The following is a 60469-nucleotide window of genomic DNA, read 5'->3' as shown; positions in this document are numbered from 1 at the left end:
AGGGGTGTATGGATTTCAATTGGATCTGGACTGTAAATCTACACGGAGATTTTTCATTCTTGTTTGTGCAATTCCAAGATAAAATGTTCACACACATTTTAGCAATGTTTCACCACTACACTATTGGCAACCCATCACATCTCGCTACTTCCTTTTATTGAACTGCCATGGAGGGTATGGGTTTGTCAAATACATTGTTTAGTATGTATGCTCCCCAGGGCCGTTCGACCATTAGGCCAGGTAAGGCGGTCGCTTAGGGCGGCAAACGCAGAGGGCGCAAAAAAAAAAAAGGCGGAAAAAAGAAACAAACGGGAATGGAGAAAGAAAAGGGAAGAAAAAATGAGGGCGGATAAAAAGAAAAAAGGGAGGAAAATTAAAAGGGGCGAAAGAGAAACAAAACAGGGAGGGAAAGGAAAAGAGTGACCTGTGAAAAAGGAAAGAAACGGGGCAGAGAAAAGGAAAGAAGACATGGGGCGGAGAAAAAGAAATGGCCGGAGAAAACGAAAGAAGAAACGGGCGGCAGGGAGAGGCTTTGCCTAGCGTGGCAAAATACCTAGGAACGGTCCTGATGCTCCCTCAAACTTGTTTAGAGTCTCATTTCCTTTTTTGCAGAACCAAGTGGCCCTTTACAGCCAGGGCCAGATTTACCTTTTGCTGGCCCATGGGCATGGCAACATGATTGGCTCCCCGGGCTCTTCATGAATGTTATCTGCTGAACTTATTCCAAATTCCTCTTTTTATTTATTTATTTTTAAACCAAGAACAGAAATTGAAGACAAATAAATAAATATATATTTACCTGCTAATATTTTCAATAACTAACTGTTACCATCCTCAGGCAGTAATGACCTGAGAATTTACATGTATAAAAAAATAAATTGTTATTATTTTTTCCCTCTGGTCATGGGCCCACTGTGCCTTTGGCTAAATCCATCTGATGAAACCACTAGTGTAGTGGTGAAACAACTCTAAAATGTGAATAAACATCATTTTATCTTGGAATTGCACAAATATAAAGGAAAATCTCAGAATATGATTAGGTACTTGCACACGCTTGATGCATGGTAAAAAACTCTGTATTTGGCTTTAAACATAATACAACTTTGATCAATATTGTACAGATAAAGTGCTTGGTACCAGATAATATTCTGTAGTAGTTCCAGAAAAAAAGACTTTTAGCAGTTGCCATCTAGTGTGTATCGACATGCATACCTTTGTTTTTATGTTTTAATATTTTGTATTATTTTGTATATAAATCTTAAACAATACAAATTTGCGACATTTGATAATTATGAGAAAAGAATTTCCATGTTTTATGTACCTGTATTATAATTTGTAGATATACATGTATAAAGTCACTGGTAGTGATGTCAATAAAGATAGCAATGTAGAAATACTCAAAAAATACTGGATAATTTTGTTTCTTATTTAGTGTGTGTTATTTTTTTTCCATAATTGTTTTTATAAATCATACATGCAAATCGTTAGGGAACAACCCAAAAGTTCGATGAAGCCCTATAAACGAAAGTCCTTTTTCGTTAGGGAGGGAGGGGGGTCAAAAAGTCTGATTACGTTTGTAAAGAAGTTAAAACATCGATCAAAGTTGATCTTAAGGATATATAATTGTTAAATTTTAGTATTTTCTGAAGTACGATATTGACATTTTACAGTGGTTGCTTCAAAATGATTTTAAATAAATATAGAGTGCAGTATACTCGCAACCTGCAATTTGTAAATTCATTTTTAAAGCAGCTGTACTGCACTTTGATTCTTTTTTATTTGAAAATCCAGCAAGCCCTAATTTTTTATGAAGAAAAATATTTCCGATAAATAGAATTATTGTTTCTTAAACGTGATCAATATCCTAGCAAGGCCCCTCCACACCCCCATCGACCGTAGCGACGGCCCTATGCCCAATGAATACGGGTTGGAATATTCGATATTTGACACTTACGTTAGAGGGGAGGGGGGAGGGCGTTAGCCTTCTAACGAAAGGACTTACGTTTATGGGGCTTCATCAAACTTTTGGGTTGTTCCCTTATGAGTTTGATAGAGTACAGAAGATGCAAAATCAATGTTCTGAGCTTAGTAAACAGCGTTTGAACATTTTGGTACCATTTCATTGGTCTTTCTGAAAATTGAGAACATTTATGATCAATTTGTCTGAAATTCATATTATTCACTACTTCCACGGTTCTGCCATTATGTACTATGTGCAAGGAGAGCCTCAAAACTGACATCACATGAAAGGAATTATTACATAACTTTACACAAAATGTCATATGACTGGTTCGCTTCTCATTCATGTGTGCTGCCAGTTCAAGGCTCTCCTCGCACATTGTACATAATGGCGGAACCGTGCAAGTAGTGAATTGAAGTGAATGCCTGTGGGTTTCAGCTGTACTATACAATAGATCAACCTTCTTTGTACAGCTGAGTATATGATTTGTCTCTGTCAAATTTGTTAATCGTAGTTTGGTGCGATTCGTCCAAACCAAACCTTTGATATCTACTTTGGGGAGCAATATTTACCATTAAGTTTTGTTGGAAATTAAAAATCACCTGAAACATAATTAGAAGCACTCAATTTGCTCAAAATACTTGATTCATTAATCTGCTGAATTCATAACGATATATATGGTATTTGACCTACTCCTGATTCCAGAAATTTGTAGAACCACTTTGTCCAAGAATGGCATGTTAATCTTTATTGAGACCTAACTGGGTCTTTTCGCTGCAATGATAATGTACACTGTAGACATTTATTGGCAGAAATGAATTTTTCATAAAAATGCTTTAAAAAGATATAAAATCCCAGTTACCAGTAGATCTTAAAGGATCATCGTTGATTTTAAAAAAGAACCCCCCCCCCCCCAAAAAAAAAACCCATTTGTTATTGAAACTATATTATCTGTTCCAACTCCAGTGATACCTCATGCATAATTGTCCTGGGTAGGATTAGGCCTATGTTCACTGGAGGGCATGAAAACTATTTTTCAAAGCAAAATGCTAATACCCATTTCAATGCATCCGAAGGTCCAAGCATTTCCATGGTCCAGGGAAATTAATGCGGTGTCACTGCAGCTGGAATAGATTACTCCCTGTCGAAGTGATGTAATAATCGCATTAACTACTATAGCAATAGATGAATACAATTTTTGAATAGATCGCCCTGCCTACAACATTACCTATGCATTGAACCATAGATGTCAAAGAAATGCTGATCACTCGCACCTGTAAGATAAGTATCTCTGAAAAGAGCGGTATTGTATTCAATCTATGATTGCAGACATACATAGGTGATGAGTGCAACCTGCTTGTAGTGCAGTGCAATATATTCAAAAACTGTTTTAACCTATTGCTATGGTAGTTAATCCGATTATTACATCACTTTGACAGTGAATAGACCTTTTCAGGTGGATTTTTTACTATTATCATTTGTATCGCGGTTCTTCAGTGGTCTGCCAATTTGGCACAGTTTATCGCATGTACGGAAGTGGGGTACTGATTGGCTAAGTGAATCACATCATCATCACATGGGCATCTCATTCGCTTGTCAAGCTGCTTAGCATCGTGTGACCTAGTTCTTTTTACGTGATAATCACTGAGCAGATGGACACCATTGAAGGAATTTGCTGAATACTATAAACACACAGATCATGCGTGACCACAGTAAACAAAAATACCCAAAAAAATCACACACTCGCGACAGAGTGTTCGATGAGCTTGAGACGCGACAGAGTGTTTGATGAGCTTGTGACACCAATGACGTATCGCATTGCTCTTATTTGATGCATGCAACATCTTTATGACTTAATTTCCGATCAGCTGCTGAAAAGGTCTATCGAAAATAACATACATGAATACTACCCAGCAAACACACTAGTGTTTTGAAAACGTTATGAATGTGTTATAAATACATTTTGATTTTGGTGAAAACATTTTAATAACATTTAAATATGGGGTTATACTAAGGTAATGAACATAAGATAGCACATATGAATGCTATCTACTGAAGATAACACATGAATTAATGCTATCTACTGAAGATAACACACATGAATGTTATCTACTGAAGATAACACATATGAATTCTATCTACTGAAGATAGCACACATGAATGCTATATACTGAAATCAACACATGTGAATGCTATCTACTGAAGATAACACACATGAATGTTATCTACTGAAGATAACACATATGAATGCTATCTACTGAAGATAACACACATGAATGTTATCTACTGAAGATAACACATATGAATGCTATCTACTGAAGATAACACACATGAATGTTATCTACTGAAGATAACACATATGAATGCTATCTACTGATGATAACACATATGAATGCTATCTACTGAAGATAATACACATGAATGCTATCTACTGATGATAACACACATGAATTTTATCTACTGCAGATAGCACACATGAATGCTATCTACTGAAGATAACACACATGAATGCTATCTCCTGAAATCAACACACATGAATGATATCTACTGAAGATAACACACATGAGTGTTATCTACTGAAGACATACATGATCTGAATGCTATCTACTGAAGATAACACACATGAATGCTATCTACTGAAGATAACACAAATAAATGCTATCTACTGAAGATAACACACATGATTGCTATCTACTGAAGATAACACACATAAATGCTATCTACTGAAGATAACACACATAAATGCTATCTACTAAAGATAACACACACGGAAGCTATCTACTGAAGATAACACACATGAATGCTATCTACTGAAGACAACACACATGAATGCTATCTACTGAAGATAACACACATAAATGCTATCTACTAAAGATAACACATGAATGCTATCTACTGAAGATAACACACATAAATGCTATCTACTAAAATAACACACATAAATGCTATCTACTGAAGATAACACACATGAATGCTATCTACTGAAGATAACACACATAAATGCTATCTACTGAAGATAACACACATGATTGCTATCTACTGAAGATAACACACATAAATGCTATCTACTGAAGATAACACACATAAATGCTATCTACTAAAGATAACACACACGGAAGCTATCTACTGAAGATAACACACATGAATGCTATCTACTGAAGATAACACACATAAATGCTATCTACTAAAGATAACACATGAATGCTATCTACTGAAGATAACACACATAAATGCTATCTACTAAAATAACACACATAAATGCTATCTACTGAAGATAACACACATGAATGCTATCTACTGAAGATAACACACATAAATGCTATCTACTGAAAATAACACACATGAATGCTATCTACTGATGATAACACATGAATGTTATCTACTGCAGATAACACACATGAATGCTATCTACTGAAGATAACACACATAAATGCTATCAACTGAAAATAACACACATAAATGCTATCTACTAAAGATAACACACATGAATGCTATCTACTGAAGATAACACACATGAATGCTATCTACTGAAGATAACACACATGAATGCTATCTACTGAAGATAACACATATGAATGCTATCTACTGAAGATAACACACATAAATGCTATCTACTGAAGATAGCACACATAAATGCTATCTACTGAAGATAACACACATGAATGCTATCTACTAAAGATAACACACATGAATGCTATCTACTGAAGATAACACACATGAATGCTATCTACTGAAGATAACACATATGAATGCTATCTACTGAAGATAACACACATAAATGCTATCTACTAAAGATAACACACATGAATGCTATCTACTGAAGATAACACACATGAATGCTATCTACTGAAGATAACACACATGAATGCTATCTACTGAAGATAACACATATGAATGCTATCTACTGAAGATAACACACATAAATGCTATCTACTGAAGATAGCACACATAAATGCTATCTACTGAAGATAACACACATGAATGCTATCTACTGAAGATAGCACACATGAATGCTATCTACTGAAGATAACACACATGAATGCTATCTACTGAAGATAACACACATGAATGCTATCTACTGAAGATAGCACACATGAATGCTATCTACTGAAGATAACACACATGAATGTTATCTACTAAAGATAACACACATGAATGCTATCTACTGAAGATAACACACATGAATGTTACCTACTAAAGATAACACACATGAATGCTATCTACTGAAGATAACACACATGAATGCTATCTACTGAAGATAGCACACATGAATGCTATCTACTGAAGATAACACACATGAATGCTATCTACTGAAAATAACACACATGAATGCTATCTACTGAAAATAACACACATGAATGCTATCTACTGAAGATAACACACATGAATGCTATCTACTGAAGATAACACACATGAATGCTATCTACTGAAGATAACACACATGAATGCTATCTACTGCACACATAAATGCTATCTACTGAAGATAACACACATGAATGCTATCTACTGAAGATAGCACACATGAATGCTATCTACTGAAGATAACACACATGAATGCTATCTACTGAAGATAACACACATGAATGCTATCTACTGAAGATAGCACACATGAATGCTATCTACTGAAGATAACACACATGAATGTTATCTACTGAAGATAACACACATGAATGCTATCTACTGAAGATAACACATATGAATGCTATCTACTGAAGATAAAACACATGAATGCTATCTACTGAAGATAGCACACATGAATGCTATCTACTGAAGATAACACACATAAATGCTATCTACTGAAGATAACACACATGAATGCTATCTACTGAAGATAACACATATGAATGCTATCTACTGAAGATAACACACATAAATGCTATCTACTGAAGATAACACACATAAATGCTATCTACTGAAGATAACACACATGAATGCTATCTACTGAAGATAGCACACATGAATGCTATCTACTGAAGATAACACACATGAATGCTATCTACTGAAGATAACACACATGAATGCTATCTACTGAAGATAGCACACATGAATGCTATCTACTGAAGATAACACACATGAATGTTATCTACTAAAGATAACACACATGAATGCTATCTACTGAAGATAACACACATGAATGTTATCTACTAAAGATAACACACATGAATGCTATCTACTGAAGATAACACACATGAATGCTATCTACTGAAGATAGCACACATGAATGCTATCTACTGAAGATAACACACATGAATGCTATCTACTGAAAATAACACACATGAATGCTATCTACTGAAAATAACACACATGAATGCTATCTACTGAAGATAACATATAAATGCTAGCTATAAAAGAATATGTTTTCTCTACAATAGCTAATTAAAGATGACCTATATATTATTATTTTTAGATCACTGGGCCTAAAAGGCCTTTGAAAATTTTGGCTTTATATTTCTACCACTGTGTAAAACGGGTATTTTTAAGTGTCATATGATGTGGACCAAAATGACACATTTGTTTGACAAAGTATGACATGTATTTGACAAAGTACATCCATTTTAAGGGGGGTTAAACATTCCCCCCCCCTGCTATCCATGGTTCTGTAGCAGTCTTTTAAGTCCTCACCCTACAGAAGTGAGCATGGTGGCCGAGTGGAACAGGCTCCATCTCTTAAGCGCATTTATAGATATAACCGAAGTACACTAATAAGACATAGCATTTCAGTTTCTAACACAATCAACCAGTCAATTGCACCAAATATAACTGCTTTTTATGCACATGTATTAACATAATTCATAGATGCATTCAATTGCCCTAATCACCTCTCACTTTCACCAAGTCAGTCTGATTTTAACTTGACTATGTTAAGTTCAGTTCCCACATTTCTATATCATGTCACTTTATGGGAATAAACCAAACGGTTAATGACATTCTATAGTCCTTTCTTTAGGAGGCTGATCCCCTTTCCCTCCTCTAAGTGTGAAATATTGAAAATTCAAATCCAAAGATTAACTTTGACCAATATTTTAACTAGTTTTTTTATAAGTGCAATCGGAATATATCCAACTTTAACTTGGCTAGTATAGGTTCATCTGATGATCCTGGATGTATTCATAAGACACTTGACATCTTTTTAAAAAGTTCAGTTTCTATCACATCTGCTATTACACCCTCTCCATAGGTCTCTTTCCTTTTATTTGCTGGTGCTACTGACTGAGTTCAGTTTTCATTATACCTGTATCACCTGTCCCCTAGTATATCTGATTTTAACTCTGCTATTACATCCTCTCCATCGGCCTCTTTCCTTTTTATTGCTGGCGCTACTGACTGAAACCGTTCCTTAAATTCCTGTACCTACAATGTACATGAAGAAAAGATATGAATTGAGTTAATTTGCCTGAAAATGTTAGACTTATGGTCCGTATGCACAAAACAAGTTAGGGATGTTAGACTTTGGGAGGGATCCCTTTACTCTTTTCTTCTCCTCCTTTACTCCTAAGAAAGTCCAAAAGTTAAATAGCAACCATCAAATATTAAGCTACATGTATTTGCTCATAACAGGATCTAAAATAATAAAGAATAAGGTATGTAAATACCAAAGAGTTCCTTCTCCATAGGACTAATCTTTATAGTTAGACCAGGTCTAAAGTTAACCCTGGTTTAACTTGTTTTGTGCATTCAGATGGAGGGCAAATTAGTGTACCTCTATTAACCTCATGGGCACTGCCTTTCTTACAGTGCCCCTCATTGGTTAATTACATGATATAGTCATCTGAGTAACCAATAAAAATAGAGGTTTTATTAGCACTTTTAAGCTTAATCCCCTTCAATTGAATAAACACAGCTTTCAACAGTTGTACATGATCGAACCACGATCATATATCGTGTATTTCAAATAATTATGGTTGCTGGGAGCTTTTGGGGAGCTCTTAATCTTCTCCACACAGGTGTCAACTGCAGACGACAAGTTCAAAATTTTCTTTAAATATTCAAAAAATTTCAGATTTGTACATTTTCATGACCATATTTGGAATCAGCATGAAACATGCATAAAAATGAGTACAAACCTAAGTATTGGTTCAGTAGTTTTTGAGATAGCTCTTGATATTTTGAGAACATGTCTCAAAACTGGACTTTTTATGTTGAAGCCTATACGGCTAGCATGCAAAACATTAAATTGGTATATAGTAATATTGTGAACATTACTTACATTGTGAACACCTATAAGTTTGCAAGCACCATAAATTAATACTCCTACACCAGATACAGCAAATAGTGAGCCCCAGCCGAGGGCCTTAAGAGCTAATGCTGCACCACTCTCATGAAGGTCTGCAGATGGATCTGGTAGTACGCCCTGTAATTCAAAAAATATACAGAGAAAATATTGGTTAATTTTTGTGACGCGACCACATAAAATGTGTCAAATATTATTACAAATTAATTTCAAGATGCAGCTAAAACATGTATCGATATTTTTGTCCCCTGTTGTTTAAAGCTCTAGAGATATTTTGGTGTACCGTATTCGTAAAAAATGTGGCTGATTTGGTTGAGCAATTTTGAAATAACAACAATTTTCAGGAAGTTTGATTGTTCTACATTGCAACAATAATGAACATGATATCTTGAGACTGTTTTTCTGTTTGTTATTAAAATGTCTTCAGGTTTATCTGGAGCAGTGTCTTAGCTTGGCAAATTTAATGGCTTTGACAGATGCTACATTGTAGGTGTTGGGAGGGAAAGGCTATTGACCTTTTTAGTAGACCAGCTTTACAAAACAAGGCCATAGCTTCATATATTGAAATGTATGAACCACCAATGGGGTGTATAAGTTTGGAAATGTTTTAAAGGTCAAATTATGACAGGTAATTTTATTCAAATGATGGGCAAACCTTAATAGACCCTGCCCTGGAGAGAGCCTTGGCTAATGAGGGAAAATTATCTAACTTTGAGATATAAACGGATAGTTACAAAAAGTGTCAAGATAGCTACTGTTATTTTGAAAATGATTGTATAATCAGGGGGAGGGGAAATCAGAGCATTTCCTAAACTTTGACATATTTTGCCCCAAATAGTAGTATTTTTTTTTTTGTTCTGATGGGGTGGACAAAGATGCCCCCCCCCCCTCTTTGTTACCACTCTGCTCTTGTGGGAAATACAAAGCTAATTATACAGACCTTGGCAAACTGAGTTGGACTTCTTCTTTTTGCTCTGGCAATAGTTAACCCAAAACCAGACAACATTCCAAGACCTGCTACGCCAATCAAGAATACAGAACCTGAATGGATCAAAAAACATAAGTTCATTAGGTTTGCCAATAAAAGGTATGGGATAGTTTACAATACACAGTACCAGAGCTGGGAAGATTGTAAATCACAAAATCCCAGCCCAACTTTTGTCATTGGAGCTCCATTGAAATACTCAGTGTACATGATGTATCAAAGAGCAATTACATAGGGTGCAACTCTACTAGTCTTATTACAAGATTGCCCTACCCTAACCCTAAACTCTGTAAATGAGGACTGGATTCAAGTCTAGCAAGTTGCACCATGGCAGAAATCGCCATGGTAGGTTGAATCTACCACCACTCATGGCCATTTTGTTCCGACCTGTTTAATAGTTTTGAGACGCATAATGGGCCAAAGGACATCTGACTAAGGCTACTGAAAATTTCCCGGTGACTGACCTCACTGTGTGTGAGTCGAGCATGGTACGCCATAGGTCATATGCTTTTAGACTACCCACGATTGGCCTATACACTGCGCTATATAATTCGGCACATATAAAATCAGAATTATTGTCAGTTTTTGAGTTCAAGACGCAAGCTTCTTTCTCAAGACGCATTAAGCTAACGACTATCATATCTGTTCAACACATATATTCAAGTGCAAGGAACCACATCTGGTTTCTTTAGACGAAATCATTTATGGGAGATATTCATCATTTTCTACCCCAGTATCCAAAGATTTTCGTCTGAATATCAAAATAGCACATTCACATGTACATCGATCCTGGGTATTGATTTTAGTATCTCTGGTGTACCAAGTAAGGCCAAAAAAATAAAATTGTTTCTTTGTCCAAAACCGACCGACCGTGTACTCTGGCCCCGACCGTGTCTTTTTTTTTTTTTTTTTAATTTGCTTTGACTGTACTAGTAAAACAGTGGTTAGTATAAATTTAAAGAAAGAAAATGTAAAGAAAATGAACAGTATAACATGCAGAACCATCTCAAGAGTTAAACCAGTAAAGTGCTGTGTGTTTTGACTTCTTTACCAGTCTTCAAATTATCAGTTTCAAGTGCAATATCTGTAAAAAAAAAAAAAAAAAAAAAAAAATCCGACCTACCGACCCAACTGTTTCATAAGCCTCTATGGACAAACAAACAATTTTTTTTTTGGCCTTTTTATCAGGCGATGTCAGTGTGCCCTACTCATTAGGCTAATGGAAATGAAATGGAAGTTTCCAATTACGATATTGCCTGCACCAAATTTCTGTTTTTTGTCAAAATTGTCATTTTCATTTTGAACAACTTTTTTACATGACATACCTTAGACATACTTTTTAGATGCCACACCTTCACCTTCTTCCGAGATGATAATAGTGTGGCAGGGTTCGGGGGGCTTTTTGCCCATTAAAAACCCAATTTGCTTAGTTCCTGCTTTAAGCAGAGGAGTGTGGGCGATTGAATAAGAAGATCCAATCGCACTTACTTTCTCTTTCAAAAGATTTGGAGTACCTATACCAAACTCAACCCCTCTTATGCTGGTTTCATACTTTCTGCCACTTGCCGCTGAGCAGATGCAAGTGGAGCGATACAAAGCCGAGTTGTGGCTACTAGCGGCATGACTCTGAAAGCCACTTTTGCCGCTCAGCAGCTGCACCGCTCCAAAAACGTATTATGTTCTCATACGGCATAGAGGCACCGCTCCGAGTTGACTTGGATTCAACTCTCAGCGGTGCTGCCTGCCGCTGCGGCAAAGCGGTGGATTGATCGATATATCGATTATTGGCTTGCCGCTGGTCACCACTATGCGCTAGAGTTTCTGGTGAGACTGCGCAGTGAAGTAAAATCATCTTCAGAGAGCGGCAAGCGGCAACTACCAAGTCCAACTTCCAAGTACCAAGCTGCCTATATATTTTTAAGCTTTCACAACACATGATGATCCATGACATCAGTCCACACATGCACATCACAGAGACAGAGTCAGAGTCTACAGACACATGCAAAATTTGCAAACTTCTGCACAGCAGTGCTAGCTTGCTACTTGCTAGCACTACGAAACACAAGTAAAGAAGCACATATTTACCACGCAATATGAATATTCGGTCTGCGCCCTTCTTGAAATCGTTGTTACTTTGATCTGTATCTTTCTCTTGAAGCGAACTGGAAAGTTTAGATGCAGATGCAGACGCTTTTTCATCCATGGGCGTCGCCATTTTGAATGATTCAACCTTTGACCTTTTACCGAAAATGAGAAAATACTAATTATTAAATGTGATCAAGGCTCCTTAAAACTGTAAAATATTAATTTTTGTGATTTGTTGAATACAATATCAAATATACTTGGTGCTAATTTGGCAAATAGGTAAAATTTGGAATAAAATTTCGCCCTAATCATTTTTGCGCATGCGCAGATTCATTAGTTGCTCTGCCGTGATACAACAAGGGTGTATACCGTGTCGACGAAGTGTTGAAAATGTCATGTTTTTGACCAAAATGATGTGACATATCCTTCATATAAGATACTATTTGGAAGGAGAAGAAAAGTATTTTTATATTTGTCATCTTGTCGTTGGAATCACACTGATATTAATGGCTGACTGTTGTGTTTTATTTACGTACGGTAACTAAGTCTACGCTGTCACGGAAGCAATCCAATCATGCCAATGGCAATGCTGCACAATTTTGATACAGATCAAAACATGTCATTGTCATCTGATTGACCAATATCACTGCAGGCAATAAATTGATCACTGGAAGTATAACATGCACATGGAATAATAGAACAGACGAAAGTGTTCTATTTCTAGACGTAAATCAGTCACCAAAAATTTGGCTCAGTCATAAATTGACAAAAAGTTAAAACTGGTGAAGTTTGTGTTTGTTGGAATGCATGAATGAAAATAAAGTTATGCAGCTGCAATTGTGGCCAGCAACAATCAGTTTGGAAATCTAATTTGTCACCTTGTTTCCTATGGTGTCTCCGAGTGGAACAAGCAGGTCTGGATTAAACTCACCAAGCACAAGTTTGACTTCTTCATCAAGTGGTGGCCGATATTCACAATTAGAACTGGATACCTCGGCGTCAAACTCTCAAGGGCGGGGAGGGAGTGAGGTGATCATGCCCAAGAAGAAATGGCAGGTGTTTCCAGGAAGGATACATTTCTATTGCGATGGCCGCATCGTAATGGCACGCCAGAAAGGCGTCTTTTATCTGACTTTGTTTTTGCTGGTTGTCACTATAACATTATTTTTTGCTTTTGAGTAAGTTTTGATAAAAAAAAGTAAAATTATGGTACATGAAAAATTGAAATAGTGTCCTGCAGTGCTGGTACACACTCAGAATGCTACTGACCACCCTCTATTGTTATGCACAGTCGTGCTGGATGTTGGTCGATACATGTTAAAACCAACGCTTAAATTCTGAGATGCACCTTTAATTTTACTTCAAGTTCAATGAAATTAATTTTCTCGGTCAAATAAAAAGCAATTTTTTTTCAGTAATGACAGATAAAACCATAGTGCTTTTGCTATACGGTACATTTAAAAAAATTATGGTGTTAAAATTAGACATGAAAATGTGTCTATTTAGTGTAAGATTTTTGATTTTTATAGCCCTGAACTTCGCTAAACAGTTCGCTAAAGAAAGATTTTTCTCGCCTCTGTAAGGCACATCGTATGGGTCTTATAGTTGTCAGAATTTCCGTTTTGATTTCACCCTTTTTCACTTCAACTCAGTAGTGGTCCTGTGTCACAACCTGGGGTACGGTACCTTTGTGTTACATAGTAAAAAAATGAAATGGTTCATACATTTTACCTACACATCTCATTTGAAGTGGTTCATCCTTCTGAGCATTTTGACACCTTTTTTATGGAAATCGGTTAAAAAATGAGAGAGTGCGGGCAAAAACATCACAAAGTAGGGAGGATGTAACCCCACCTCTTTTTTCCACATTTACAATCATTCTGAGCAAGTATTGGTCTTTTAAATGAACTTTTGTATTTATTCACTTGGTTTAGATGTCTGGGAGTTCATTTAGACATTTTTTTACCAGATTCAAATTTTTAAAGGGGGTTTTAAATCAAATTTACAATATTAATCCCTCCCCTAATCCTCCTCCCCCTAATCCTCAGCCACCCTTGGCACATTTCATGCCAAACGTCATAAGAAAATAATTGAAAAATATTTGAAAACAGGATAAAAACATGAGTAATATAGAATAAATTAGCCTCAATTTAAGACCTAATTGAATCTTCTAAGTGAAGGAATACTCAAGAGACAGTGTTTTGAAATCCAAACTGCACATCAAAATGTAACAAAGCCACCTTTTTGTGTACCCCAGTATATGGCACAGGATCTAGTATAATAATAATAATTTATACTACATGTACGGCTTGCAGAATCATTCATCCATGTAAACATTTGATTTTGAAAATTTTTCAATCTGAAGTGAAAAATGGTTCTAAGATCAAAATTGAAATTCTGACAAAACTATGATTTATAATAATGTATGTAGATAGCGGGGGAATAGCCCTGATGATGTGCGTTAGAGAGTTCAGTTGTGAAAAATCCTCCATAATTTGCGAAATTCTATATTACTTTGAAAAGTTGATCCAAAAAAAAAGCTCATGGGCCAAGTTGAAGGCTGTTAAAATTGTCAAGCATTATGGTTTTTGTCTGACATTTACTGAAAAATAACCATTTATTTTGATTAACTTTAATGGCTTGGGAAATTGATTTTAACGTGAAAAGATATATTCAATCATTTCAACAATTTAGTGAGTGTTCTGAGTACCGGTACCGTATTACAACTAGGAACTAAATATATTGTCTCGCCAAGCCTGGAAATAAGCAGACTGGAACCAGGGGCAATTTGCATTCCAGCACTACTGTATCAAGTGCAAAAACTGGAACTAGGGGTGTGAATTAACGGTTATTTGTCTGACCGTTTAAACAGACCACAACCCGGTCTGTTAACCGTGTAAATGTATGAACTTTTTTTATTTTTCAGGGACTGAGGTTTGAGGCAAGTGGGATCGCAGTGGTGCTGAGAAGTGTGATTATAATCGCACACCTAGATAAATGTTTCAAATCAACTACAATCGGGCTAAAAAGTAACAAAAATATGGTTGTGTTAGGTGTTACCAGTGTCTGCAATAAGTGTGTAGCAGTAGCAAAAGGCTACACAATTTTCGTCATTTGCTACACAATTTTGGAATGTCAATTTTGTACCATTCATAAGCATTTGCTCCCAAATTTGTTGAGCAATTTTGCTACACAAATAAAATTGCTTTTGCGGACCCTGCGTCTTACGTCGTAATGTCCACTCAGATCGTTGCAAAATGGTGATTTAATATTCATGACTGAATGATGTCATTGTCTTGGCTGATTTTGGTATGTTTTTGCCGAATGGCCCAAATGTACATGTACATGCACTTTTATGAATGAAGTTTGTAGTTTACTACAATGTACATCCGGATTTTGTCAAAGATTAGCGAGTCAACCTTCTGGGTATTTTCCTGTGACATGACCCTTGACCGATTCTAGCAAAAGTATCCACGTCCCGGGTCCTTTCCAAAACAAAATTTCCAATGTTCAGTTGATAAGCAATGAGTGAGTGAGATTCCCTTCTGTGCATACTGCACTATAATAGGTTTGTTAACTTTTTGTTGACATCCACCAACAGCACGATATATTATAATAACAAAATTTTGACATGTGCTTTTGCTGTGGGCTATAATTGTGGGCTATATCAGATTTAAGGAGAGCAGTAGAGAGCGATTGCTCTCGCTCTCCTCAAAAGGCAGTCCCTGCTTGAAGATAAATTTTTTAGCAAAAGATAAAATGTTATCATAGAGGACGTATTGCACATTGTATCCAAAAGTTGTAGAATCATTAGGAATTAAATAAATTTGGTCAATTTTTGTTAAGTTTTTTGTTATTGTTATACAGGACATAAATTATTATATGACAATATTTTTGCTAGCGAATAAATTTGCAAGAAATTTTTTGCACACAAACATTTTGTAGCCAGGGGTTTCTGATGGTATAAAAATCTCACCCTCTTTATTCAGGAAAGTGGGGAGGATGAGGCTTTGGATCACAAAATGCCCCTTTAATTTTGCATTCTGTGTGTTATTTTTCCTACATAACATAATAATGTGCACCTGTACCTTTGATTGTATTTTACAGTTCACCCTATTTAGCCAGGAAACTTTCAGCGGCCATACCAGTAGTAGGGGCTGTGATGTTTTTATTCACTATGGCAGCACTTCTTAGATGTAGTTTTAGTGATCCTGGAATCATACCTCGAGCTACTGCTGATGAAGCTGCTGACTTGGAACGACAAATAGGTAAGGTTTAGTAGAGCAAATAGAGGTAGTCATTGTGACGTCACCTCCTCCATCTTGTGGGTACGGAGTGCCTTGTTGCTACATGATCACTGCGTTGATGCTTGACTGAAGAGGTGCGTCATGTGCTGCGACTTCCGCATAATCGGGGGCGTAATGTCTAATACAGAATGGCAGTACCCACAAGATGGCGGATCCCGCAGAAGGCTGACGGCCTCTATAGTCTGGAACCAGAAAAGATATCTTATGCTTCACATAATGTACAGTTCTCCCATTTCAAGTTTCTGTACGGTACTGATTTGATAGTGCACTCATGGCCAACATGGGTCGATTGTGACGGCATGTACCCCAATGAGGGCACATCCAGATTTTGCAAAATGTTTATTTCTATCAACCCATCTTTCATTATTGATTAATTTGTCACCAGTATTTTGTGGGTAATGTAAACCAAACCAAGTACACATGACACATGACTACATGTATGTTCACACAAAAAAATAGAAGATTCGTTATCAAAGAAACAAACTTTGCTTTTAAAACTGCAAAAATGCTTAAATTGTCATAGACTTGACCAAGTCTTTTTGACATGCTTAGGACAGTAAATTAATTATCAATGAAAATTCATGTAGGACTATGCCTAAATTATTAAGTTATGAGGGGTGTATAACATGTTATTGTTTAAAAGCTATTATTATATCATGTGGTTAACTTCTTTATACAGTTAAAACATGTACTTTATAAGTGAAGCATCAAAAATCAAAAATTCATCTAGGTCTACAATGTATACCAAAATTATAGTGTAGCAGCCATGTGAAATTTCATATGAAAATCAGCTGTGGTGGTCGGAGGTTTGTAAAAATATTAAGCCACATGTTTGTAGTCAATATCAGGTTTTATTTTGTATTCTAAGATGTAAAGTAATGCTGAAAAAATTACAAATTTTTGCAAGCTTTTGCACATGAAATCTGTTAGATTTGTCATTTTTGACATCGATTGAAAATGGAATCATCCAAAGTTCGATTCATGGAAATTGTTGAGGCGAATGATCACGGCAAACATGTGAAGTTCATCAAAACAATCATATCAAAGTTTGTAAAAATTGTGATTGTAGAGTGCAGTGTTAAAGTAAGCTTGTTAGTGCACTAAACTGGAAAATGAAACAAATTATAAATGTGCAAAGAAATTGCTATATGTACATAAAGAAAATTGCTATGCAAAATTGTATTTAACTTGTATAGCAATTTTGCTATACAAGAATTTGGGACTAAGTTATGCCCCGAGTTTGGATCTGTGGTTTGCCAACTATGGAAAGTGATGCCATGTGCCACATGGGATTCATTATATACTAGCTATTTAAACACAGTGATAAACATCAAAGAAACCACCATAAGTTATCAGCATGATCAGTGCATTTGTTGCAGGGTGGATTTTACCCATGGGGGCCAGGGGGGAGGTGACATACAAAGCAATGGTTGAATAGGTCTATGTGGGTTTCTGTGACTTGTCAGCCGAGTGGGAGGGGAGGTCTATACTCAAGACTACACACATAGTCCAAACATTATAATGCATTTATGTAGACCCTTCTCTACGCCAAAAATAAAAATTTGTGGTAAAATTTCATACAATTTGCAATTAGGGTAAAGTGCGTTTGTGCTAAGTACTGTAAAAGTGAAAATTGTCACGTTTCATTTATTTTTTCCCTCTTTTTGCATTCCATGCAGCTACATGTACCGGTACTGCAAAATGTTCCTTTTGTGTACATATATGCCAAAAAAAGGGGTTAGAATTACAAATTCAAATTTTTATTGACAAAGCAGTAAAATTTACCAGTGTAACAAATTCCACAATCATAAACTGTCTATGGTACAGTGCACAAAACAATCAAATTTGCTGTGTCATGAGGCATTGATCACCAAATCAAATTGTGTTTATAAATAGATATCTGACTGTTTGTTCAGTCCCTAATTATTGCACAGTACATATAATATTATGTAGGCCTAGGGGCTGCGCAATAAGTATGAGCCATTGAGCCTTGTGGGAGGGTAAAATGGGGGGGGAAATTTTGGCAATGCAAAGGGGGGGCAAGCAATTTTTGGCATACATTCATGGGGCACCTTTTAAATAAAACGCTCAAAAAAGGCATAGAAAAACAGTAGGAACGCTTATGCAAATTTTCATTTTCCTGCTCGCTGCTCTCCCAACATATATCTAGAACATTTAAGGTTTGCAAATTGGGATCCCAAAAATTTGGCATGTGCAAAGAGGGGGGTGGGGTGCCAAGATTTTTTGGCATGCCGAGGCGGAGGGGCAAGCAATTTTTAGCAGGCCGAGAGGGGGGCAAGCAATTTTGGCCTGTCATTGAGAGGGGAGCAAGTAATTTTTGGCACGCCATTTGGAAATTTTACCCCTTGGGTAGGGTGCATCAAACGTCACTTATGTCATGAAGATTTTTTCTACTTAGTGGCAAAATGTTCCATTGGGCTAGAAAACACCCTGTGTAAAATTTGAAAAAAATTGGAGGTGGTCTAGGGTGGCCTCGGCAGCGTTGAAGTTGCGAGGTATTGAAATTGCTTTCTTACATATGGCAGCTATTAGAGACACCTTTGTTACCACAGGATAGAATAGCTGCCATTTGTTTTATTGCTTAGAGTGATACTGAGGGGTGGCTTCCATAAATCAAAACATTCTGTACAACTTGGACAGACTCTGATCGAAGCGTCAAACAAATTGTCAGTTCCTATCTCATTTTCCCTATAGAGCTGAAATTGTCATGATACTGTATACGCCAATATTTTCGCGTACAGATATTTTCGCGGTTTCAAGTATCCCTGACAATTTCGCGAGGTGCTAAATTTGCGGTTGTTGGCAACTTATATAATAAGATACTTAAGAATTTTTTCATTTCAACATATTCGCGGGTTATTATTTTCGCGGGCACATATTAATCCGCAAAATTCGCGAAAATAAAACCACCGCGAAAATTTCAGCATATACAGTAGTCAGTCGGCAGAGAAGATATCGTAACATTCCCAGAATCCTTTGCAACATGATGAATCATCTCACTATAATGAAAGAGAGATAAAAAGACTAGTTTGCATTTGATGTTACTGTCAATCAAATTCTCTACGACCCTTGATTGGTTAATAGCGCTTGAAATGAAGGTCAATTCATCTGGTGCCGATCGGAGAAGAGGAATTGCAGACTTTCGCACTCCACATTGCATTGTGGGTAAATGAACCATACCAGTGCTCTGCGATTTTGAACCTTGGCGATTTTAAGCGGTTGGTTTGTGTGCACACAGAGTGTTGGCCGCACATCCCTATAACTTTGAGTTGAGTACCCTCCAACAATTTGGCAAAAATAAGGCTGAATATAAATACATGAAGTCCCCTTCCATGGCATGCCTATATCCCTTACTTCTGCATCACTGCCATGGTACTGATTTGAAAGAAAAGATGTGATTGGCACTGAAGCAATATGTATGGAAGTGAGCTAAGACACAATATTCAGTGACTGCCTGTTGAGGAGAGCAAGAGCAATTATTGCTCTCTACTGCTCTCCTTAAATTTGATACAGGAGAGTGATTTTAAGCTATCCTTAGTTGACCATTCTCTCCTTACAGTCTATTATAAATGCTCTAAACAGCTGCTTTCCTTGAAGGCTCCATATGGACCGAGAGATACATGTAGCAAGAAGACTGCGAGAAGAGCTATTTAATGCTCTCCTTGAAATTCCAAAAAACAGTCCCTGAATATTGAAGGCATCCTATGGGGGAGAGAATGCTAAAACTGGTATACAAATGTCTCTTTAATGTTTAATGTTGAAAGTACAGCAGCTACGTGCACATACACCTATACTCAGCACACTACTAGTGAATGAGTGATGAGTTGGATACATAATATGTCAGATGAAAATGCAGACTACATCATCCAGACTAAAGGATTTAAAAGTGATCAATTGTATGTGCTGCTGTGAATAGGTTTATGATGCGTGTAACAGCGTGTAAGACTGTAATTCAAGTCTAGGCCCTGTTAAAACAATAAAGCAATGCTACCAATTATGTAGTCTGTTCCACAGTCTGGAATTGTATGTGCTGCTGTGAATAGGTTTATGATGCGTGTAATTCAAGTCTAGGCCCTGCTAAAACAATAAAGCAATGATACCAATTATGTAATCTGTTTCCCAGCCCGTAATTGAATGTTTTATTAACCCTAACACTTAACCCTGCTTTTTGATATCGGAAGTTACAGTAGATACGAAAAAGGAGAGAAGATGAAGAAAAAAGTCACTTGGCACCCCCGGGATTTGAACCTTTGACCCCCCGCATGCCAACCACAAGATCACAGACCGGTAGCTACACGGGTTGTGGCTGCCCGGGCAGCAATTCCGTGAGCATAACACTTACGGTGATTGCGTCATCGCAGACCCTGGGATTCACGCATGCATAATTTTTCATCGTGGTATTCTGTGGTATTTTTGGGTAACCGTAATACCATGTTTTACCTGATTTGTGCCACTGGCACTGGTGCTTACATGTCAGCTACTTTTAGGGTGCTTATTAAAACAATAAAATGAACATCAAAATTGGAAATGTAAATACACATAAAACAAACAAACAAACAAACAAAAAGTGTATCTGAAGTCAAAATCATAATCCTCCGGCATAATCCTAAGCCAATGAAGTTTAGATTATAATTTTATTTGGACATTATTAGGCAAAATTTAGTTACTGTACAGGTGTATTGAAAGACACAGGCATACCTTTGTTTCATAAGGTACATTTATAGGACTTTTTTGTTTTGGCTATTGCCAGCTAGCTCGCCTTGTCAGCAGTGTTGGAATTAAGCATTTTTTTATGCGTAGCAAAATTTGCTTTCATTACTTTTCTCTTGGTTCATTCACATACTACAGTGAGTAAGTTTATGACATAAAAATGCTACTCAACTCCAAAATTGCGTAGCAAATTGATAAAATTGTGTAGCATTTTGCTACGCGACACCAGCTATTTCCAACGCTGCTTGTCAGGAATTAATCGTTGGGCGTGGGCCTTGCAGAACTTATGCTGACCATCGTTCACACTGCCACTACTCCTAGCAGCGCCTACCGCTACTCCTGACCAAGTTCGTCTGACGTACGTCCGACAATGTGAATACAGCTTATATGAGCTGAGTGCTTAAAACATAGATTTACTGTCTAGAACTAGTTTTGAACCCCTATAACAATTGCTTTAATGCATTCCTAATGCCCCTGCTCCATTATTATTTACATAGTAATCTAGTTATAGACTGCACACCTTTAAACTCTTTCATCTATTAGGCTGTTCCATTTAAAATCCACACCCCCTATGGAACACATTAACCTTACTAATCCACACAGGGGTTGTAGGTTTCTAATGGAGTCACCCATTCAGGATTTCAGGTAACCACTAACTCCATTTGAAATTCACACTCCCTACATCTACATGTACATGTGTGTGGAAGAATAAGGTCATGTCTTCCACAGGGGGTGTATGGAATTCAAATGGAATAGCCCATCCAGATTGAATGCAAAGCAAGATGATGATTAGATTTACTTTCCTTGGTGGTACAAATTGATTGCCAAATCTGAATACTGAATACTTGCACATGAATAGTGCATAGTTGGTGATTCTATATTTGTAGTTAAGGGTATACGAGGTATTGTTGGTCGAAGCAGCCAAAAAATCTATTTTCATTATCTGAATCAATATATTATTGAAAAATAACACTTTGGTGTTTTGCAAAAGTTCATTCTACAAATCATATACTTTGAAAACTTGCTTAATTTATTGTTGTTAATGAGTTACTATATGTACATTTTACAAAAGTGTTGTTGTTTCAGCCCTCTTTACAACATTATAACTCAAGAACCTACATAAGTATTTGTGATATTTGAATTCTTCTACATGCTCGCTATGAATTGAGCAATGCAAATTTTGCTAAAGCTCACTACCATTCGCAAGATGCTGCGAATTACTTTATTTTTGGCTGCTTTGACCAACAATACATCGTATACCCTTAAATTGGTACATCAATTGGATCATTTCAATTTTTCGATGGGCAGAATTTTTGTTTTCAGACCTGAAACTTTTCCTCTTTTTACCTGATTTCCTCTTTTTTTATTCCAGAAATTTACACATTATTTGTTATTTTCAGCCCCCCCCCAAAAAAACACATTTTGAGTTTGTTTTTCTAGCATGATTTTGCGCTGTTTTCCTCTTTTTATAGCATTTTCCTCTTTTTTCATAAATGGTCAGTTTCAGTTCTGTGTTTTATAGCCTGATGTTGAACAAATGCATGGAGAGGTGATATATCATTATTACAGAGCTGCCAAGTTATATGGATTTTCAATATTTTTTACTGATTTTAATTTAAATAATATTTAAATACAGTAATAGAATACTGGAAATATAAGGTTGACAGCCAGATGAGTCATATGTGATCTTAAAATTAATTCTGCTGTTGTAATAGCTAGATGTAAGTTTAATGTTAAAGGAAGTGTCCGGCAATCACAACATTGTGTCTTAATGTTAGGAAAATAATTATCAAACACGAATCACATGGTTTTATTTAAAACAAACTCATATTAACCATAAAACAAATAAAAACAGCAATCTCTCAACACGCGATATTCAAAATTCCAGCTGAAATGTTCTAGAAACAATGACGTCATGGTTATTTGTGCTTATTTGTCGTCAGGCTTCATTGAATTATTGGGACGTCATTGCTCTAGACATTTTCGGCGCGGGAATTTTGAATATCGCGTGTTGAGAGATTTGCTGTTTTTATTCGTTTTTATGCCTCCACCGAGAGGCATACTGTTTTTGTAATGTCTGTGCTTCCGTCCTTCCTTCCGTCCGGAGGCTATATCTCGGGCATGGATGGGCGGATTAACTTCAGATTTTCAGGATAGGTGGGTCATGGTCAAAAACTCTGGCTACTTTTTTTTTGTGAGGTTCAAGGTCATCTACTGAGGTAAAAGGTCATTTGAGGTCAAGGGCCCATTTTCCTTATTTACCTCTTTTCTCGGAGACTAGGGGTCGCACGTTCCTCAAACTTGGTGGGTGGGTGCGTCTTGACCCCAGACAGAACAATTTTGTATTGGTTAGTGGGTCAAGGTCTCCAGAGGTCATGCAGGGGTCATTTGAGGTCAAGTTAGCAAAAATAGTCATATGGCCATGAAACGTGGTAGGTACAGTAAACATTTAGAGCCAAATTTTTTGAAGGTCATTTTGGGGTCATCCAGGGTCACCCAGGGGTCATCTGAGGTCAAATTAGTAAAAATTGTCATATGGCCATGAAATTTAATGGGTACAGTCAATATTCAGAACCAAATTTTTGAAAGGTCATTTCAGGGTCATCTGAGGTCATCCAGGGGTCATCTGAGGTCAAATTAGTAAAACTGTCATATGGGCATGAAACTTGGTGGGTACAGTCAACATTTAGAGCCAAATTTTTGGAAGGTCATTTTGGGGTCACCAGGGGTCATCTGAGGTCAAATTAGTAAAAACTACTATATGGGCATGAAACTTGGTGGGCACAGCCAACATTTAGAGCCAAATTTTTGGGCGGTCATTTTGGGGTCATCCGGGGTCACCCAGGAGTCATTGGAAGGTTGTTTTGGGGTCATCTAGGTGTTGTCTAAGGTCAAATTCAGTCTCCTCTTTTAGGCCACATCACACCCTTTGGTGGAGGCATCACGGTCGACGCTGTGCGTCGAAAACCATGACATCCGAGAACCGCGGTCCATCTAGTTAAGGTTAATATGAGTTTGTTTTAAATAAAACCATGTGATTCGTGCTTGATAATTATTTTTCTAACATATGTGACACGATCTGGTCCATGGGGGCCAAAGGCGGCGAATTTGAAACTGAGTTAAAGGTAAAAATATGAAGTAAAAAACAATAAAATACATAAGAAAATAGCCATCAAAAAACTTCATAACTTTAGAACCAAGTATGCTAGACCTTAGGTGTTTTCAGTAAATGATAGCCAATTGTATGTATAATGTAATAGTTACAGTAACTCAATTTTCAAAAGTGCCTCCTTTGGCCCCCATGGACCAGATCATGTCACATATAAGACATAATGTTGTGATTGCTGGACACTTCCTTTAATGTAAAATTTCACTAAGTTTTTTGCATGTCCTGAAAGTGTGACATACATGTACATGTACACAATGTAGGCCTATACTTGAAACCCATGACTATGAAGACATTCTGATATGATTCAGCCATTGCCTGGGACCTGTCTTGAATGTGTGTGTGAAAAAAGTAGCATTACATCATGGACAAAGATGGCCACTTTTCAGGTTTTAGCCCACAGAATTAGAGAAGGAGAACCTGGACTCCCTATACCGCCACGTACAATCGCACCGTCAGCTATGTGGAGAAAATTGGGGGTATTCGGGTCCTTGCCGATGGTTCGCGGAGATGAACGAAAACAATTCTGCGTCTCATCTTTAGTGGTATCGCGTGCAGGTCGCATCAAGTGCGTCTCTCAAGTGCGCCCATCATCCATGTCGCTCTTGCATGACAACGATTGTCTCAAGCGCATTCCGAGGGAAACCGAATACCCCAATTTTTGCTCCATGCCTGTATCAAGATGGCGGTCGAGTCCTGGTTCTATGGTTTTAATTCTGTGTTTTAGCCTTAATTCAGGTTTTATTGAGTTCAAATTCCTGTGTTTTTATTTATTTTCAGCCCGTTTGGGGCTTTTTGGCCTGCATTCACATGCTTTGTCAGGTTTTCTCACCATATTCAGGTTTTTTGATTACAAGGGTGATTATGAATTAATCGGGGTGTTTAGAGCAAGAAAGGCCTATCTGCAATAGCTTTGCCAATAGATATGGCAGCTAAGGCAGATAGGCTTTTCTTGCACCAAACCCTCAAAATAGCCTACATTTACTTGGTGAGGGAAATATTGCAAATTAGCTGTCCATCTGTCATGCATGAATACTAATAAATGTGCCACTTGGTTGAGTTGATGATATTAATCATGTTACATGAATATGCCTAGAGGGGCTTACGTGCTACATGCTGCGGTCAGTGCTTGGACTAGACAAGTGACAGGCCCTGCAATCTGTTTCTGTTGCTATTATGGTACTCCGGCAGAGAAATGAATAGAAAAATAGCTGATAAAGTGTTTTATACTGCGCTAAAAATTTTGATGTTTTGAAATTAAGTGGAAAGATTTGCACGATTAATTTTTCGCACTTTGCCAATTTTGAACTGTTTCCCTTGCTTTTAAATTCACGATTCTAAGTTTCCTTACATTGACCTATACACAAAAGGAATATATTTGTGTGTTCTTGTTTTCATGGTAGAAGCTTGGAACACGAAAAGTGCGAAAATAAATGTTGTGTACATGTACCTTTAACTTGTACAGTAAATTGATCTCCTGGCAACATCCATCTCTGTTCAGTCACACTGCTCATTTATAGTCCAGTCCACCTAGACTATGCCATAGTCAAATTTTGATAAAAAAATATGTTATTATTAATAATGATGAACGCATTCCGTAATTTCTGTAATATCTGTACTACGATGGAGGCTGGCTTACACTATCAACACTACGATGGAGGCTGGCTTACACTATCAACACTTAACCGATGTAGGCTAGCTTACACTCTCAACTCTTATTCTGGCTGACAACTGAGGCTGCTAAATTCTCTGGCACCTATCTGTACTACGATGGAGGCTGGCTCACCCTATCAACACTACGATGGAGGCTGGCTTACACTATCAACACTTAACCGATGTAGGCTACCTTACGCTCTCAACTCTTCTCCTGGCTGACAACTGAGGCTGCTAAATTCTCTGGCACCTATCTGTACTACGATGGAGGCTGGCTTACACTATCAACACTACGATGGAGGCTGGCTTACACTATCAACACTTAACCGATGTAGGCTAGCTTACGTTCTCAACTCTTCTCCTGGCTGACAACTGAGGCTGCTAAATTCTCTGGCATCTATCTGTACTACGATGGAGGCTGGCTTACACTATCAACACTACGATGGAGGCTGGCTTACACTATCAACACTTAACCAATATTAGAATTAAAGTGTTCAATAGTAAAATGGTCATAAAGAGTTTATATAATTAGATGATTACTGACAATAAAAGTAATATTGAATGCAACTTGCATAATTATAATTGACAACTGATGCTGCTAAATTCTCTGGCACCTATCTGCATTACGATGGAGGCTGGCTTACACTATCAACACTATGATGGAGGCTGGCTTACACTATCAACCCTTAACTGATGTAGGCTAGCTTACAATCTCTTAACCTGGCTGACCTGCTCTATCTGCACTACGATGGAGGCTGGCTTGCCCTAATCAAGTTCTCTGCCACCTTAACTGCACTACGATGTAGGCTAACTATACACACTTCTTCTCCTTACTCACGACTGTGACTGCTGGGCTCACGATGGAGGCTGGCTTACACTTTCAACTCTTAACGATGGAGGCTGGCTTACACTATCAACACTACGATGGAGGCTGGCTTACACTATCAACACTTAACCGATGTAGGCTAGCTTACACTCCCTTAACCTGTCTGACAACTGAGGCTGCTGAATTTTCTGGCACCTATCTAAACTACGATGGAGGCTGGCTTACACTATCAACACTACGATGGAGGCTGGCTTACACTATCAACACTTAACCGATGTAGGCTACACACTCAACTCTTAACCTGGCTGACAACTGAGGCTGCTAAATTCACTGGCACCTATCTGTACTACGATGGAGGCTGGCTTACACTATCAACACTACGATGGAGGCTGGCTTACACTATCAACACTTAACCGATGTAGGCTAGCTTACACTCCCTTAACCTGGCTGACAACTGAGGCTGCTCAATTCTCTGGCACCTATCTGTACTACGATGGAGGCTGGCTTCCACAATCAACACTACGATGGAGGCTGGCTTACACTATCAACACTTAACCAATGTAGGCCAGCTTACACTCTCAACACTTAACCTGGCTGACAACTGAGGCTGCTAAATTCTCTGGCACCTATCTGTACTACGATGGAGGCTGGCTTACACTATCAACACTACGATGGAGGCTGGCTTACACTATCAACACTTAACCGATGTAGGCTAGCTTACACTCTCAACTCTTATCCTGGCTGACAACTGAGGCTGCTAAATTCACTGGCACCTATCTGTACTACGATGGAGGCTGGCTTACACTATCAACACTACGATGGAGGCTGGCTTACACTATCAACACTTAACCGATGTAGGCTAGCTTACGTTCTCAACTCTTCTCCTGGCTGACAACTGAGGCTGCTAAATTCTCTGGCATCTATCTGTACTACGATGGAGGCTGGCTTACACTATCAACACTACGATGGAGGCTGGCTTACACTATCAACACTTAACCAATATTAGAATTAAAGTGTTCAATAGTAAAATGGTCATAAAGAGTTTATATAATTAGATGATTACTGACAATAAAAGTAATATTGAATGCAACTTGCATAATTATAATTGCGCACTTAATATTGAGCAATTCTGATTTTGGAATCTACCAGTTTATTGATCGCGAAAGCCCGAGTAACAAATCCGACTATGTACTTTGACTTTTAAGCAGAACTTTACCCCGGGACTTTGGTCTCTAAAACACACTGTCAATCATACTTGTTTATCAATCCAATTTAACCGCAAGTACCAAGCATGGTAGTAAGACGCGCTAAATGTACGTCCATACACACCACTGAGAGTTTAACTTTCGCGCCAGATCAAGCGTGCGCAAATTCCATAGATTGTTGTGTATGCGATGTAGTTAATGGTAATAGCACATGCCGGAGGATTTAAACCATAGCGAGATCTGGGCGACCAATCACAAGCCAGATCCATTTAAAGATGCATTACATCATGGCCAATTTTAGTTAGGCCTAACTCTCCATAGAGTCCTGTGTTAAAAATTTTAACCGCAAGTAAAAGTGAGTAGTCCACTTGGGAAGCTAACAAACAGAGGTGACTGAAAATATCAGATGTGAAAATCTATCAATTGCACACAAATTAATACAAATCGGCGTTTTATGCTTAAATGTAATAGCCAGAGTAAAATGGGCAAGTGGACTACGGAGAAGTCTAAGTCCCACTCATTCTACTATAAATAGTTGAAGCCATACATCCTTATATTTCTCCTAACAATAGCAAGGGGAAACCTATCACAGACCTATCTACTGATTCTGTTTTCCCCTGTTGTTGTTTTTATACCAATCTAACCAATTTTTAAGGCCTAAGGCTAAAAAAATGGTTCATTTCCAGGTAGGTGGCCTGAAACTCAAATGTGAAACATTTATTTTTAGAGTCAGGATTTTTGACATGCAAATTACAAACATTTAATGTCAAATCAGTGCAGAATATGTACATTGTAAGAAAATGTAAGATAAAAAAACTTACAAATATTAGGAAAATAATAGATTGTTTTTTATAGGATTTATTGCTTGTAAAAAGCTTTTGAAAAATGTTTTTCTTTCATTTTTTGTCTGGATTTCTGTAAAATAAAAAGGAAGAAATGCTGTAATATTGCTCCACAATGAAATGCACATGGCCTGCACCGGGGCACTTATATTGCAAGGTCAAGGTGGACACTATGCTTGTGTACAAAAACAAGTAAAAAGGGTTGTTTTTCAGCATTGGGCAAGTACAGCGCTGTACCTGTTTAGGGTGTCAAAAATGCCAAAAAATCAGGAAAAAGGGTATAATTTTCCAAGTAAAGTACTTGCTTACGGTACCAAAGTTTAATGGCAAAATAAATAAAGATGAAATAGGCTTTGTTTGGCTTTTATCAGAACACAACGTAGGTTAAAATATTAAGAAACATCAAACGACTAATATTAACACAAGAACCTGAACATGAATTTTTACATCCTTAGTGTTAAAAAATGGAAAAAATACTTGTTTAGGGTATGTTTTGCACATGCTGAGTAATACTCGTTTAGGGTGCATTTCAAGAGTCGCCATTTCAAGTTGCCATGGTAATTAGCCCAGATTCATGGTATAGTAATCAGACATGTATACTGCATGATGAAGTCAATGAAAACATAATAAATTGTACCTTCAATAATCAATATACCGTACCCAAGATTGTCATTTGACCAGAACCTTTTAATTAGCATATAAAACACTTCTCTGCTATGAATTTAATCAACAGTACATTAAGCACATGTGGCCTCTAAAGGCCAAAAAAATATGCACTTGTCAGGGACTGTCTTTTGGAATTTGCAGGAGAGCATTAAATACATGTAGTTCTTCTGGAGCATTCAAGGAGAGTGGATTAGAGCATTTACAATAGAATGTAAGAGAATGATTAATAAAGGAGAGCTATTTCAGATTTAAGGAGAGCAGTAGAGAGCGATTGCTCATACTCCTCTGAAAAGGCAGTCCCTGACGTGTGGCTTGATAAGGCCAAAATATATTACGTTGCAATGCAGAACATGTTTTTTGTTCCCTGCTTTTTTTTTGCTTTTGCAAACTCTGTCAAAATAATGCTCAGATTTTTCAAAACTTACATTCTGTTATTTCAATAGACATGTAGTGTTCATCACACATTTCTTCCAACAAATGCTTACAATAAAAAGAAAACTTGATAAAAAAAGAATTAAATTTGTCAATTTCTCAGAGACACATCACATGGTATTGCAAAACAAATGCACGCTGCTGCTTTGAGACTTTTTAGCCTAATGAATTTTGTACATTTCAAAGAAAGTACCATTTTGAAAATTTACAGAAGATAATCTGAACAATAGAGTAAGTTTAGCATGCAAAAGAATGGGAAAATGGGAAAAGGTTAACATTTAGTGCATTAAAGTGTTTGAATGCACAATTTTCTTACATATTTTTATTTTTACATGCTGCATCATTCCATGATCATTCAGAGTAAAAACCACCATAGTGTAATTTTAGGAACTGATCTTTTCAAAGTGATTGAATGATTGCGTCTGTTCGCATGAGTACAAATTGTATTGCAAAGATCAGTTATCACTGTTGTTCTATTTTTATCCCAAATGAACAACGATTCAAGGGATTAGTGCCAGAATGTCGTATCTGCAATAGCTGCCCTATAGACATTAACAATTCCTGCATTCTATATTGTACACATATGTGACATGTCATGTCAAAAGGAGACACTTTTGGGCAGGTTATCAATTTTGAGGTTTTTACATATATCTTAAATATAGAGATATTTTGCCCCACAATGCCGTTTTCCCCAATGAAATTGGACATTCCTATGCGAAGATATTGAGTTCGTAAGTTATGGTATTGTAGAATTGGAAATTGACATATCGTCCTTTAAAAATACTATTGACCTTGAAAAATTTCTCAAAAAATACAAGATGCAAGTTATATTCCAGTCTGAAACCATCAGACAATATTTTAAATATTAATAATATCACAAATTCGCAACAAACCCAAATTGTGAAAAAATCACCCTCGGGCAGATTTTTGGCTATTTCTCCATTTACGATCCTGCCCAAAAGTGTCTCCTTTTGACATGACACGTCACATATTTGAAAATATGAAACCTGGCAGCTATTGCAGATAGGACAATCTTCCACTACACACTTGGAAATTGTGATTTTCGTTTGAAAGCAAGCATAAACTTCATTCATCGATTGTCTGATCTTTGATGACTTTCATATGGCTTGGATGTCAACAGGATTTTTATTTCCCACCTGGTTAGTTGTGCATGTGCCACACACACAAAAAAATAATGGCAATTTCCAAGTACTTGTCAATGTAAAATTATGAAACATGACCTTCATCCATGGCGTTTTCTTTTTAAAAGACAACTCTTGTTTATGGTATTGAGTCCTATGATTTGATAGTCAATAAAATCCCCAATGGTGCAGGTGTTTGAAGTGTTTTCAAATATACTGTGATATTGATAATGTTTAGATGTGATTTATTTTCATTAGATAGTAGTAGTAATAATTAGCAGGTGACTTCTATGTGACATTTAACTCACAAAGCACTTATGACAAGTCAAACAACAGTGATGTGTACAGCCTTTCAAGAATGTAACTGAATGTATTGTTGCACTGTCACCAACTCTTTTTATATTTTTTTTAAGCAGAAAAACTATGGATAGCAAAAGCAAATGACAGGAATCTTTGGTGCCAACTTGGGGAGGCTTTCACCCTGCAGTGGGCTGAATATGGCTGATGATGATGGCTGATGATGATGATGCTGATGATGATGATGACGATGATGATGATGTTTGAATAATTAAGGCCATGTCTTCCATAGGGGGTGTATGGATTTCAACTGGAATAGCCAAATTCGGTGTACAAAAATCACACAATCTAGATGCAATATCTAAAGCATTTTGTTGTATGTTTTATTTTGCAGAAGTTCCAAACCCAGACAACCCAACCTATAGACCGCCACCTAGAGTGAGAGAAGTGAACATTAATGGTCAACCAATCAAACTTAAGTACTGTTATACATGCAAGATATTCAGACCTCCTAGAGCATCACATTGTAGTCTATGTGACAACTGTGTAGGTGAGTAGAATTGCTCCTTTTTTTTACCTAACCGTTACATGGCTAGGTCTTGAAATCCAAATTGGTTCCTTCTTTCTTCTTTCTAGATTCCTTTTCTTAGATATGCCACTTTTCACCAGTTTTATGTTTTTTGAGTGCATCTCTGTTTCTGGCAACAGGTACACTGCACCAATATGCGGAGGCCAATTTCAAGTAGGGTCGGTTGGTCGGGCCCTTTGATGAATTGGGTGCTTTATGCATGCCCAATATTTATTGGTCTCGCTATGAATTTTAAAATATTATTATACTCAACTACATCTTATCCAAACTCATAGCTTGACCAATAAATACGGGTTCAATTGATCCAATTTTATATCAAACTTGGGCCATATCTGCTCTATGGGAACTTTCCTGTAATAGTGATCAAAAGGTGGCACACTGAGGTCAAAGGTCATATGAGGTCAACTTAGGCTGAAATGAAAAACAAAATGATCTCAAACGTCCTATTTGGGATGGTCTACAAAAGGGGGTCATTGATATACCAAGTGGCCAAAAATGTGACCATTGTCAGGAGCATATCCGGGTTTTTTTACCGGGTATGGTCATTTGAGTACCCTACCCCCAGCATCTAAATATTAAAAAGATATGTAAGGCCCTTCACATTAAATTCTTAGTTTCCTGTTAACCGCCCGCGTCCAAAATTGAAAATTGCAAAATATTTAATTATTTTATTTTTATTTTGGATTTTCTCCTTTAAAATAACTTTTAATGACTTTTACTTGCTACTTTCTAACATGAATAATATCAACAATAATGATGAATAAACAAACAGCATAACTGCACCTTATACTATGTGTAAAAGTAAGCATATTAATAAAATAATTAAATGCCGACTCCTGTCAAAATGGGTTGATAATTGGTTGTGATAACTAATACTAAATAAAGAAAATAATAGATAATTAATAATTAATAATTAAAAGTCACCTCGTCCTATTTTTAAAATCATGAACAGTAAACTCAGAATCAATTGTGAAGGGCCTAACAGACAAAAACATTTATGTATATGAGTACCCCTTTAAGTGCTGGGATAGAGATGTTTGCACAGTATTTTGTGGGACCTGAGAGCACATCAGACCCACCAAATTGCATTCTGAAAACGAGGAATATCCTTCTGATATCAAATTTTGATTTTTTTTTAAATTTGCGATATAATGCACATTTTATGAAAAATTATTAAAATATTATATTTTTGACATTTAACAATCCTTAAAGTAAACTTTATAAATCTAATGATATGTACTTGAATTGTAAGTAGCTGAGATGAAAAGTTTAGGTGGCTAGGAAAATAATATGTGTATATTAAATATAAAAGGTCAACATTTTCATATGATAGATGGCTTTTCTCAGCTACATAGTACATGTACATGTAGTACATACACATTAGTACACATCATTAAATTTAGAGAGTTTAATTCGAAGACTGTTAAATGTCAAAAATATAAAAATAACATTTTTAATAATATGTCATAAAATTTGTCTTATATCGCAAATTTCAAAAAGTCAAAATTATTTGATAACAAAAGGACAAACCTCGTATTCAGAATACAATTTTGTGCGTCTGATATGCTCTTGGGTCCAACAAAAAATACTGTGCAAACGATGCTATCCGATTCTTTAACATATGAATACATGCTAGACTTTTTGTTCCCTAAATTAGTTAATTTTATTTAATCTACCTTGGATCCTGTTGAAACTAAGATTTTTTTTCCAAAACATAAGATTCTTCTCCAAAAGAGGTAAAAATTATTCCCTCCCCTTTGGGGAAAATAATGGATGAATAGATGTCCTTGCAGCTGATGTACACCTTTAAGATGTGTATTAAAGGGGCATTGAGAGATTTCACAAAAGTGCGCCCTCAATTTTGATTAAAGTCCAGTTTTTCACATTTACGCAATGTTTGCCCATACACTAACCAGCATCTGTAACAGTTAAGCTTAAATCAGTATCTATCGTGTAAAATTGTACGATATTGTAATTAATGTCTGGATCCAGATATTAATTCCCTCACACAGTTCTATAGGAGAATAAATTATAACACAGCGCGCACAATTTGTCACTTATTTTAAATTTTATTTACAGCTTGGTAGGTTCTCTGGGAATCCAATCGTATCAAAATAAAGCGAAATTTTCTGATTTGATTTGCCCAAGAAATCTCTCTGAGCCCCTTTAAGGTGGTACAACACCCCTTGATAAATTTGTGACTATTTTTTCATTTTTCTCAAAAAATAAAAACATACTGGTGGTAACTAAAGTTATGTATATTATATGGCAAGGAATCCAGTTACTATACTGGAATTTCAGTGACTCAAGACAAGCAGTACATTATTTATGATAAGAAAAGAGGTACCCCGGTACTACTAGAATGTACCTCATTTCTTAACATATATAACAAACCACTTGTCTTGAGTCACTGAAATTTCAGTGAAGTAACTGGATTCCTTGCCCCTATAATATACATAACGTTTGTTACCAGTGTGTTGTTTTGAGAAAAATGCAAAATTAGTCACAAAATTTATCAGGGGGTGTAGTACCACCTTAAAGCCACAATGTGTCTTGTGACTTGTAGTGTTTATTTATAAATAACACAGCACTGAAGATTTCCTTTCATTTTGTCTTGTTGCAATATAACTTGAACAGTAATTTGCTATTCACTTCTTTCTTTTCATTGTGTCATTTGGAAATCTCAAGATTATTTTTAGTGTGATGAATTCAGGCACTGTTGCTGATTTTTTTTAAATAAAAAGTAAAAAAATAAAAAAATCAGATTTGTTTGATTTGAATCAGGTTTTTTTGTAGGCTTTTTTTTCCTATTTTTTAACATCTACCAAAGTGGCCAGCAACATAATGCCAAAGAGTTGGCATTTCCAATTGTGAAAATCAAACAAATTATCACTCAAATGCAAAAAAATGCAAATCATGTGATTTAGATTTAAATCAAGCAATGAGCTTTGTTATGGCAGTGCATGATTGGATGACTACTCATGTGACATGAGTCGGATGTCGCTAATATTGATTTTGAGATATTGGCAAAGAAAGTGCTAAAATTCTTATTCTTTTGTTTTATATTGTTTTCAGCGATTGATAAATTGATGTAACTTTGCAAAGATAAGTCGTATCAACATGGGGTTTTCAGTTTCAGAAAGCTCTAAATGTCCTCTTTAGAAACATATGTAAAACTCATTTTCGACCAGGGTCGACATGCGACTCATTCCCCTTGATCATGTCACATATATTCATGTTTAACTATCGACATATCATTATTTTCTATATTTGGAATTGTTAAACCCCTGTGAAAATTGTTGGATTCACAACAAGTTTGACAGGTTCATCAAGACTGTATCTAGGACCCGTGACACTTATGGAAGGCAGTTACTGCCATAATGTCATAACGTGTGCACAGCACTACTCAGCAATATACAGTGGCTTCAGGTGGATACAGGCTTGAATCAAGAATAGTTAAAATTAGATTTGGAGCCCAAGAATTTGCAATTCTATTACAGTAAAGTCAATTTTGGAATTTATGAGGCAAAATTGAGAAAAAATACTTCATTTGGGGCACCCAGGTCAGTGGACGAGGGGGTGGATGCCCCCCCCCCCCAAGTAGTTGGCAAATGCTGAAAAAGTCCCCTTTTTTGACCCAAAAGGTCCCATTTTGGTCCCATAAATGACCAAGTTCCATGGCAAAAAAAAACAAGAAAAAAAGATTTGCGAAAGCGTGCCGAGTGAAAAAATAGAGGATTTTAGCCCTTTTTGGTCAAAAAAGGTCCAAATTTTGAAAAAAAAGTCCACTTTCTCAAAATCTGTCCCAAGTCCACTTTTTCAAAATCAGCCCCTAAATAAATCCTGATTACGGGCCTGCTGTTGTAGCTTGTGTCTGACTCCCCGATTCCAGAAAAATGCAAGTCAGTTGCTTTCCTAAATGCAGGGCAATTTATTTTCTTCATTAACAAAATATCCTCCTGTTTGGCCACTTGACACATAGCTCATCCATTTAAATCCTTTATTTAATAGTTTGACCTAACTAGGAATAAATATCCACCTGCAAATTATTGAGCTACATTTTTTTTTTGCAACAGGCAGTTACGATACCTGTGTGAGACCTGTGTGCAGGTGCGTAGCCATGCGAGGGGGACAAAGATGCACTAATTCATTTTATGGGGCATGAAGTCTACTTTTTGTATGTAAGCAATTTTTTTGAGAAAAAGGTCCACATTTCTGCACCTTGCCACAGAAAATACTGGCTCCTTGTCTGCCTGTGTGTAATATTAATAAGGCTCATCTTTTTGTGTACATAGCAGCAAATGGCTGAGGCTATAATATGCAGTAAAGCTACATGGTGTAGTAATTAAGACCTTAGGGCTTCACATTTAACTTGTCATAGCTAATTAACCTGCTGGTTATCATACATGTAGGAGGAGTTGGATCATAATTGGAGCAATTAATTAAGGGCACAACACAGGGTTTATACGTTGTGCATATATGACCTTAATTGTTCACACAGGGAGTGTGAATATCAAATGGGGTTACCTGAATGGGTGACACCATTTGAAATCTACATCCCCTGTATGGATGGGAGATTAAGGTCATGTCTTCCATAGGGGGTGTATGGATTTCAACTGGAATAACCCAAAAGGTCTAGTTTAAAATGGACCTGTGGGAGCTACCAATATCATACCACCATCTATATAAGTTTCTGGATTAAAGTCTGTTTTTTACTTTCGCCATAGTGAAATACAGGGGGCTGTCCAGATTTTTGTGGCAATTTTTATAGGGAAAAAGGTCCATATTTTGCAAGATCCGCACCTTGCCATAGAAAATCCTGGCTCCTTGTCTGCCTGTGTGTAATATTAATAAGGCTCATCTTTTTGTGTACATAGCAGCAAATGGCTGAGGCTCTAATATGCAGCAAAGCTATATGGTGTAGTAATTAAGCCCTTAGGGCTTCACATTTAACTTGTCATAGCTAATTAACCTACTGGTTATCATAAGAGGAGGAGTTGGATCATAATTGGAGCAATTAATTAATGGGCACAGCTCGGGTTTATACATTGTGCATATATGATGACCTTAATTTTCCACACAGGGAGTATGAATATCAAATGGGGTGAATGGGTGATTCCATTTGAAATCTACTCCCCATGGGAGATTAAGGTCATGTCTTGCATGGGGGGTGTATCTATTTCAACTGGAACTGCCCAAAAGGAAAGGTCTAGTTTAAACTGGATCTATGGGAGCTACCAGGGAGTGTGAATATCAAATGGGGTTACCTGAATGGGTGACTACATTTTAAATCTACTTCCCCTGTGTGGGAGATTAAGGTAATGTCTTCCATAGGGGGTGTATGGATTTCAATTGGGATGTCCAGTATGCTCTTCTAGCTAATCCATGAAAGAGCAGCTTTAGTATAAATACATGTAGGCCCTATAATAGTATACGGCAGGGGTTCTCAAGTAAAGTGTCTGAAGCTCCACTTTAAAAAAATAGAATTGCTCATTGCTCAAGCGCCACCATCCTAGTGAGCGAGCGTAGCGAGTTTAGCGTCACAGTGTAGGATCCAGCAGTTAAACAGATTCCTTTAAAGATTACATTTTAATTTGTGAGGCTATTCACCTGTATTCACCTGTCTTGTCGGGCTCTTGGGAAGGTAGAAAAACCTTATTATGCCCACCTTAGTACATCCTAACACTCACTGCACATTACATAAAAAGGTATTGGCTGAAGAGGACTTAATACACCGATGCCTGCCAGAGCTGACCAACACCATGCGTAAACTTGTTGTACTCCTTGGCCAATGCTTTGTCGACTCCGGTTTTAAACCTGTTTATGGTTTCAGCACAGACAACATGTTCTGGAAGGGCATTCCATTGGTTGACAACTCTTGAACTGAAGGTGTGTGACCTCAGGTTGAGCCTAGTGTGCTGTTTCTGGATCTTATAGGTGTGTCCTCTTGTGCCTGTCTTACTATCATCCATCCTAAATAGCGTTTCTTTTTCCATGTCATTGATTTCGTGCATGATCTTGAAAACTTGTATCATATCTCCTCTTATCCTTCTGTATGCTAGAGTTGGTAACTTCAGTTTCTTTAATCTCTCCTCGCAAGACATCTCCTTCAAACTTGGAACAATCTTGGTGGCTCTTCGTTGTACCTTCTCTATTATCTGGGCATCTTTGTTGTACAATGGATTCCAGATACTGTTGGCATATTCAAGATGTGGTCTTACCAATGTCTTGTAGAGTATCTTTAGAATCTCCTCATCCATGAAGTCAAAGGTACGACGGATGATTCCTACCATTCTATTGGCTTTATTAGCTACCATGGCTGCATGTTTACTGAAGGACAAGGAAGGGTCAAATTTTACACCAAGGTCCTTTTCTTCCTTTATAACTGCAAGATCACGTTGGGTGCCTTCCTCTGACATTGTATAAGTGTGGTTCTCAGTCTTGCTTCCATAATGCATAACTCCGCACTTGGATACATTAAATTTGAGTTGCCAGGTGTCCGACCATTCACTAAGCCTGTCCAGGTCTTCTTGGAGTTTCTTCCAATCATCATCTTCTAATATGTGGGTGAATACCTTAGTATCGTCTGCAAATATTTTCACAAAGCTTTCCACTACATCTGGTAGGTCATTTATAAAGATGACGAAGAGGATTGGACCCAGCACACTTCCTTGAGGAATACCACTATGTACATCAGCCCATGATGACTGGCCTCCATTTACATTAACTCTTTGCTTCCTGCCTGTTAGAAAACTCTCCACCCATTTCAGCAGATTTCCATCAATGCCATATGCTTTAGCCTTTTTGAGCAGACGCTGGTGTGGTACACTGTCGAATGCTTTACGGAAGTCAAGATACACAACATCAATGCCTCCCCCTTCATCTAATAACTTCGTCCAGATTTCTATAATCTCCAAGCGCTGAGTGACACAAGATCTTCCCGATCTGAAGCCATGCTGGTCATTACTATAAGGTCATTTTCACGGTAAAGGGTGTAACTTTTGATTTTTAGGGTCAAAATTTCAAACCACTTAAATATGTTTCTGTTTACTGAAATCATGCATAGAAGCAACTTAAATTCCAGTAAAATAATGTTTCAAGGCTTAAACCTTTTGATTTCTAATAAAAATTTGACATTTGCATAACATTTTGGTTAAAATCTAAGAAAAAATGTATTTTACATAACCTCAGAAAATTTTGACATGAAAGCTGGAATACATGTGAAATTCCATTCCAAAGTAAGTCAACAGATATAAGTTAAATTTTATACCATGTTTTGCTATGTTTGTAATTGCAGTTTTGAAAATTTTTAACATCAAGTGTCATTTACAATGGAAATTTCCAAACCTTAAACATATTTTTTAAGTTTTAATTGGGTTCCTAAAATAATTTGAATGTCTAACTTCATGTACACATACTACTTGATGAAAGGAACCTCCCAGCCAAGTTTCACAGAAATTGGAGTTATTTTTAGAATTGGCAATTCAAGCGATTTGTGTTTCGGAGGCTTCAGTTAACAACACAGGTGATCATAAAAGTAAAATATTTAGCTAACTACTACAAGTTGACATAAAAAATAGGTAAAAAATATCACAATTACTAATTTTCATGCTTTGCTTCTAAGTATTGAATTTCAGTTGTGACAAAATTAAATTATCACAGCAAGTCATTTTTTTTGTTTCTTTTGCTTCATGTTAACAATTGTTAAACATTGCAGAAGTAGTTTTTTTGAAAACAACAGTGTTAGGATCATCTAAGCTGTTATTTTCTTGTGTGTATTGAATCAATGATTCTATGCGGCAGATATTGTAGATTTATCACACATTAATTTTTTCACCCATTTGTTAAGTATGGTGTTTTTTGCATGTGAAGCCTCCGAAACAGGCTTTTTAAGGTATCAGTATATTTTTCAAACATTAACCATAATGTCAATTTTTTTTTTAATTTATGACATTCTGCACATATCAAGTAATAATTACAATGCAGATATCAGTATGAAACACACCAATTTAGATATGCATAGATGATAATTAAGTTTATTGTTGTTTCGGAGGCTTCAATTGTTAACGGAAAGTTTGTATTGGGTCCCATTTTCAAACGGCGATATATATCTCCACGATTTAAAAACATGTGACTTGAGGATCTACTTTGCTACATTTTGATAAATAGATTGGATGAGCTCTTTTATTTATATTTGCACAAGCTTGCTGAACAGTTTGTTTCGGAGGCTTCAAAAAGTTAACGGAAAAACGGCTATTTGAAGTCAAGATTTTATAAAAATTTTAAAAGCTTGCAAATCGGCTAATTTTTGTTACCCATTTCAAGTTAAGATAACAACTGTTATGAATCAAGAAGAAGTGAAGAAATAACCAAGAATTATGAACCAAAGCTACACCCACAAAGTTTGTTAACAATTGTTAACGGAAAATGAAGCCTCGAAACGACAAATATCAAGTCCGGTTCTCAAAAATACAGGGCCGTTCACAATTAAATCTAATGTGGCAGTGTTTACTGAACATATGACTGTACTTTCAGGATAAGAAAAATAATCCATGAACTAACTGAAGAAAACACAGGGTTTTACAAAAATGTTACTGTTTTTATAGTTTTTCAAAATGGCAATATTAAGTACATTTAAGCCTGCTAAAACTGAACGCAGTAACTCCCAAAGCTGATTATGCTACCCAAGGTAGCTGCTAACTAGATGACTTATGTGGCCAAAAAACATGGAATTCTGTGACTTTATTAGAACACTACGGATTAAAATGTTAAAAATCCAAAGTTACACCCTTTACCGTGAAAATGACCATAAGCAAGTGGTGGTCATAACTCCATAACTTGATCTCTGATAATCGATTCCAACAGCTTACACACAATTGATGTCAAGCTCACCGGCCTATAGTTACCAGGACTGGTTACATTTCCCTTCTTGAAAATGGCTGTGACATTAGCAATTTTCCACTCATCTGGTACAACACCTTCACTCAGTGACTTATTGAATACAATGGTGAGGGGTGATGCAATAACATCAGCTGTTTCTTTCAAAACTCTGGGATGTATTCCGTCTGGACCTGGAGACTTGGCAGCATTGAGTTTGCTCAACTTCTTCTTAACATCATCTTCTGTAATTATCAAACTATCTAGTTTACTCCCGTGATGTTTTAGCTCTGGTTCAGGGATCTCATCCTCATTTTCAATGGTAAAAACACTGGCAAAAAACTTATTGAGTTCCTCTGCTTTCTCTTGGTCACTGTGTGCGTAAGACCCATCTTCTCTCGTCAGATCACTTACTCCTTGCTTCACCTTTGTTTTAGCCCTGACATACTTCCAGAAGCTTTTCGGGTTGTCTTTAATTTCATTTGCCAACTTCTTCTCAAACATCTTTTTTGCCTTCCTCACCTCATTAGTTGCTTGGTTCCTGATTTTGCAGTACTGCTGGTAATCTTGATACTGCTTGGTGTTAGTGTACTTCTTCCAGGCATGATACTTTTTCACCTTCTGCATTGCTTCCTTGTTCATCCACAAAGGTTTCTTCTTCTTCTTTGCTTTATCATAAAAGGCTTACTTTTTGGTATGTTTCTTTCCATCGCATTCTGAAGTTTATCTGTGAACATGTTCCATGAATCATTGGCATTCAAGTCTCTCATTTCGTCCTCCCAGTTAACGAAGTTTAATTCTTCTCTTAATGTCTCATAGTCTCCTTTGTTGTACATGTATTTCTCTGGTTGGTTGTCACTATCAACATCCAAATAGCACTGTAGTTTGAATGAAATTATTACATGATCGCTCTTGCCCAGTGGATTCCGTGCTTCTACTTCACTAATCATTCCTTCTTCATTGACAAAAATGAAATCATCCCGTGTAGGTTTTTGCCCTTCTCTGAATCTGGTATTGAAATCCACCATCTGAAATAGGAAGTTATCCTGGGTACAGTCTAGCAGTAGCCAGCTTGGATGCGATCCACTTCCTTTGCTCGTACATGAGAGCCAGTCAATTTCTGGGTAGTTAAAATCCCCCATTATGAGCAAATGTGAATTACCACGGTTGCATGCTTCATTAATGACATTACATAACTTGTCATTATTGTCACTAGTAGAGTTCGGGCTTCGATAAATACATCCCACCAGTAATTTGTCATTGTTCTTCAAGCGCAGCTCACACCAAATACTTTCCTTAAAAACATGTGTTGATAAGTCTGTGATAGGAATTGCCTTGAATTTCTTCTTTACATAGATACATACACCTCTACCTCCTGTACTAACAAAACAGTCACCTTTTGTACCTTGATCACTGATCTTTTATATTTGTAAAACACTTTGAAACTGTGTTTATAGTTTCACTATAAATGTATTTTGTTATTATTATTATTATTTTTCCCTGCACAAAAAGTAAAGGAAATTTTTTTCCAGGATTTTATTTGCTTTCAGGAATATGTTGATAAAAGCAATACCCAGGAGGTGTTTACTGAGAGCAGTATCGAAAGATATTTTCATGATTAACAATAATTCTTGTTTTTCGTTTCTTTTCTTTGTTGCAGAAAATTTTGATCATCACTGTCCGTGGGTAGGGAACTGCGTGGGGAAGCGCAACTATCGTTACTTTTATCTATTTATAGTATCAACATGTGTATTGTCAATCTACGTATTTGCATGTAATATCACTACTATTGTATTATGTAAGTATGGTACTGAATGCAGGATTACATTTCAAGGAGAGGGGTTTATCACTCTCCTAAAGTTCCACCTCAAACTGTTAAAGAGTGCAGGGACTGTCTTTTGGAATTTGCAGGAAAGCATTAAATAGCTCTTCTGAACTTCAAGGAGAGTTGTTTAGAGCATTTACAATAGAATGTAAGGAGAGAATGGTCAACTAAGAATAGCTAAAAATCACTCTATATCAGATTTAAGGAGAGCAGTAGAGAGTGATTGCTCTCGCTCTCCTCAAAAGACAGTCCCTGGAGTACAATCTACATGTATCGCTCGCCATACAGACTCACCTCAATTGCTGCCAAAAAGTTGAACAATGTATTACTTTTTTAGCAGCTCAACTAGATTGTTCTTAAGTGTAATGTTACTTTATAGTCGACAGCCTAGGTCTCGTAAGCAGTGTCCGAAATAAGGAAAATATGGAGGTTGTCCTGAGGACAACTAAAGCATAAATTCTGCTTGTCCTCAAAGCATTTTGGTTGTCCACAAAATGTGTCATATTTTTGGATTTAAAATATAACTAGTTGTCCAGGGGATAAGTACGTAGCTCAATTTGGTAGTCCCCCGTGATTTTTGGACAAGAGGATAAGTGCTTATTTCGAACACTGCTCGTAAGATAGTTAAGAATTAGGTTGGCCTGGTACTGTAGTGTTAACAAAGACCCCCCCCCCCCCACACACACACACAAATTAAATTATAAAAAAAATTATCACCATCAATTCAGAAAACATAAAACCATAGCTTTGATATTATTTTTTTCAGCTTTTATATTCTGTAAATTTTCCAGGGAAATCAAATTTGTTGGTCATTAAGAACTGCTTTACTCATGCAAGATTGCGGGTCAAGTTTTTATTATTGTCAGGTGTGAGAATAGTTCCCATTGGGCTATTCCATTTAAAATCCACACTACCCCTGTGGAAGATTTAGCTAAAGTCTTCCACAGAGGGAGTATGAATTTTGAATAGAATAGACAATTGGATAACTTCCATTTGAAATACTCACTCCAGCTGCGGAAGATATAGGTAAAGCTATGATACAGGGGGAGTATGGGTTTCAAAATGAATAGCCCTGACCAATTACATTTGAAAAACATACTCCCCCTGTGGAAGATATTTCCAAAATCTTCCACAGGGGTAGTGTGGATTTTAAATGGAATAGCCCATTTAGCACAGCGCATGGAGGCAGACAAACTTCTGAGAAACAGACCTAATACATGCCTATAAAAGATCACTTGAACTTATATTTATACATGACATCCATGTCCAGACTCAGAGAAGATACCGTACCCTTCCCAGAATCCTTTGCAATATGATGCATGACCACATTACATCAAATGATACTCCTGTTACTCTGAACAGATTCCTTTTGTATTCATCTCCCTAAACATGGGTCGGTAATCAAGTAATAAACACATTTTGCAAAATCTTGATGCTCTGTTCATGGTGACTTTTTGTCACTTTTGACCAATGTTGCACTAGATAGCAAATCAGTACAGAAAATTGAAATGGAAGAAATGCATCATGGGAAGTGTTAGATATCTCCTCTGGTTCGACTGATCCTATCAATAGTAGGAAGTCTTTAATTACCAATAGTTTCCTTATACAAATTGTATTTGTGGCATTAGTTATTGTATTACAATATAACTAATGCCACAAATAACACATGAGAAGAACGGCAGTCTTTTACTTTGATTGAAGCGAGCTCCCTGTTAATGAGCAACATATGCCAGAGGTGTAAATGAGGTAGCGATCCACTCCCTCCCTAAAAAACATGCGATCCTAAGCCGAGCACCTCGCCAAATTTCCGGAATTCCAGGGTGCAAGGGGGCTTGTCTGGGGAATAGGCTGCGGGGGAATGACAAATTATCATCATCCCAATTCCAGAAATGTAAAAAAAAAAAAAATCCCCCAAAAACCACGTTTTTTTTTTTACATTTCTGGATTTTTTTTTGGCCACATTTCTGAAATTCTGGGAATTTCTGGAGGACTTACATCTCTGGGTGCCGCTTTACACCGACCAATGTTTTGATGCGTAATTGTCCATCATATTATCGGTTTGTTGACTGACGATTGAATCGGCCAACCAGAACTCACTCCAGTGTTTACGTTGTGCATGCACAAATGTGAACAACTGCCAGAAACTGTAATATAAGCAATAATGAAGTAATATTTTGTTTGTTTTCTCATACAGTAAGCAACGATCAAGGCGGCTTTCTTGAGGCCATCAAGAAGACACCAGCTAGATATCCTTTTCCATTTTACTTGACTCCAATCGCCAGATATCCTTTCTATGCATCACTCAAGGCTCATATATAGTTCCATGTCTTGCAGTTGTTTTTTTGTTGCGACAGACGGCAGCAATATGTTGCAGCTGTTTTTTCACTGCAGCAAACCTTTTCCGCAGTGACAGATGTTGAGAAGAACCAAAGCTTGCCTTGGAGAATGTAAAATCACATCTGAACTGAGAACCAAAAATCTGTTGCAGCAGGAAAAAAATGCCTGGAAAAACATGGGACTATAATAGCCTTTAGCTAGCTCTACTATGACAAGTTTTACCACATATTATTATAAAGAGAACCAGATAGCTCATAAATGTGCCAAGTCTCACCAGTGTATCTGTTTACTAATAAGGAACAACTCTTGGTGCAATAATTACCACTGCTTTTTACTTTAAGAGCTCTATCAAAATGATTGTTGCCAACCTATTTTTAATTTTTGTGATTTGTGTTACCCATGTTGTTGAAGCTAATTTGCTGACTTGTTCCAATATTTAGATTTTTAAGAATGCCAACATTCATAAGAATTGTAGATCATGGGAATAATGTGTTATCTGTTTTAAAACATTGTCCACTTGTTAGAAAAGGACTTATTTAAAAAAAAAAATGTGATTTGAAAGCAAAATGTACACATGTAATTTGTTTTGTAATTATCAAGTGGTCAAGAAGGAATTAGTATGAGTATAGTTCATTATCATATAGTTCATGTATAAATTAGGACAAAGGCCATAATACAATCTGAATACAAAACCCACCCAAGTCCATGGAAAGTGATTTTGAGAAAACTGAAAAACAAATGTGTATCATTCGCACTGGGTATGCATACATGCTGAATTTCACATGCTCAATAGATGCACGTAGAGGGTGGATTTGGGTTCAACTTTTATACACATGATAGGCCTATGTATAAGCAACAATTTCCCATGCTTGACTCAAGTTGGTCAAAGTATGGATTTGGGTGTATTTTGTATTTCATGTATTCAATTGTTTCTATTTTACTTAGCACAGTGGACACACTGGTGTAATATATCCTGCATCAGTGAACCAGTTTTCTTGGGCTTTAAGCGAAATTCACAATAATTTCTTTGTTAAAATAACAATACCTAATTGCAATGTTCAGCATATCTCCATAAAATGAACAGGCAAAGTACTAGTTCATAATACCACTTAAAACATTTATTTTTGAAATTTTGAACCTGTATTTTTTTAATGAACCACCCTGTGCTGGTACCAATCATTTTGATAGAGCCTATAAGCAGGACTCTGTTTGAAGTGATTATTTCCCCTGTATGTGTATGATTATGGTCTGTGAGCAAGGCATTATGTTTGATGTGATATTTTCCCCTGAATTATGATCTATGAGCAGATGTTTCATGCTTGATGTGATAATTTCCACTTAATTACGATCCAATAACATGTTGATGTGATTACCATCATGCTCTATTGCATGTGGTTGAGAGAATTCATAATCAAGACTGTATTTATGTGGTGTGATGGTGTGCGGCTATCTTTTCATGCTTTCACTATAGCACTGTCGGTTCTATCATTTACTACCTACTAATCTGTTATTACTTTGGTTCTTTGTACTTTTGTTTTAAAAAAAGGTAGATTATGGTACTAAATTTCTGATCAGTTTAATTTGCATCTTAATTACATCAATTTTTTATGCCTCCACCGGAAGCATTATATTATAAATTTCTCGTAACTGGTGCGAGGGGGAGATTAGAAATACCACTATTTAAACCTCAAGATATACTCTATATGCTCATAGTTTGGTAATAGCAATGTTACTTGTGAAAATAAACATTTTATGGTTATTGGGGCAAATATACTTTATAAATATACTAAAAAAATAATGTATATAATATTTGTGTTATATTTATAAAGCCAGTAGGTACACCTAGCTATACAACGTAATTGATCAATTACTCAATGAAACTATTTTAACCCCATGAGAACTACCTGCCGATTGGCCAAAATTAATATTGTGTCCAATTTTGAACCAATCAAAGAGGGTATTAATAAGATCTTCTGCAAATGCAATTTAGACCATAAATAGTTTAAAGCCTAGTCATAATTGGCAATTGAAATGAGCATTTTAAGTTATCAAACCAATCAGAAATGCTGTTAGATGACCAGTAGTGACCAGGGGGTTAATGCAATAAATGTGCGGGAGGCAATATCTTTCACTTTAGTTTTCGAGCATGAAAATACACTTTAGTACATGATTTTCAACTGAACATCTAAAAATAGAACCTTTGATCAATCCACAATAAGGAATGTCACTCAAACTTGCTTGAAATCCTTCTCAGGTGAAAGCCATGATGAATAAAACTTTCTATAAAAACAAAAACATTTCTGAAATAATCTTAGGGTAAAACTTGTCATAAATATGCATGATCACTTCCATATCTCCTTGTAATGCACTTCTAATACACTTTTTACTACTTCTGTGGTTCGGGTATGCGCTGGTGATTGGTGATCGCATAGTAGAGGCAAGGTCTCCTCCCTATTACGCACCGATGATCAATGGGTTAGCTGTCTTGTTGTCAAAACCATTGGTCAGCCAATTAGCGTGATTCTTCATCACTTCTGTATTTACGCTAGTGTATGCTAGACGCAGCTCAGACCAGGAAAGTACTAAAATATCTACTTTACTTGCAAAATTAAAGGATCAGAATCTGACAATCCTGATTTGCATACTCTCTTTTCTATTCTTGTGATGCAAGTGGTCTGTTGCGTGAACATTACTGCATGAAATGACACTCACCTAATTTTTGACAAGTTAATGTTTGTGAAAAATGTCTGATCCTTAAATTTGTTTGAGTAATGTACACTGTTTGAGGTTTAATTGTTGAATACACTGAACACACATAATTTATAAAATTGAATGAAAATGTTATCTTCATTCCATTGTCACTTCATTAGCCTAATACTGCATGTGTGCAATATACTTGGGCTGTGTCTAGTGTGTTTCTCAATTCTCCTGACCTGTAATTTGCATGGTTCTATCTGTAAGTTTAGGAGAATTGTTGCGAGAATTGCTTAATTTGAAACCATGTTCTTGTTTTTTTTTGATGAACCAAAATAGTCTAGTCTATCCTTGTTTGTCTGATGATGAAGAATCCTTGAAGTACTTGGATGTGCACATTTAATAAGCATGTTAGCCTTTTTAGCGGCATGGGACATACTCCTGGTCTGCAGTAAATGCACCATTTGAAGTGCTTCTAGTGTACAATAATGGGCTATGCCAGTTGATATCCATACACCCCCTGTGGAAGACATGACCTTAATCTCCCACACAGGGAGGGTGAATTTCAAATGGAGTCACCCATTCAGGTAACCCCATTTGAAATTCACTCTCCCTGTATAGAAGATTAAGGTCATGTCTTACATACGGGGTGTATGGATTTCAACTGGAATAGTCCAATTATAGCATGTGAAGCCTTTGTAAGATGCAAGAAATCATACAATATTCCAACGTCAAACATACCATAATGATGTTCTATGCATGGTTCATAATAATGGCATCTCTAATTAAAGAGAATGATAATGATAGTGAAAGAAAAACTAACCACCACCTTTTGCACTTTAATTAAGACTAGCAACTCATCATTATATACAGTTTTGTCTGTAATAAACTCTTGGGGAATGCAATTTTTCAAAAGGGGCGTTTATTTGAAGCGAATTTTCAATGAAAAATGGTCAAAAATTGGGGCAAAAATTGCATTATTCACTTCTGTTTCAAAGTCCAGTATGGGCAGTGCTCAAGTAACAATATATTATTGCAGTAAATACTACTAATTGCATCTTATATTGCATTTTAAGCAAGAATGTGATTTACTGAGGTTTTTCTCTCTTTAATTTATGTAGCAATTGTGATGGCCATTTTTGCATATCGGTCACTTTTTCATTGAGAATCACGGGGGAGGTTATTGCGGATAGTACGGTATATGTGTTTGCATTGTGGCATGTTTTCTCATTACTCTCTCTCTTTAAACATTTATCATTTTTTAATACATTTTTAAAGTTCAGGTTTAAACTGGTTTTAAACATAACAATATACATGGTACCTGCCAACAAAGCACACAATGTTAACCCTGTAAATCCAACAAATTGCCTCTTGGAGGACCACTCTAGTGAGGAAAAACCCATGAATTTACACATTTCACATGTTTTTCCTACAAGCTGGCCTAGATTCTATCATACCAGATACCTCATGTTTCATTACTATCCTTCCCAACCCAGGCTCAGACCAGCTGGCATGAACTCTGTACATGGCCCTTATTCTTCTCAAAATATAAACAATTTTGAGGCTAGTTGTCAAATTTGTGTTAAATTTGGCCCAAAATTTGGTATAAATAGGGGTTCACATTCAAACTATGGAGGAATCTATCCAAACCAATCTTTGAGTACCCCCACACCCCTAGATATGGCCTAAGCAATCATCTGCACAGTGCATATTCACTCCCTATAGGTTGTATTATAATATTGTGTGTTCAGAGCTTCTTTCAACCTGAACTTATACATTGTATGCTTACTACCAGCATATTGTGTACTTAACATTTTAAAAGAAGTTGTTATATTTTCCTTGACACCATTGCACTATAATAGAAGCGTTGATATGTTTTATATCTATATGGTCTGTCTTGGGTTTAGCTGGTTTCCATACATATTTGGTGGCATCAAGTCAAACAACAAATGAAGATGTAAGTAAATTATACTTTGTCTTTTTTTTTTTTTTTGTTTCCTTTTGTGTTAAAGTTTCTTGATAGATAATGCAAAATGAATGCATGTGTTTATTTGTTTGTTTGTTTTTGCTTTTTAAATGTGTGTCAATGAATATTTTCCCTATATGTTATTCTTATGTTCCTGTATAAACAGTGATCGGAGTGCCCATCTCTCTTTCATTGGTGATTGGGCCAGACTCCTCCATGTAATGTTGCTATAGGGGGATCGCTACACCTCCTCTACAGCGAGTCTGTTACCTTCCCAGCATTTAAGAATGCCGGTACCCATTTAAACATCTGGGTGGAGAGGAGTAATCGAGATAAAGTGCCTTACTCAAGGGCACAACACGATGGCGTCGCCGGGGCTTGAACCCGCAACCTTCCAATTATGAGTCGGTGCCCGTTCCGCTAGGCCACCGTGCTCCCGTAAAATATTCTTAGCTTGAACAAAATAAAATATTTTCCTTTGTTAAATTTCTACAATTTGTGTTTTAGAATTTTTGTTTGAGGCTTATTGTTCTGTATTTTTGACACAGATAAGGCCACAATCAGCAATATGCTATTCTTCCCTTGGGCTGTGTTATATAAACATATATTACTGTACATTATAATGTAACAAGTATTGATACAAAATCCATTTAAAAATTGTAAATACAAAAGTATTACACCAAATAATATCATATTTTAAGAAGTGTTTTGAAAAAAACTCAAGGTTTGAAGCACTTTTGTATTATTAGAAAGGGAGTTCCATGAAACTGCACCTCTATGAAAAAAATGACTTCCTTTCATAAATTCTGTTCTTAGAAAGAGTGTGTTAACATGCAGATTCTGATTGTTACGGTGCAAATTTTAATTATAAGACCACTTACTGAGGGAATAAATCATTGAGATAGCAAGGTTACATTTCATTACTTACTTTAATATAAAATCAGTATGAAAATCTTGTCTTTCAGTAAGTGTCTTCCAATTGAGTTCAGATAAAATGCGAGCATTGGGTGCATGGTTTAACATTTTATTTACCAATAACATGTTAAATTGCATTTTCCGTTGAATTATAAAATGACTTTATGAAGCTCTGGCAAACCGACATATGATAAATTGAGAGAGAGCAGAAAAAATGACAACTCAGCAGGTTTGAACCCCGGCCCTCACGATTACCAGTCAAAAGTTATACCACTGGACTACCTGGGTTAATAGACGGCAGCAACGGTGTCGTCGCGGAAGGCGCTTGTCAAAGCTTGAGTATATAGAGTGTTCTAGAGTGTAACACATGAATGAGATCGCAGAATGCGTAACTAAAACGATAAACAATGCATCAGCATCCACTACTCAAAATATTGGACCTGCCTATTGTCCCTCTAGGGAGAGCGTGGGCGCAATGGTTAGGGTACTTGCCTTTAGTGCATGAGGTCCCGGTTCAATTCCAAGCGGTGGCGATTTGCTGGGATATAAACTTGGAAAAAAAAGTCTGAAATTAATTGGCAACATCTGTAGATTAAATTCAGACTTCCGCTCTCCCCATGGTTCATTTAGAATTGGGTAAATGAATCATGAAAGTACTCCGCCCTTCGGAGGGGACGTTAAGCCGTCCGGTCCCGTGTGCAGAGAGACATACCTGTACATGTATTTCGCAGCCAGTTTCGAAAAGAGTAGGGTGTTAACCCCTGACTGTTCCCAACCCGCCCGGTGTTCAAATGGACCCCAATGGAAATAAGCTTCAATAGAGGCTTTCTTGGGTTATCCAGGATTATCAAAATCCGAACAAATAATAAATAAATAAATATCACACGGTAAAGGATAGTATAAAAACAAAAAATCCTATTGTTTATTCTCTAACTCTCTCACTATGTCTTAGTGGCCAACTATGATATCAAATAATAAAAAAAGGAAAAAACTGTGTCTCCCATTGTCTTACACGTACACCCTGCCAGGGTGAAGAATATAGGCCACCTCCTTTCTTCATTATGAATTATAAATGAATTCCTCATTGTGTCTTTTCAGATCAAAGGAACATGGTCATCTAAGAGGTCTCAAGATAACTTCAATCCATATAGTTTTGGTTCAATAGTCACCAACTGCTGTGCAGTACTATGTGGGTCTTTTTACCCAAGGTAAGGCCAATGGGCTATTCCAGTTGAAATCCATACACCCCCTGTGGAAGACACAACCTTAATCTCCCACACAGGGAGTGTGAATTTCAAATGGAACAGTGTTGTCTGCCCCAAAATGTTATTCCAGTTGAAATCCATACACCATGTATGGAAGACACAACCTAAATCTGCAACACAGGGGGTGTAGATTTCAAATGTAGTCACCCATTTAGTGTCCTCTTCTGCTACAAAATGGGCTATTCCATGTGAAATTCATGCACCCCCTATGGAAGGCATGCCCTTAATTTCCCACACAGGGGGTGTAGATTTTAAATGGAGCCACCCATTCAGTGTCGTCTGCTCCAAAGTGGGTTATTCTATTTGAAATCCATACACCTTCTGTGAAAGACACAACCTTAATCTCCAACACAGGGGGTGTAGATTTCAAATGTAGTCACCCATTCAGGTAACCCCATTTCAAATTCACACTCCCTGTGAGAAATATCAAGGTCATGTCTTCTATAGAGGGTATATTATATAGTTTTCAAATAGAGTAGCCCAATCAACTTATAATGTTTCTTCCCGCAACAAATAAGCACCATTCTTGTAATAATTGGTACTTTATGACCTTCCCGCTGTTGATGGCTCAACAAGGATCAATATCACCGTGGGGGGGGTTACTCAAGATTGGTAGGGTGTGCCACTAGGAATTTGAAAGGGCCTCCATCAATAATCAATATACCAATATTCCAAGAAATTTTGACCCATCGATATACCAACATTTTCGGCTAAATTTAACAAGAAAATTTTCCCTAAATTGTTAGGAATGTTTAAAATTTTGGCTACAGGGAGCCAAAATTGGGCTATTTTTTGAAAAAAGGACCCATCCATATACCAAAATTGGCCTAGGAAATGGGTCATTGATATACCAAAAGGCCTAAATGCTTGCCATGTTTGCGGCACATCCCCGTATGGTCATTTGTACTGAGTACTCCCTGGGCAATATCATGTATTATAGGGTAGCAAATGTGAAGGCAAGAAGGTTATGCGGCAAAGACTCTGCTCTGGAATTAATGGTCCGCCATTGTCAGATATGTCTCCGACTACTCCATCTGGTAGGCTATTCCAGAAGTAAACTGCAGTGTGGATGAAGGTCCTACCAGTAGATATAGTTCTACAAACTGGTACTGTGAGAGCATGACAAGGCATGGACAAGCTGGAGCGGGTAGCTCTTAAAATGGCTTTGGTAGCAGTGCCTTCAGATCTGGTGGGCACTAGCTGGTGTGCATTTTGTAGTGGACCATTGCTGCAGCCACCAAGGATAGTACATTTTAAGTCTTCTTTTCAATCCAATATTTACATCTTAAAACATGTGTATTTTGTATTTTCAGTGTAATAGACAGCAGAGGTTATGCTGTACCAGAAACTCAAGTTATACCACAGCCTCCAAGACCTAGCAACCCATATCCAAGTCCCCTGCCTCCTACACCGACACATCCATATCCTAGACAAGCGCCACCACAACAGCCTTATAATGCTACATCAGTAAGTATGTCACATCTAGAACTAGACCAGAGAAATCAAACTTAAATTGTTTCAGGGGTTTGATTTCTCAGAATTTTCCCAAAATCAGGATTTTTTTTGTTCTCCAATAGTACGGTATATGAAAGAGCTGCAGCTTCACCAAGTTTTATAACTACTAACTCATCAGAATATAAATCTCACCGCTAATGGGTTTGAAATAAAATTCCATATAGCTACCTGTGTCTTTGTAACTGGAAATTGATCAAAGACCCAAGCATTGATAAAAGTGCTACAGATATACTGTGGCTCGCTTCAAAATTTGGTAGCGACGTCAGTGCTTTTTAGCATTGCGCAGCAAGCATGCTATCCTTGTATACATGCTTTTACGCTGTATGTGATTAACTTAAAGCCGTTTGCCGGTTGCGAAATACGCACCTAGGTCACTACTGAACTTGAGGTGAACCACATTATAGTGCCCCAACAGGTGAAGTCCTTATTCTTATATACAGGCTTGGAAATAAGGACTTTTTCATGGAAAAATATTGCCCCTGGTGACTAGATTTACATGGGAACCAGGGGCTATTTCATACTCTACAGGAGCTATATAGTCCCCAGCTCCTGCTTATTTCCAAGCCTGTTAGTATATTTATGAGGGCCTATCATTCTATCGCCCATGTCTTGTAAATCGTTCATGGCATTGTGTGCCTGCACTTTAAAAAAATATACAGGGGGCAGAGTGAGCTTGACCTTTTGTCTCTCGCACTTTATGGAACGATTGCTCCTCATTAACAATGGTACTGGACTTTGCCAGTTGGGATAGAGTCTGTGTATTTATCAGCCTATGGACCAAAGTCACAGGGAATCAGTAAAGAATATATTGGAATACTCTAAATACTGTACATAGGGTATGAAGGGTATTCCAGAGTTATGCCATAATATCATCTGTATTTGTATTATGTTTAATCATATTATTTTACTGTAGTGTGCCGTACGTAACATTATGTTGATTACTCACATTGTTGTTGTTCGTATGAATGCAGGTCGTGGCTACGTATCCCCCATCTAACATGAATTCACATTGACGTTGACTGATTGCTGGTGCTAATCCCTTGCTGATCCCAATCACCCGTAGGTAACCCAAAATGGCTCAAATGCAAAAGAGAATGTAATGCTAGTTGAATGCTGATTGAATGCTAAGAGAATGTTATGCTAAGAGAATGCTATTTGAATGCTATATGAATACTATTTATATCGCTATGAATTCGGCAGACAGCTGAATCTGTATTCATCTTTTGGTAAATTCATGTTAGGCGACGAAAAAAACAACATTGCTCTACGGGCTGACGGACCTTCAAGTACGGTCGGTCAGGCGTTTTTTGTTGTTTTTTTACCCAAAAATCACCAAAATCTGTCAATATTTTGCGATTTGGGAAAATACCAAAAAACAATTATGTTCCTGAAATTTTTGAAATTTGGGTCGGTGTTCATTTGTACCTGGGAAATTTTTTTCCCAATTTGTTCAAAATCTGGGTCGGTCGAGCTCGTAGAACAGGGTTTTCCTTTTTTGTTGCCTTACGCATGATTTGTTTTTAATTAGAGAGCAAGGGACCAAGGCTTTAGTTACAGAGGGCAGCATTTCAATTTTCTAACAGTGATCATCGTCGATTGTACTGCACTGCACCGTTGGCTAACCCTGTATGCCGCCCTCTTTTGCTCACATATCACACTGATCACCGTTAAAAAGTGATGTGCTGCCCTCTATTATCTAAAGCGTCGATTCCTTGTTCGCTAATTCAAAAATAATTCTTGCGTAAGATGAATTTACCAAAAGGTGAATACGGATTCGGCCGTTTGTCAAATTCATTATGATATATACTTTGCACACAAAGTACTGTTACACTTTAAATAAGACAGTTTCTTGAAGAAATAAACACTTTATGAGCAGACAGTGGTGGACATGTGTCATGTGATGTACAAGGCTGACAGACCTACCAGGATGAAAGCCTGATCAAAATAGTTGGATATCAATTAAAAATTGAAAAACAAAATAATTGCACTGGAGTTTGTTTTGGAACTCCAGCAGATTAAGAATGAAAAAAAAATTGTCACAACATACCACCATTCTTAGATTTTTAGGATTTGTATTTCAAAGTCATATGTAAAACCATATTTTTAAATTATGATAATATGTCGAACTTTGCTCTGTTGACCTACAAAGACAACAAATTTGGTCGATTGTGCAAGTTGGCACATTTGTAAACATTACAAATATGCAAAAAAATCAGGTTTGAAAAAAAAAAAAATTCATATTATAAGATCGTACATTATGGCTTTAAGGAATGCAATGTAAAAGATGGAAAGTCACAAGAATGCTAAGTGAATGCTTATTGAATACATGAATGCTTGTAGAATGCTAAGTGAATGCTTATTGAATACATGAATGCTTGTGGAATGCTAAGTGAATGCTTATTGAATACATGGATGCTAATAAGAGGTATTCACATCGGTCTCAACATGCTCATCTATCAGGACACAGTTCTTTAACCCCAATATGTTTATATAGTCATAGTATGACCTTGGAATGTGTTGGGTATTAAAATTCATTCCCCACAACTTGAGGTCAAATTTAGAGCTATGATTATGATATGGGGTTATTGAACTGGGTCATTGGAAATGAGATTTTGATTCTTAGTTACTGGGCAGGGAAAACCTATGTACTTGCGGCTCTTGAACATGTTTAAAACAAAACTACCAAGGAGGTTTTGCTTTAAACATGTTCAGGGGCCACTGACATGAGGTTTTTTTTTGCCCAGGATTGAATCTTAATGATTGCATGAATGCTATTTAGTTACTGGGCAGAGAAAACCTATGTACTCGCAGCCCTTGAACATGTTTGAAACAAAACTGCCAAGCAGTTACATGGGGTTTTTGCTTTAAACATGTTCAGGGGCCAATGACACATACAAGGTTTTTCTTGCCCAACAACGATTTGCATCATGAGTGAATGCTGCTTGCCCACTCAGTAAATGCTGCACATTGCATGCAGGCATGTCATCTTGCATGTTTTAAGAATATTTTAACACTAAAACTAAGTGAATCAGTTACTAATATTTGAGAAAGAGAGAGTATAAGCAGAGAAAAGAGTGCCTTTTTAACACTTAAACTATTTTTGATTGATATCAGTGTTTTTCCTAAACATAAGTAAATATGATGATTTAAAAAGGATGGTATTGGTAAACTTAGTGTTTGTGAGTTTCAATTTGGATATTACTCATTACAGTCAATTAAACAAAGAAACACAAACAAGCTCCAGTACCAATGGGCTATTCCAGTTGAATTCCATACACCCCATATGGAAGACATACCTTAATCTCCCACACAGGGTATGTAGATTTCAAATGTAGTTACCTGAATGGCTGAATCTACATTTGAAATCTACACTCCCTGTGAGGGAGATTAAGGTCATGTCTTCCATAGTGGGTGTGTGGATTCAACTGGAATAGCACAATGTTCCAGAAACCCCCTGTATCACGAAGTGGTTTATTCCACCAGGAATATGCATGATAATTTTGTTGAAAGCATGTTGAGTGATTAATTGCATGTTTATCGGCATGGTTTGATTACACAATGTATAACAAGCAAAGCTCTCACTGCCCAAGCCATAAATACATGAGCTGAATCCTACTAATCACTGATGGACCCTACAACCTGTTATCACACACGTCAATGTCTGTGTCACATGGGTGTGTAAATAGAGTCTATGTATCACATGTTGGATTTGAGTTTGTAAGGTATTATATGGTATGTTTGGAATTGCCCATCTACATAACTTACCTTACGGTGATATGAAATGTTCTAATAGGTTTAAATTTGATGTGCCCATGCGGTTGTCTTTTGTAGTGCCTAGGTGCCTATTTAAGTTCTTGACCTGTTTCACACCTCATGGGTTATTGTTCACTCCAGCATTTTTTTTAATCATTGGCACATTTGAGACAAAATTGTTGGGACATTAACTAGATTTTTGGTAATGTTTATATACAATATGTGGTGATGAATGTGTAAGAAACATTGAAGTATATATTTTTGTGATATATTGTTTTGGTTTTTGCTTTAAAATGTTGCAAGTAGTACATATTGTTGACAGACTGGGGGTAAATCAATCGGTTTCTCAGACATGCATGTAGTAAAAGTGCCATAACTTTGTAATTATTCACGCAAGACATATAAAAGTATACATTTTTATAAAGGCAATACATCAATGAATCTTAATATAATTACAGATTTGGTGTAAAAACAACAATTATGAAGAAAATCACAAAAAGTGAGTTTTTGGCAATTTTGTTCGGTACATCATAACAAAAAACTCTCTTTCCAAAAATGTTTGTTTTGTTTTTTCTTAATCTTGAGACACTATTCCAAAAACGTTTTTTTAGTTTTTGATATTGGCCTTATTTTTTTGAGATATTGACCATATAAGGCATCAAAATGAACTTTTAAAATTCACAAACGCCTATTTGCACAAAATGATGCCTAAAATCGGAAATAGACCAAAATATAAAAAAATGAGAAAACCGTTTCTTAAGTCGATCATGCTTTTTATGATGAGCATAATTGCTTACCTATAGATACTGTATTTATTGAGTTATCGTGTACCTAAATCGTCATTTTACCGAGAAAAGAACATTGAAATAAAGGCCGTTGAAGTTTAAAGTGGTCACATTTTGCACTTTGATCGAAGCTCACAGGAGAATCGGCAGTTCTCATTTTTCTACCTTACATTACGTGAACATCGGTAAATCCACAGCCCCTTGAGAAGTTTGGGCGAAATCTATTCATATCTTGATGCTTAAATCGGGGGAAAGAACTTGAAAAAATTCACATTCTATCAGCTAAAACGGAGCCATCTGACCGCTAGGTTTTTTATGAAATCAGTGCTTCCGTGGCGCTTCCATAAGATGCGCCACGCATACAGATATAAGCGTTATGCATGCGTAGCGTATCTGTGCGTTAACATATTGCGCGTCTACAAAACGCGATGCGTTGTTCGCTGCCGTATACCCGATGGTACAACAAAGATTTTCTTTCCTTTTAAATTGCGGAAACGAGTGAAATAGTGAAATAAAATCCATAAAATAGAGCAGTTGGAGTTAACAAATCTGGATTTTCTTTCCTTGTATTTATAAAAAACATAACAAAGTAAATACATTTCAAAAAAGCTCAATTTCGCGAAAGAAACAATGTCTAGAGTACACAGCCGCGTTAAGCAACAATCAATTAGTCAATCAATTGATCATGCAATCAATGAACCAATCATACAACTTACAAATAAATTTGAATAATTTTTGAAATAATTTCACTTCAGCCAGTTCCGGAGTTGTCAAGAAGTACTATTAATAAAAATTGGTTAGTATCGCGTAACTAGGGAAGGCACTACCCAAGCGCCACCCTAGGTACAGAATACTAACCAATCACAGGCTATACTGCAGTTTGATTGAAGAAATTGTTACACACAAACTATTTTTTTAATTCTGACTTTTATTATATGCATACCTATGCCCAAGAACCACTTCACCATTATTTTGTTAATTCCCTGCCTTCTTTTCACAGGATTTTTCAGACAGTGAATACTCCAGCTCACCTAGCTCTTCCATTGAGTCGTCAAACACTGGGTACCCACTGCACGCACTCAACAGGCGTGTCTGTGATGTACAAACATCCAACCATTCCTCGGGTGCATTTCTTCCTGTCGCCGTATGCAGCAACACGGTGACGGTATCACCGATGTCGGACAAGTCGCTGCGAATCACTGGGACCAATTCCATCCACCCCTCCCCCTCCCCATCTACACGCAGGGAAAGGGCACCCCTCTTGCTGCCCAATGATGCAAGGGGAGAAGAGAAGAAGGAAGAAGGGGGGTCTTCACCAGAGGATGGGGCAGGGGTGGTAAACCATGATGCCTTGCAGGGGATGAACAATTGGGGGTTATTAAAACTAAGCTCTGTGTGATAAGTGTTTTATGTATTTGTATGTAGGTAGGGGATGTTATAATAGTACCATATTTGATCTAATCAGCACCATGGGCACTTAAATTTTGGATTTGATGGGGGTTCATCGATTATGTTATGAAAGTCAAACTGGACCATTTCCTTGGTAAACAATGTTTGAATTCAGGAAAATAGAAACAATATAATTGTATACAATTGCAACTCAATCCTGACATGATTCTCCTGATATTTAACATTTTTTAACCAATTTCATTGCACAGAAGGGGTGTTGAATCAAGTCCACAGGGAGTGCTTTTTGGGGGAATGGGTGCTTATTAAGTTGAATATGGTTGTTACCATACAGTGTTTCATCTTAGCGAGTCAGTGACCAGGATTGTAGCTAGCGCAAGTTGAGTGCTGGCTTGAAACACAATCTTTTTAGCGAATACGATGGATCTATAAATATGCTACAGGGGTATCGACCTCCTGAAAATTGTTTTTTGTGGTCTTTTTATGATGAAGATCATTTGTTAGTGTCGGTTACACCCAACCAGCATAGCTACAACCCTGTCAGTGACATCAACACGTTACAACACATCAACACATTATTTCAAGTGAACGCTTGCGATTTGATGAAGCAGTGCCCAATGAAAAGCACATTGTTACTTACTGACTTGCCAAGATGAAAAATGGTAGAATTGGTTTCTTTTATTGGTGAGTGATCTACTTTGGGCTGTTCCAGTTGAAATCCATACACCCTCTACTGAAGACATAATCTTAGTGTCACACTCAAGGGGTGTAGATTTCAAATGGAGTCACCCATTCAGGTAACCCCATTTGAAATTCACACTCCCTGTGTGTAAGATTAAGGTCATGTCTTCTATAGAGGGTGTATGGATTTCAACTGGAATAGCCTTTTGTTGTTTCATTCTTAATTTGATTTTGATTGACAAATGACATTAATTAAGACTACAATGTACAGGTTTGTAGTCAGTGTGATGGTAGATAGGGAAATGGGAAATGTTGAAAATTGTAGAAATCAT

General features: G+C 36.9%; 2 protein-coding genes across 3 annotated transcripts; one reads left to right on the top strand and one right to left on the bottom strand.

Moving 5' to 3' along the window:
• Positions 1 to 7303: 7303 nt before the first annotated feature.
• Positions 7304 to 12396, bottom strand: LOC140156637 (transmembrane protein 242-like). Its single transcript, XM_072179573.1, has 4 exons — positions 12262 to 12396; positions 10132 to 10232; positions 9168 to 9311; positions 7304 to 8311 (listed from the first exon to the last, which is right to left on the bottom strand). Exons 1-4 carry the CDS (start codon positions 12389 to 12391, stop codon positions 8198 to 8200), a joined length of 489 nt encoding a protein of 162 aa, XP_072035674.1. The 5' UTR covers positions 12392 to 12396; the 3' UTR covers positions 7304 to 8197.
• A 218-nt stretch (positions 12397 to 12614) lies between these two features.
• On the top strand, positions 12615 to 60200 carry LOC140156635 (palmitoyltransferase ZDHHC14-like). 2 transcript variants are annotated; one of them, XM_072179571.1, is made up of 10 exons: positions 12615 to 13439; positions 16369 to 16529; positions 31923 to 32078; positions 42655 to 42792; positions 45014 to 45065; positions 49705 to 49807; positions 51830 to 51939; positions 53310 to 53463; positions 54483 to 54570; positions 59050 to 59185. In XM_072179571.1, the coding sequence occupies exons 1-9, from the start codon at positions 13150 to 13152 to the stop codon at positions 54522 to 54524; spliced, it is 1206 nt and encodes a 401-aa protein (XP_072035672.1). In that variant the 5' UTR covers positions 12615 to 13149; the 3' UTR covers positions 54525 to 54570; positions 59050 to 59185. The 2 variants fall into 2 exon arrangements, with proteins under 2 accessions (XP_072035672.1, XP_072035671.1); XM_072179570.1 differs by lacking the exon at positions 54483 to 54570 and having other exon boundaries at positions 59050 to 60200.
• The last annotated feature ends 269 nt before the right edge of the window (positions 60201 to 60469 follow it).

Source organism: Amphiura filiformis, chromosome 7, assembly GCF_039555335.1.
Source record: "Amphiura filiformis chromosome 7, Afil_fr2py, whole genome shotgun sequence".
Lineage (NCBI taxonomy): Eukaryota > Metazoa > Echinodermata > Ophiuroidea > Amphilepidida > Amphiuridae > Amphiura > Amphiura filiformis.
The sequence above is the reverse complement of the archived record's forward strand: the minus strand, read 5'-3'. Positions and strand labels throughout refer to the sequence as shown.

Coding starts and splice junctions, on each gene's coding strand:
- LOC140156637 (XM_072179573.1), bottom strand. CDS start 12,391: ATGGCGACGCCCATGGATGAAAAAGCGTCTGCATCTGCATCTAAACTT. Junction 10,233..12,261: donor CCGAATATTCATATTGCGTG/GTAAATATGTGC, acceptor TGATCCATTCAG/GTTCTGTATTCTTGATTGGC. Junction 8,312..9,167: donor AACTTATAGGTGTTCACAAT/GTAAGTAATGTT, acceptor TGTACATTGTAG/GTACAGGAATTTAAGGAACG.
- LOC140156635 (XM_072179570.1), top strand. CDS start 13,150: ATGGTGTCTCCGAGTGGAACAAGCAGGTCTGGATTAAACTCACCAAGC. Junction 45,066..49,704: donor ATCAAGAAGACACCAGCTAG/ATATCCTTTTCC, acceptor ACACCATTGCAC/TATAATAGAAGCGTTGATAT. Junction 49,808..51,829: donor GTCAAACAACAAATGAAGAT/GTAAGTAAATTA, acceptor GTGTCTTTTCAG/ATCAAAGGAACATGGTCATC.